Source organism: Phacochoerus africanus, chromosome 14 (assembly GCF_016906955.1).
Source record: "Phacochoerus africanus isolate WHEZ1 chromosome 14, ROS_Pafr_v1, whole genome shotgun sequence".
Taxonomy (NCBI): Eukaryota; Metazoa; Chordata; class Mammalia; order Artiodactyla; family Suidae; genus Phacochoerus; species Phacochoerus africanus.
In genome coordinates this window covers 18677792-18747677 of record NC_062557.1, presented here as the reverse complement: position 1 = coordinate 18747677, position 69886 = coordinate 18677792, and the positions used below count along the sequence as shown (strand labels likewise).

The 69886-nt window shown below is 48.4% G+C and overlaps 2 protein-coding genes across 11 annotated transcripts in view; one reads left to right on the top strand and one right to left on the bottom strand.

Annotated features, from left to right (window-relative positions):
- Positions 1 to 20373, top strand: part of ADAM11 (ADAM metallopeptidase domain 11) — a 21732-nt gene extending 1359 nt beyond the window's left edge. Inside the window, exons 3-27 of one of the 6 annotated variants that reach the window (XM_047758156.1) lie at positions 8334 to 8410; positions 8577 to 8643; positions 9892 to 9977; positions 10063 to 10138; positions 10556 to 10622; positions 10691 to 10758; positions 11129 to 11203; positions 11283 to 11354; positions 11551 to 11717; positions 12730 to 12814; positions 12935 to 13025; positions 13150 to 13201; positions 13702 to 13801; positions 13878 to 13949; positions 14041 to 14133; positions 14517 to 14597; positions 15079 to 15129; positions 15221 to 15284; positions 15509 to 15608; positions 16080 to 16199; positions 16289 to 16457; positions 16547 to 16661; positions 16747 to 16837; positions 17705 to 17722; positions 18239 to 20373. In XM_047758156.1, the coding sequence (XP_047614112.1) occupies positions 8334 to 8410; positions 8577 to 8643; positions 9892 to 9977; positions 10063 to 10138; positions 10556 to 10622; positions 10691 to 10758; positions 11129 to 11203; positions 11283 to 11354; positions 11551 to 11717; positions 12730 to 12814; positions 12935 to 13025; positions 13150 to 13201; positions 13702 to 13801; positions 13878 to 13949; positions 14041 to 14133; positions 14517 to 14597; positions 15079 to 15129; positions 15221 to 15284; positions 15509 to 15608; positions 16080 to 16199; positions 16289 to 16457; positions 16547 to 16661; positions 16747 to 16837; positions 17705 to 17722; positions 18239 to 18254 (2073 nt within the window). In that variant the 3' untranslated portion in view covers positions 18255 to 20373. Of the gene's footprint in view, positions 1 to 8333; positions 8411 to 8576; positions 8644 to 9891; positions 9978 to 10062; positions 10139 to 10399; positions 10623 to 10690; positions 10759 to 11128; positions 11204 to 11282; positions 11355 to 11550; positions 11718 to 12729; positions 12815 to 12934; positions 13026 to 13149; positions 13202 to 13701; positions 13802 to 13877; positions 13950 to 14040; positions 14134 to 14516; positions 14598 to 15078; positions 15130 to 15220; positions 15285 to 15508; positions 15609 to 16079; positions 16200 to 16288; positions 16458 to 16546; positions 16662 to 16746; positions 16838 to 17704 lie in introns of those variants that run through there. The other 5 variants (XM_047758157.1, XM_047758155.1, XM_047758154.1 and 2 more) reach the window with 5 other exon arrangements.
- Positions 20374 to 35588: 15215 nt separating this feature from the next.
- On the bottom strand, positions 35589 to 69246 carry GJC1 (gap junction protein gamma 1). 5 transcript variants are annotated; one of them, XM_047757953.1, is made up of 3 exons: positions 69125 to 69246; positions 42802 to 42877; positions 35589 to 41301 (listed from the first exon to the last, which is right to left on the bottom strand). In XM_047757953.1, exon 3 carries the CDS (start codon positions 41279 to 41281, stop codon positions 40091 to 40093), a length of 1191 nt encoding a protein of 396 aa, XP_047613909.1. In that variant the 5' UTR covers positions 41282 to 41301; positions 42802 to 42877; positions 69125 to 69246; the 3' UTR covers positions 35589 to 40090. The 5 variants fall into 5 exon arrangements, with proteins under 5 accessions (XP_047613909.1, XP_047613908.1, XP_047613911.1 ...); XM_047757952.1 differs by lacking the exon at positions 69125 to 69246 and adding an exon at positions 68513 to 68715; XM_047757955.1 differs by lacking the exon at positions 69125 to 69246 and adding an exon at positions 68044 to 68400.
- Positions 69247 to 69886: the final 640 nt, after the last annotated feature.

The following is a 69886-nucleotide window of genomic DNA, read 5'->3' as shown; positions in this document are numbered from 1 at the left end:
CCTCCTGCCTCCCTGAGGAAGATTAGGAACGAAGGAGATTAATTGCAATTAATAATTAATTAATATCATGTGAATAATAATCACCCAGATGGAATATTCATTCAGAACGCCTCGGCTCTCCAGGAGCTCCAAGCTGAAAGTTAGCCAGGCCAAGGGGGGTGGCGAGGGCGGGATGGCGAAGGCCTGGCAGAAACAGGAGGTGGAGAGGAGAGACAGTGGCGGGGGTACACCCGAGGTCCGTGAAGTTTGGGCAGCTGGGAGTGGTGGGAGGTAAACTGGGCCGGGCAGAGGGAGGAAGGAGGGAAACGGAGGCTAACATTATGGACATCTGTCAGACTGGCATCTGGCCCTGCCTAATGTACTTGGTTAAAAGCCCTTAGGGGGGGTGGAGGGGGGTGGGGGGTGCAGGGGACGGATTCTCGGGAAATGGAATGGAGCAGGAAGCCGGCATGCATAATAGATGGACCATCAGTCAAGGGCAGTGCAGGAGGGGGGAGGGGTGGTTAATGGTCCCGAGCCGGCGGGCCTGGTGACGATGGGGGGGAGGGGAAGGAGGTGGGGGCTACCTGTAGGGCCTGCCCAGGCTTCCTGGCAGGTGGTAGATGGGCAGTAGGGATGGGGTGCCCTGGGTGGGTTCGGCCCTTAGCCTGGTTTTCTTCCCTGGCGCCCCGCTACCTGTGAACTCTGCGCCCAAGGCTGTGTTGGCTGGAAGTGGCTGCTGGGAGTCCACCCAGGCTGGTGCTTTAGGAGAGGCCCCGACGACGAGGATGGGTCAGAGGACAGGGATGAGGGAGAGCTGGGGGCCAGGGAGGGGTGAAGTGTGGGTGCGCCTGCAGCTTGGTCCTTCCCGAAGGGAGAGAGCTGGGGCAGGATTTTGAGGTACGGTGGTGCCTGCCGGCGACTGTGGGGAGGTCAGGGTGGGTGCGTTTGGACTGGATGGCTGGAGTCTGCAGAGGATGGGGGTGGGGGGTGGGGGTGTCTCGGGGTGTCGTTCTGCTGGGTGACCGGGTGGCACGTTTGCATGCGTGACATGTGTGGGTGGCCAGGTCTGAATAAGCCCAACAGGGTGTCTGGGGGTGGGAGTGGAGGGTTCTGTGGCTCTGTGGGACAGGGCTCCCCTCCAATGGGCATCTCCATGGGACTGAGCCTTCCCTGGGACCTCACTGCAGCCTCCCCAGGGGACTAACGCGTCACCTGCCTTGTCTGTACCTCGGTTTCCCCTGAGGAGGCATTCTCACGACCCTGTAAAGCAGGTAACTTTTGTTGGCTCATTTTTCAGATGTGCAAACTGCAGCTCAGAGAGGTGAAGTAACTGGCCCAAAGTCAAGGAGATCTTAATCAGTGGAGTCATTTTCTCCAAGACCAGGGCACTCCCCACTGTGCTGTCCCACCTCGGGCGCTCTCTGGATTTTGGCACAGCGGGCACTCCCCAACCCCATCCAGCCCAAGGTGGAAGAGGAGCAAGGGAGACTCAACAGACATGTGCAGAGGCTTCTCCCCTGCCCGGAAGGAGGCCCCTCTACCTCCCCCTGGGCGTTCCTCCCTGGAGCACTTAAGGCCTCAGAACCTCAATGGCTGATGGTGGAGCCAGTGCAGCCTTGAACCCAACATCCCCACAGGAAGGGCCCCACCCTGCCGCTGGGAGGCTTTGTTCTAAGATACCCCCGCACTGCTTTAGGAGCTCAGGCCGAGCAAAGTGTTGGGCCAGCAGCAGGATCTCCATCTGCCGTGGGTCACGTGGCAAGTTTGGGGGCACGCGCTGGCCGCAGGGCTGGGGTGACAGGGCCCATGCTAACCTGCTCTGGCCCCGGGCTTGTCCCAGCACCTAGCACGGAGCCCTAGTTTGCGGATCCCTCAAATCAGGATGATGAGAGCATGCGTCTCAGACCACCCAGTGCCAGGAGGCCGTGATGGGAAAGGAGTCCTGGCTTTCGCGAGGGGGCCTGGGGGAGAGGGCAGCTGGCCAGGAAGGGACTAGAAGCTAGAGAAGTTGCCATTTACTGGGCCCTCAGTGGAGCAGGAATTCTTCTCTTTTTCTGTGTTACTGATTTTTTTTTTATCCTCAGTGCAACTCCAGGAGGTGAGGCTATTATTATTCCTGTTTCACAGATGGGGAAAACAGGCACAGAGAGGTGAAGTAACTGCTGCAGGTCACACAGCCCTTAAATAGCGTGGTCAAGACTGATGCCTAGAACAGCCCTCTTAGCCAGTGCACACTGGCCTCGTGTTTAGGGATACAGCGAAGAGGGGCACGGGGGACTCAGCCCTCTTTGCCACGACTCTCAACACTCACTTCTGCCCAGTTTAGAAGCAGGCTGGGCCTGAGAGATGGGGAAGCTTCTGGAAGTGCAGAAACCTGTGATCACAGGGAGCCTGCAGCTGGCAGATAAGGTGGCAGAACAAGCAGGGCCACAGTGTACAGTTGGACTGGTTGTTCACTGCACAAGCATGCCTGGGCCAGTGGGCTGAATGATGTCAGAGAGCTCATGGGGCTGCGTGTGTTCTGAGGGGATTCTTGTTCTAATCCACACAAAGCTGCTGTGTGGGTTGTGCCTGCTGCTGGGAAACCCAGACTCCTTCAGAACCACGGAGAGGGTGGGATGTGGGAAAGGGAACAGGTGGATGGAGGGACCCGGGCCCAGGAGTCAGACCCACATCCCAGCCAGCTGGGGGAGGGACCTCAGTCACTGGGCTGAGCTCCTGTGAGAGCTGCCCAGGCCAGCATTTGCTGGCAACGCCACCTGGAAGCCCTCGACTGAGGGCGTGTGCTGCGGTGTTTGTATTTTCTTGATGTCAGGGGGTGGGGGGCAATTAGGCAAGGCTCGGTCCCCAGCCCTTGCAAGATGGCAGGCACAGGCAGGGAGTCACAGGGTCTGGGCCTGGAGCCCAGTGCCCCACTAGGGCCAAGGCCTTGCTGTGGTTTCTGCGGCTAAGGTCACAGCTCTGCCCTAGGATCAGAGGCAGGAAGGGTTCTTGGGAGGGGGCTGGGGGCTGGAAGCCAAGGCTAGGATCTGCACTGGGCTCAGCTTGCTCCAGGGAGGGCTGTGAACACCACCTGCCATGGACTTGAGCAGAGGGAGACTTCACGCAGGAAGCCCAGCTGCTGTTTGAAAGGCCGCACCCAGTAGCTTTGGGGCGGGGCAGCCTCCGTGGGTCCCGGCTTCACTGCTTCTGACCGAGTGACCTGGGCGAGCCTCTGAAGCCTTCTGACCTTCACATTCCCCATCCGTGACACGGGGGTAGGTCTCCACCCGCTCAGGCTGCTGCCAGCATTTGAGGAGATGGGTGTCAGGTGTCCTGCCAGGATCCAGCAAGAGCAGATGTTCAGCATCTGTGAGGCCCACTCTCCCTCCTGAGGGAGGCAGTGGGTAGGTGTGGCATGGAACTGGGTATCAGAAACCGGAGCCAAGGCCTTTGGGGGTTACCTGTCAGGCTCTGGGCAGGTCGCAGTGGGGGCGGGGGAGGGGAGCAACGAGGCAGGCGTCTTGAGTCCGCCCCAGCCAGACTCTGGCCTGTGGGCTTGGCCTCGCATCAGCACCCTTCCTGGCTGCCTAGAGGGACCCAGCTGCCCAGTGTCTGTCCCCAGAGGGACAAATGACCCTGTAAGGAAGTGACTCTGTCCTCAGGAATTTAGGTCAAATCCCATTATCAGAAATTCATCCAACTGTTCTATCGGGGACTTCCGCTGTCCTGCTGATACATGGAGCCTCAGCACATCTTGGGGGACCCGGGGTGGGGTGGGGGATTTCTCCCAAGTGGTCCCCCCAGCTTCTCTGGCTCCTCTCCATCTGCCGCCAGCAGCCCAAATGGTTTATCCAGTTCCTCAAGACCCCGTTCAGGGGAGTTCCCATCATGGCTCAGAGGTTAACAAACCAGACTAGTATCCATGAGGACGTGGGTTCGATCCCTGGCCTCGCTCAGTGGGTTAAGGATCCGGTGTTGCCCTGAGCTGTGGTGTAGGTCGCAGACAAGGCCCAGATCCCATGGTGCTGTGGCTGTGCGTAGGCCTGTAGCTGCAGCTCTGATTTGACCCTTAGCCTGGGAACTCCACGTGCCATGGGTGCAGCCCTAAAAAGACAAAAAAAGAAGGGCTTTCATTTAACCCTCATGACAACGAGGAGACTGAGGGTAAGCAGCTCACTCGGGCCTCCTGATGCCTCTCCATTAATGTGTTGAATCCCCAGGCAGGAGAAGGGCAGGTGTAGCCTGCGCCCCAGGGGACTAAAGGCCACCTGTGTGAAGAGGTGAATCAGTGACCGAAGAAACTGACATGGCTGAGAGCCAGGAATGGAGAGGCGCCAACGCCCTGCGGGGTGGGAGGGTGCAGGCTTTGTGGATGAGGCTGTGGCCCGAGATGGAGGTTCGGGAGGAGGGGTTCAGGGTGACTGTTTGAGGGGAAGCTCCTGGATGTTCGAATTTTCTGGGCCATTTGGGAACCCGAAGGATCTTTGGTTCCCCCTTCCCGAGACAGTGGTTCTGGAGGTCCATGGTGGAGCCTTGGCACCTGTATTTGTGATTCTGGGATTTCAGTGCCTCCTGGCCTCTGCCCTCATATCTGGTGGGGGCCAGCAGGTGCCTGGAGCAAGGACTGGCTGGTGACAGGGAAGCCTTGGGGAAGGCAAAGTCACCGCAGCCAGGTGGCCACAGCGGCCTTGAGAGGCAGAAAGTCCAGCCCGAGGGTGAGCCTTGACCCAGCTCCTCCCCAGCGTGGCCCTGGGCCAGTCACCTCCAAGTGTCTCTCCCGGAGCCTCGGCCTGGCGTTTAGAAAATGAGCACCAGACGGCCTGGGCCAGTTGAGGTCAAGTGAGCCTGAGCACCTGAGAGCTGATGGCCCGGGGACAGAAGGCAAGCGCAGGGCACAGGGTGGAGACCCGGGCGGCCTGTCACCAGCAGCAGTACAGAGGAGGGCAGCAGTCGGGATAGCAGGTGCTCCCCAGGGAGGGACTGAGGGCTCACGGGAGAGGTCAGGGTCTGGACAGGGCAGGAGGCGAGCCCGGTCAGAGCGGTTGGGCTTTGTCAGAGCGCAGGCAGAAAGCTTGGCTGTGTGTGTGTGTGTGTGTGTGTGTGTGTGTGTGTGTGTGTGTGTTGGGCGTGGGGACTTACGATTCGAATGCCAGCAGGAGCCCCCTCCCCGGGCACCTGGGGTACAGAGATCCCAGGGACTGAGGTGGATTTGCCTGATCTTTCTCTTCCTGCAGACAGAGGGTGTCCCCTTGTGTCCCCTGCTTTAGCCCAGGCAAACCTGCCCTGCCATCAGCTTTCCCTCGTCTTCCTCCCGGGCCTGCGTCCCAGCCCCAGCAGCTGTCCTCACACTGCCCAGTCGCTGCTCTTACCCGGCCTGAGCTGCGTCTTGCTGGGGAACCATTAGGCCTTGCTAGGGAGGGAGGGGGATGTGGCCTTGGCAGGTGGCAGGAAGTGGGGGGGACAGAGAGGACCTGGTGTCTGCTCCCCACCAGTCCGGGCCTTCCCCTGAGTCGGGGTCACCTTGGTCCGCACAGAGAGAAGCCAGAGGGGTTAGCTCGCTGACCTCCTGAGTGGAAGCGATTCTGCAAGCCCCAGAGTTGGCTCTTCCAGCATCCCCCAGGCCCCGGACAACCCCTGCGGTGCTAGCCAGCCTCACAGCCTTGCCCTGGGCTGGGCTTACCCTTTCCACGGGGAAGAGCTGAGACTCAGACAGGTTGCCGGATCATCCCCGAGGCTGCCAGCCTGAGAGGATGGGATCAAGGCAAGGGGCCTGGCCAGGCTGCTCCCCCGGGTGGCCAGTGTGGGGGCAGGCATAGAGGCTTGTCAGTGAGGGGGCAGAATGAACAAGCGGGCGCAGACCCGAGGGCAGGGGAGGGCAGGGATGGTCCAGACCAAGGTATCAGGGACAGAGCTAGCCGGGGCAGGGGGAGAGCGGAGACGTCTGGGCCAAGGTGGGGAGAGGGAAGCAGTGACTCCTTGTCCTTGACTTTCTATTTCAAGTGTGATCGATGCTCTAGGGGCTCGGGATGGAGCTGGGAGCCTCGGGCAGCCCGGGACAGAGTGAGTCAGGGCCCTTGGGGCTCAGACGGCTGCCTAGCCAGGCTCTGACCTTGCACCCCGCCTCACCCTGTCTCCGAGGGCCCCTCACGGCCTTTGTGGTTGAAGCTGATTCCCAAGGCTTGAATCCCAACTCCACCACTTCTTGCCGGATGATCTTGGCCTCAAAGCCAAGTTAGTTAGCTGCTCTCTGCCTCAGTTTCCCCATATGTCAGATGAGGATAACAGTAGCCTCTATCCTGCTGGGTTTTTGTGAAGATCAAATATGATAAGATTTGTGAAGTATTTAGAACAGTGCCTGGCACATACTGAGCACTCAGTGAAAGTTAGAAATCTAGGAGGCTGGGAGTTCCCGTTGTGGCGCGACGGAAATGAATCCGACAAGTATCCATGAGGGTGGGGGTTCGATCCCTGGCCTCGCTCAGTGGGTCAGGGATCCCAGCAGTGCTGTGAGCTGTGGTGTAGGTTGTGGATGTGGCTGGGATCCCGCATTGCTGTGGCTGTGGTGTAGGCCAGCAGCTGTAGCTCCGATTGGACCCTTAGCCTGGGAACTTCTATGTGCCATGGGTGTGGCCCTAAAAGGAAAAAAAAAAAAAAAGAAAGAAAAAGAAAGAAATCTAGGTGGTTGATCAGGATGCCTGCCAGCACCAGGCTATGGGATTTTTGAGACATTGTGGCTCCCCTCTGTCCTGTAGCCTGCTCCCCTCAAAAGAAAGGCAGCCAACAAACTTCCTCTCATGTGCACAGCCAGTGGTGGGACCCTCATGTGGGGATATGGATTTCGTTCTTAAATGAACTGTGGCTCAGCGGTAACGAACCTGACTATTATCCATGAAGATCTGGGTTCCATCCCTGGCCCCGATCAGTGGGTTAAGGATTTGGCGTTGTCTTGAGCCACGGTGTAGGTTGTAGACACGGCTCAGATCTGGCATTGCTGGGGCTACAGCTCCAACTCCAATTTGACCCCTAGCCTGGAAACTTCCATATGCCACAGGTGCGGTCCTAAAAAGAAAAGAAAAAAATGAATAGAAGAAGGCTCCAGTTCCTTTTAGGCCCTTCCTGTGCTTCGAGATCTTTTCTTTCTTTCTTTTTTTTTTTCTTTTTAGGGCCTCACCCTTGGCATACCAAGTTCCCAGGCTGGGGTTGAATCGGAGCTGCAGCTGCCATCCTATGCCACAGCCACAGCAACGCAGGCTTTGAGCCGCATCTGTGGATCCTTAACCCACTGAGTGAGGCCAGGGATCAAAACTTGACTTTCATGGATCCCAGTCAGGTTCATTTCCGCTGAGCCACAATGGGAACTCCAGCTTCAAGATCTTTTGTAAGACCTGAGGCTTGGGGTAGAGACCCAGAAGCCGAGAAGGTGGACTCCCTGTCAGCCCAGAGACCCTCTTGCTCCTTCTTCCCTTGGGGTCGCTTTCCCTCCAGGCACAGTAGCTTCAGGTCTGGAGTCACTACCCCCCCCCCGCCCCCCGTGGTAGCTGGGCACCCAGGTCCGGGAGGGCAGCCATCTTGGTCAGGCCTGGTATGTTGCCATGACCACCGGGAGCCTCCCAGCCCCGCTCCAAAGGCCCCTCTGAAAAATTTATCAGGAAAACTTCCGTGTTTAAAAATTAACCATGGGATTGAAATATTAAAGATGAGCTGCTTTGGGCGAGGCAGAGGGCAATGGACTTGGGGATAGAGGAGCCAAGTTCTTCCTGTCAGGACGGCGTCTGCCTATCACCCCAGCTTCCAGGGGCCCTGCACCCAACTCTAACCCATTCCATCCCTGTCTGCAGTGTGCGTATGAAGCCTCCTCCATACATCAAGGCTGGAGCCAGGGTAGGGGGACAGGAAGGGAGGGGCCTGCTTCAGCAGGTCCAGGTCACAGTGCACCCCATCTCCTGCTTGGCCCTTTCCCATGATACCTCTAGGGGCCTCCCTTTAGTCCACCTGGGGGTGTGGGTGGCCCTGCCAGCAGGGGCGGGCCTGGCATGAAGCAGTGGGCAGGCCGAGCTGCCCCTCTCCACCCCACAGACAGGGCACCCAGGAGGCACCCACACCAGAGAGGGTGAGCTGGCACCAGAGAGCAGGGAGGCCTGGGCCAGGGGTGCACACTTCTGCCCCTCTCCCAGGACAGGAGCAGGGTCTTGGAGGAAGACGAGCTTGTGTAAAGCCTCTTCCCCCCAAACCAATGGTCCCCACAGCTGCTGGGGCTGGGCCATCCCCTCCCAGGGCTACTCCCTGTACTGGGGTTTCCCCCACCCCCCAAGTCCCGCCGTCCAGTCTCCCCAGGTGACTCTGCTTCTGCCTTCCCCCTTTCCTCCTAGCCCGTCCACCTGGCCCAGGTGAGCTTTGTTATCCCAGCCTTCAACTCGAACTTCACGCTGGACCTGGAGTTGAACCAGTGAGTGTGGCCTTGAGTCTGGGGGAGGGCAGCGGGCAGCCAGCAAGGCATGGTCGGGGGCGCTGGGGGCCCGGGCAGGGGCCTGGGTCTGAGCTGGGGCAGGACCCCTGCAGGACCAGCCCCACTGGGACCCCCTCCTTCCTCCTGCCCGCTCTGTCTGTTTCAGTCACCTTCTTTCTTCACAATACGTGGAACGCCACTTCAGCCGGGAGGGGACAACCCAGCACAGCACCGTGAGTGCCTTTGGAAAGGGACAAGGAGGTGGAATCAAGGGACAGGTGGCCAGTGGAGATGGGGTCCGGGGTATACTCCACGGCCAGGATGGAGTGGAGTCAGGGTGGCCCCGTGCTCCCCTTGCTCAGCTCCAGAGGGCTGACCCCCCCTGTGGGCCTCTCTGCCAGTGTGGACCCCACCCCTGCTCCAGGCCCAGGCTCCTCTGGGAGGGAGAAGTTGGGGAAATGCCTCTTGCTCAGCATCGAGACCCCGGGAATTCCTGGCTGCCTGGGACCCCAGGGTCCCAGCCTGGGAGGCCCAGGGGCCTGAGCAAAGATGAATGAGTGTCTATAAATAGCCTCGGCCCTCCCCCTCCAGCCTGTTCAGTAACTGGAGCACAAGTAATTCTGCAGGAAGCAGAGGGGAGGGGGGCGCCGGTCCCCTGTAACCCCTGAACCCAGCCAGGAGGACACACGCTGCTCACACTTCCTCAGCAGAAGTGTGTCCAGGGGTGGCCCACGGGGCAGTAGCATCTCTGAACACACCATGTGAAATGGTGCTTGGTGTGTGTTGGGGGTGAGTCCGTAGCTTTCATCTGATCAAGTGAACAATCCACGGGAAGTGCTTAGAACACTGCCTGGGAGTTCCCATCGTGGCCCAGTGGAAACGAATCTGAGCAGGAACCATGAGGTTGCGGGTTCGATCCCTGGCCTCGCTCAGTGGGTTAAGGATCCGGTGTTGCCGTGAGCTGTGGTGTAGGTCGCAGACGCAGCTCAGATCTGGTGTTGCTGTAGCTGTGCTGTAGGCCAGCAGCTGTAGCTTCAATTGGACCCCTAGCCTGGGAACCTCCATATGTCGTGGGTATGGCCCTAAAAAGAAAAAAAATAAAGTAGATAAAAATAAAAACTAAATAAATAAATAAATGGAACACTGCCTGGCACACATCAGGTGTCACATGAACGTCACTGTTCTTCTCAAAGGGGTCTGTGATCCCTGTACCAGCCCCAACTCATGGTTAAGAGCCACTGATTCGTCCAACATTGTCATGTTGTAGGGGAAGTAAAGGAGGCCCAGAGAGGGCTAGGAACTTGCCCAGGGTGAAACAGCAAATTAGGAGCACAGCCAGAGTCAAGGCAGGGTCCAGGTCCCCAGATGTACCCAGGGACCGCAGCCACCTGCCCACAGGGCAGCTTCAGCAGCCCTCACACTTTCTTCTGCCTTCATGCCGGGAGGCGGGGCACGTTCACTTACCCTTTCTGTTCCTCCAGGGGACTGGCGACCACTGCTACTACCAGGGGAAGCTCCGAGGGAACCCCCACTCCTTTGCGGCCCTGTCCACCTGCCAGGGGCTGCAGTGAGTATGGGGAGGGCTGGGTGGCTGGCACAAGCCTCCAGCCTGGCCCTGGGGATGGTGGGGAGCCACGTTTCTCTTGCTGCAGTGGGGTCTTCTCTGATGGGAACTTCACCTACATCGTGGAGCCCCGAGAGATGGCTGGGCCTCGGGAACCTCCCCAGGTGAGCCCCTCACGGTCCCCTCTTTCAGCCCTGCCCCGATCAGAGCATCCCAGTGGCTGTCACCCTAGTGGCCTTTGCTGCTTCCTCCTCCTCCTGCCTCGGTAACCTCAGCCTCACTGCCCTCCACGGTGACCCCAGCTCTCGTTCCCTCCCCGTGTGCCCCCAGCTCCAATGTCCCCTCTGTCCCCTGAGTAACCTCCCCTCGGGCTCCAGTGTCCTTTGCCCCTGTCTCTCAGGGCACCCCCAGTTCTTGAGCCCGGAATCTGAGCATCTGGGAGATCAGATCCGACATGGGAGCTCTGGCCAGTTCTGGGTCACCCTGGGGTGGGGTGGGGGAAGGGCTGGAGCTGTCCCCCGCAACTGGGCTCAGAGGAGACCTGATCAGCCTCCCCAAGAACTAATTTGCCCTCGTTGCAGGGACCCCTTCCCCACCTCATTTACCGGACCCCTCTCCTCCCAGCTCCCCTCGGATGCAGGGAACCAGGTAAGGGAGGGAAGGTGGGGTGAGGGAGGGGGCCGGCCGTGCCCCCCTCACCTGCACCCTTCCCCCAGGCTGCCTGTTTGCTGCCCCTGCCCACCCTGCTCCTCCCAACCGGCCGAGGCTGAGAAGGAAAAGGCAGGTACGGGGGCCCGCACAGACCTCCGGCTGCAAAGACCTCAGGCTGGGGTCCTGAGCAGGAGGACATCCCCATCTGTGGGCGGGGCAAAGGAGGGCCCAGACTGATGAGGCTGGAGGCCAGGGGCCCACCTCTGGGAGGAATCCCCCCCACCCCGTTCCCTAACACTGTTGTCTATACACATCCCCTTGGTGGGTAAACTGAGGCTGCCTGCCCTCGTGCAGAAGCTGGATGGGCCCCCCACCCCATCCCAGGGGAGCTGGCACTGGCCCTGGCTGGAGTACAGTCCGCCCCCCCCCCCCGAGTCTGCCCATGGCTTGGTCATGATGCCAGGTTTGGTGGGGACTGATTCCAAGTGCCCACCCACTCCCAGGTCCGTCGGGGGCACCCTACAGTGCACAGTGAGACCAAGTATGTGGAGCTGATCGTGATCAACGACCACCAGCTGGTAGGTTCCCAGGCTGGGCGTGGCCTTGGCAGGAGGGTCCGAAGCAGCCTTGCCCTCCACCCACTGTCCCCTCTCCCAGTTTGAGCAGATGCGACAGTCGGTGGTCCTCACCAGCAACTTTGCCAAGTCCGTGGTGAACCTGGCAGACGTGGTGAGCAGCCCTCCCTTCTCGTCCCTCTCCTTTCGCCCCCCCACACGGTACACATCCTTGGGGTGAGCTCTCAAGGGCACCATCAGCCTCTGACCCCCACTTCCTAGAGGGACAGATTGAGACCCCGCCCCCAGCCCTGTTCCCCCACATCCACTCCCACCCTCCAGCCCTCTCCTCATTTCCCCTCCTGGCCCAGATGTACAAAGAGCAGCTCAACACCCGCATCGTGCTGGTTGCCATGGAAACGTGGGCAGATGGGGACAAGATCCAGGTACAGGACGACCTCCTGGAGACCCTGGCCCGGCTCATGGTCTACCGGCGGGAGGGCCTGCCTGAGCCCAGTGATGCCACCCACCTCTTCTCGTGAGTCCCCCATCCCATGGACCCGGCCAGCCTCTGCTGGTTGCTGTAGTGCACAGTTCCTAAACATGGCTCTGGGCCAGCTGCTCTTGCAGGGCGTGGGGTGTGGACTGCCCTTGTGCCTGCCCCCAGCCCCTTGCAACAGTGGCTGGGCATTTCCCCTGCATCTTAGGTGGATGGCACTTTTCCCTACCCAGCATGGTCTTCCTCCACCCATCACTTCCCATTCATGCCCTCTTCCCCTTTCAAATGGTCCCAGCATCCCTTCCTCAGGGACCTGAAGCCCTGGCAGGGGGAAAAAAATCTGATAAGATGTCCCTGCAATAGAGGATAAGCAATGAGATCCTGCTGTATAGCACAGGGAACTATATCTAATCACTTGTGATGGAACATGATGAAGGATAATGTGAAAAAAAAGAATGTATACAGATGTTTAGCCAGGCCACTTTGCTGCACAGCAGAAATTGACAGAACATTGTAAATCAACTATAATAAAAAAATTGATTAGGAGTTCCCATTGTGGCTCAGTGGTAAAGAACCCAACTAGGATCCATGAGGACGTGGGTTCTATCCCTGGCCTCACTCAGTGGGTTAAAGATCCGACATTACTGTGAGCTGTGGTGTAGGTCACCGATGCGGCTTGGATCTGGCGTTGCTGTGGCTGTGGTGTAGGCCGGCAGCTGTACCTCCGATTGGACCCTTAGCCTGGGAACTTCCATATGCTGCTGCTGCTACTGTGGCCTTAAAATTTTTTAATTTCTTAAAAAGTTACCCTACCAAAAAAAAAGGTCCTTGCAATAGAGATGGTCTGTTAGGAACCCTTCATTTGACTTATGAGCCCAAAGAAGGGAAGGAGCTTGCCTGGGGTCACACAGGCTGACATGGAGGGCAGTGCTTACCCGCCCCCCCCCATGGAGGGGCTCCAGTGTGGGAGCTCATCTGTCTCCCCATCAGAGCCCCCCAGGGCCACCCCTGGAAAGGCAGCAGGATTTCCTGACAACCCTCTCCCTTCCAGGGGCAGGACTTTCCAGAGCACCAGCAGCGGGGCTGCCTACGTGGGGGGCATCTGCTCACTGTCCAGGGGTGGGGGTGTGAACGAGGTGAGCAGTGTGGGGGCGTGGCTGGGGTGGGGGTGGAAGGAGAGGGGCTTCGATGGGCATGAGCCGGGTGCCTCTTGGAGGCATGTAGACATCTTTGTGCTCCATCTTCCTCACCCCAAGTATGACAACATGGGGGCCATGGCGGTGACGCTGGCCCAGACGCTGGGGCAGAACCTGGGCATGATGTGGAATAAACACCGGAGCTCAGCAGGTATCAGTGAAGACCCCATGCCCAGCCCAGACCCACACCCAACTACTCTAGAAGTGAAGAGGGTGCCCATGGGAGGGGGGCAGCCCTTCATCCTCCCTTTAAATTCACCTGGCTCGCCTCTCAGGGGACTGCAAATGTCCGGACAACTGGCTGGGTTGCATCATGGAGGACACTGGGTGAGTTCCTGGGGACAAACTGGGGGAGAGTCTTGGGCGGGAGGAGTCCCAGAGTGAGCATTGGGTAACATCCTGGACCCGAGGTCCTCAGAAGACCCAGCTCTGGAGACTACTCAGAATTCCAAGAAGCGCAGTTGTCTGCGGACACTGCGCAGGGAAGCGGATTCCTCAGCCGGACGCCTAAACTGTCCGGGCTGCAGTGCGCACTGTCGCCACTGGGCGACGCCAAAGCCTCGTTTGGAGGCACCTTCGCTCCTTGGCGCACAGACCTCCCACTAGAGTCCGGAGGTTTCCCGGAGACCGCTGAAGCGGCGTCCCCCCTCTCGTTCCCCCTTGAGGGGCAGGCAAGAGGATTTTCGTGCGGTGTCCAGGCACGTAGATCTTCAGCCTCCTGGAGTCAGTGACTGAATCCCCCGGTGCACCCCATTCCCAATCTTGAGAAGGGGCGAAAGAATGGACTGGCAGGGATTCAGCGGCATGGTCCTCTCATCTCTGCCTAGGTTCTACCTGCCCCGCAAGTTCTCGCGCTGCAGCATCGACGAGTACAACCAGTTTCTGCAAGAGGGCGGCGGGAGCTGCCTCTTCAACAAGCCTCTCAAGGTACCAGGGCGGGAAACGTGGGAGCAGGGCTTGGGCAGGCCCCTGGCCAGACTCCTAACACCCTTTCCCGGTCCAGCTCCTGGACCCGCCTGAGTGCGGGAACGGCTTCGTGGAGGCGGGGGAGGAGTGCGACTGCGGCTCGGTGCAAGTACGAGACTGGTGCGGGGGCCGCGGGGGTGAGTGCGAGGGAGGGTCTGAGTGAGTAGGGTCAGGACTCGTCTTCTTCCGGCGTCTCTCAGGAGTGCAGCCGCTCGGGCGGGAACTGTTGCAAGAAATGCACCCTGACTCACGACGCCATGTGCAGCGATGGGCTCTGCTGTCGCCGCTGCAAGGTGAGAGGGACCAGACGCCGGGGGAGCGGGGAGGCGCGGCGGCGGTGAGACGGGGAGGGACTGGGCTGCAGACATCCAGATAAGGGGCGGGACATAGGGAGGAGGAGCCGCTGGCGGTCGAGCAAATACGTAGGGACGAAGAAAGCACCAATGGGGAAGGAGAAGGGCGGGGCGTGTGGACCCCGCCGTTCTGTTGAAGGCGGGGCCACGAGGAGAGGGGCGGGGCAACTGCTGAGAAGTGGCGGGAGGGGCGGGACCGTAAGCTGGCCTGAGGGGCGGTGCTGGGTGGGCCGGGTTCTGGCTGAGGCGCCGACCAGGAGATAGGCAAGCGCCGGGTTGTTTGCTGGTTCTTGCTTGAGCCCAGCGGTACATCCCTTCCCTAGTACGAGCCGCGGGGTGTGTCTTGTCGAGAGGCCGTGAACGAGTGCGACATCGCGGAGACCTGCACCGGAGACTCGAGCCAGGTCCGCCCGGCCTGGCCACCCTGCAGAGCCCCAGGCGAGGCAATCACTATCTCTATCGGTTTGGCTCTGCTGGGCAACTTGTTCCCGCCCCTCCATTCCGCTGCTGGCGTCGCTTCCTCTGATCAGCCTCAGTTTCTCATTTGAGAAAGGGGTTCTTCAGGGCGTCTAGCTTTGCTCCTCCAATCATTAAAGCAGTATTTATAATCTGGCTGGCGTTCAGGTGCTTGGCCTGGTTCCTGGTGTGTGCTAGGGATCACGGTGGATAATAATATCATTTTAACATCTAAGTCCTTATTACATGCCAGGCATTTAGAACTCCCAGCCCTGTGAAGTAGGTGCAGGGAACTGAGGGAGACTAGAGAGGCTTTGGGACCTGCCAATCCATACCTCTTGTCCTTGACCCTTTGGCACCCTTCATTCCTCCCTGGGGCAGATCTCAGTCCTGGGGCAGCACTACTCAGTCCAGCCCCTCTCTCCGCAGTGTCCCCCTAACCTCCACAAGCTGGATGGCTACTACTGTGACCATGAACAGGTATGATGGGGTGGAGCTCCTCTCCCTCTGGGTCTCTGGTTCAGTGCAGTCTCTTATGCTTAGTGACTGTCTCTTGTTTCCTGTCTCTCAGGGCCGCTGCTATGGAGGTCGCTGCAAAACCCGGGACCGGCAATGCCAGGCCCTTTGGGGCCATGGTGAGTCTGGCTGGAGATAGAAGAGGGGACTCTGGAGGACCTAGAGTTGAGAGGCTGGAGAGGGGGCGGGCTCTGGCTGAAACGCCTTCCACCGGATGTGTGGCTTCTTAGAATCTCAGGGACCCAGGTGGACTGTGGGTCCGGTCAGTGTTGGAGGTGTGGGCCTGAGGTCCCCGGTGGGTTCTGGAGTGGGTGGGGTGATGCCTGGCATTATCTCCCTACAGTGGCTGCTGATCGCTTCTGCTACGAGAAACTGAATGTGGAGGGGACAGAGCGTGGGAACTGTGGCCGTAAGGGGTCAGGCTGGGTCCAGTGCAATAAACAGTGAGTAATCCAAGCTCCAGGCTGGGCCTCCCCCGCTTTGGGGCTGGGGCTCTGGGGCTGGGGAAGGTTTTTTCAGAGATGAGGCAGCTTGTGAGTCCCAATGGGAAGACTATGTGAAAAATCAGGGATGGCGTTCCCATCGTGTCTCAGTGGAGATGAATCTGACTAGTATCCATGAGGACGCAGGTTCGATCCCTGGCCTTGCTCAATGGGTTAAGGATCGGGCATTGCCATGAGCTATGGTGTAGGTTGCAGACGTGGGTTGGATCTGGCATCGCTGTGGCCGTGGTGTTGGCTGGAAGCTACAGCTCTGATTCGACCCCTAGCCTGGAAACCTCCATGTGCCATGGGTGCGGCCCTAAAAAAAAAAAAGAAAAGAAAAATCAGGGGCTAGGAAGAGGGCAGCTAGGAGGTCAGTAGTTGGGCCTGAGTTCAGACTTGGGGCCCGCTGTCTCCACACTCCCCCAACAGGGACGTGCTCTGTGGCTTCCTCCTCTGTGTCAACATCTCTGGAGCTCCTCGCCTGGGGGACCTAGGGGGAGACATCAGCAGTGTCACTTTCTACCACCAGGGCAAGGAGCTGGACTGCAGGTGGGGACTGAGACCGTGGTTGGGGAGGGGAGCTTGCCCTGTGGTGGAGTGTGGGGCAAGGGCAGAGGCTGGTTGTGCCATTTCTCCAGGGGTGGCCATGTGCAGCTGGCTGATGGCTCAGACCTGAGCTACGTGGAGGACGGCACAGCCTGCGGGCCCAACATGCTGTGCCTGGACCATCGCTGCCTGCCAGCCTCTGCCTTCAACTTCAGCACCTGCCCGGGCAGTGGGGACCGTCGGATCTGCTCCCACCATGGGGTGGGTACCTGGAGGCCGGGGATCATGGGAGGGGCTGACAAGAGGGAACAGGGCCCTGCTCACCTCTGCTAGCCCCGCCCCATCTCTAGGTCTGCAGCAACGAAGGGAAATGCATCTGTCAGCCAGACTGGACAGGCAAAGACTGCAGTATCCACAACCCCCTGCCCACGTCTCCACCCACGGGGGAGACAGAGAGATATAAGGGTGAGGTGGAGCTGACCGGGGTGGGGCTCTCTCCTTCCTGTTCTCCATGCCTGTCCAGCCAACCAAGCCCTGCCCTCTTCCCCAGGTCCCAGCGGCACCAACATCATCATTGGCTCCATCGCCGGGGCTGTCCTGGTTGCAGCCATCGTCCTGGGCGGCACGGGCTGGGGATTTAAGTAAGACACACACACGCCCCCGACACCCCCTGGCATCCTCAGGGTTATGGGAACCCCAGGCTACTGGAGTCGAGGGGGCCTCCCTGGGAGGTCCGCTAAACCAGAGATCACGCTTCCCAGGCCAAGCCAGCCCACAGGGTCTTGTTTTAACATTTTTTAAAAAAATAATTGCTCAGATTTAAAAAAACTAGATCTTACATTAAGAATCTGGATTTCCAGAGTTCCCACTGTGGCTCAGCGGTGAATGAACCCAACTAGCATCCATGAGGCTGTGGGTTCAGTCCCTGGCCTCGCTCAATGAGCCGTTGTGTAGGTTGCATACACGGCTTGGATCCCACGTTGCTGTGGCTGTGGTGTAGGCCAGCAGCTACAGCTCCGATTCTGCCTTCAGCCTGGGAACTTCCCTGTTGCAGGTGCAGCCCTAAAAAGAGAAAAATAAAAAAAGAAAGAATCCGGATATTTCTAGCTTGGTCGCAGAGTGGAGCTGAGCAGGATCTGCCCGAGTCCTCAGTCCCCAGGCCCCACACGGCTCACCGTGTTTCTACGGACATCAGAGTCTGGGGCCCTTGAGCTGGGCTAAGCCCTCAATGTACAAAGCAGGGTCCTGAGGCCAAGGGTCATGCAGTGAGTTAGTTGCAGTCGGGACTCAAACCCAGGACCCAACTTTGGTAGGGCTTCCTGGTAGTGCTCCTTGGGCCTGTCATTAGCGTCTAAGTCCCAACACCCCCACCCACCCACCCTGTCCCCCGCCAGCCCATCTCTGGGGGAGGGGTCTCCCGGGAGCCGGAAGGCCCCTCCCTGGGAGAAAGGGAAGGTCACAGGCTCCTTCCTTTTCCTTTCTCTGCGTCCTCGCCTTGGCTCCTGAAGAAACATCCGCCGGGGAAGGTACGACCCGACCCAGCAGGGGGCAGTGTGACGCCGGCCACGTCATCCCTCCCGCTGTCCCTGTCTCCTCCATCTCATTCGTCACCTCGCATTCTGTCGATGGGGAGCTGGGGCTGATTCCCCCACCCTTGCTGTCACCGCTGTCACTACAGGGGTGGGAGAACCGCGCTCCGGGAAGAGAGTCCTCAACTCGCCCCCTGCCTCCTCCCCCCCTCGGGCCTTGGTCCTTGAACTCCTGCCCTTCCTACGGCCAGAGCACCGCTGGCTGTGAGGACCCTGGAGCTGTCCCCCTGCCCCCTCGCAGCCCCGGTCCCCCGGGAAGGGAACCTACCTCTGCGTCCCATCTGTTTTGTCTTTCATGTCACCGCTGTCTGACCTCCCGCCAGATCCCCTCCCTGGCCAGCCTGTGACTTGCCACCTCCAGGGCCCAGCACTGACTTCCAGGGGCCTGGCTCGGGGGGCTATCCCTCTGAGCCCTGCCTCACACCCTCTCCTGATGCCCCCTCTCCGTTCCAGGTCCGGAGGGGCCTAAGTGCCACCCCCTCCCTCCGAGCCTGGCGCACCCGCCGTCTCTGCCCTGAACCAGGAGGCTGCCCCCAACCCAGCCACGGAGGGAGGCACCATGCAAATGTCTTCCGGGCCCAGCCCTTCAACTCCTGGCCCCACAGGGGTCTGGGGCCGGGTTGCGGCCCTGCCCTCACACCACCAGGGTGGACCAGGCCTGGAGGGCAGTTCCCCCATGGTCCCCCACCCCACCTCATGCGGCTTTGGCCTTGTCCACCAACCCTCCCTGTGTGAATGTAGCTTCCATCATCATGGATTGCCACAGCTCAAGTCGGGCAGGGGGAGGGCTAGAGGGGTGCCCCCGTGGGGCAGGCAGCCACCAGTGGATGTGGCTTGGGATGACCCCCTTCTCAAAACCAGGCACTGGGACCAGGCAGCTGGAGCCCAGGGGGAGGGGGCTGCCATCTACATTTTTTTTTTTTTACTGCAGCTCAACTAATGAATGTAACTTTGGGGGTGCTGGGGCCAGTTGTGGGGGTGTTTTGACATTTGAAGGGGGAACTGGAGGAGCTGAGGCCCGGCCATCCCTCGGGGCTCCCCACCCCACCCCAGGGATGGTCACACCTGGAATTTTCTCACCGGAGGAACACAGGCGTCCCCAAGCCAGCAGGGGCCTGGCCTCCCTACTTGCCCCCTCCGCCCAGCCCTGCTGAGCTTGGAGAGAAGTCGAGTGCTGATTCAAACCAAAGCTGCCTGTTCCGTGCCCAAGGCCTATGCTGTGGGCACGGCGACCACACGTCCCAGATTGTCTTCAATTCCAAAATGACCATCCTGCTGTCCCTGCCAAGACACGTGTATGGGGGGGCGGTCCTAGAAAATATAGTCCCTGAAATAACATGGCACCTTCCCCCTTTCAAGAAGGGTGATTCTGGGGCTGACTCAGGGTTTAGGTGGCCCCTGCTTGGCCTGAAGGTCCCAGGCTGGGCTGTCTCCCCAGGGAGTGCTCTCCCAAGGAGGGGAGGCCAGGGGTGGCCCAGTGCCTGGAGGGTTAGAGGCTCTGTCCGTGCTGTGCAAGTGGAGGTAGGAAAAGGCAGGTCTCGTGTTTGATCCTCAGCTTCTAGAAAAGTCCTCAAGGCCCTGTCCAACCCATTCTGCTCTGTAACCCCCGTCCAGGGCCGAGTAGTTTACACTTGTTTTCCCCATTAGTCTCCGATCCCTGTTGCAGGCCAGCCTGAGGCTGAGGCCAGGCAGAATCCCTCAGTTCCCCTGCAAACCCACCCCTGCCTGTGGCCTCGCCTCACGACTGCTCACCTGGGACAGAGAAGCTCTGGCTCCTTTGACTCTGAAAAACAGCATGAGGAGGCGAGTTGGGAGTCAAGCTACCTTCTGGATGAAAGCCACCAGATGAACGGAGCCCCTCTTCCCAGGGATACCCCAACCCAGACTCAGCAGGGGTTTCTGACTAGCCCAGGGCCTCGGAGCTTCCCATCTCAGTCCCTCTGGAGTAACTTTGAGAAGGAACCCGGGAAGAAATAGCTCTCCTGTTTACCTGTCCCACCCATCAAGGCAAACTGAGGACTGAGACCCTCTGACAACCTTTAAGTAGCCAGATGTGGCTGCAGTGGGGTCCTTGATACTGAGCTCCAGCTGGCACTGCCTAAGCAAGGGGGGTGGGCAGGGTACCCCACTGGCCAGTCCTGCCCCACCAGCCACATAGGCTGAGGCAGGGGCAGGAGGCTGAGGACTGAATTTTGCACTATTGATGTGGTACCATAAGGCCTCCTCTGGTGGTAAACACAGGCACATGGGTGGCGATGCATCTGGCACAAGCATTTGGATCCACATCTCCGCACAAGTGTGAATACCTCTGCACACACGGGACCTGTCTGTGTGTGCGTGCACATGGGGGTGGGGATGTGGAGAAGGCAATACTTCCAGTAACCAGTCCACCTTGCTCCCACTGTCTGCATCCTCCTGGCCCACCCTGGCAGTGCCCAGGGAGGAACAAAGGCTGCACTGACCCGGGCCTGGAACTGGCTCCATACAGCATCCTGTAAATATGTCATCTGGGGCTCGGGGGGCGGGGGGAGGCAGGACAGGACCATCAATTAAAGATCATGTCGGGGCTTCCATGGAGCTCACACCAACTTGTGTCTCTCTGTAAATGACCCCACCGTGTCCCGGGACGCTTCCTTGTCCTCCTTGGCCCTGGAGGGAGTGTGAGGACTGGGCACTGAAGGTGGGAAGGAGCACCCAGGACTGGGCGGTGCGAGGCCGGAGGAAGGGGTGTAGTTTTCCATTCTCGGTCAGGAAATAGCCATTGACTGGGTGGAGGGCCCGGCCCTTCTGCTTCCTCGCTCTCCCAGCAAAGAAAACCGCCCTCTCTGGCTTCGGCAGAGCAGATGGGAGTTGAGGAGGAGAGCGCCAAAAGGCCAAAGACTCAACTTCCCTTTTATGGTTGAAGCCAGAGCAGCCTCTCCTCACCTCCCGAGAGAGTCCAGAAAGCTGGATACAATCGCTATCTGGTCCCAAGGGCACCGTGGTCTTGAGCCCTCAGAGAATTTGTTCTTTCCTCGCCCTGCCTGGGGCAGGGGGAGACCAAGCAAGGCCCAGCTGAGCCCCTCCCCCACAGGGGGGGTGAACTGGGAACTCCTTATCCCCATCCTCCCCTGCAGAGCACTGTGGGCCCCGAGCTATCTGGCTCTGAAAGTCCTGCTTGTTCAGGGGACTGTCGATAAGATGAGAGAGGCTGGGGCAGGGATGAAGGAAGGGAAGGGCGGAGAGGAGATAACGGGAAATTGCAGCAGCGGGGGCCGGGGCCCAGGGAGGGTGAGCGGCCGCCCAAGACCACCTCCGTTCACGTGCAGGGGCCGTGCGGCTCAGTGCTGTGCTGGCCTGGATTCCTGGCCTCCACTCTGTTCCGGCATCTCCATTCCCCCAGCACATCTGGACCCTCTACCCCTAATCTCCACTGCAGGAGTTTCTTTTTGTTTGTTTGTTGGGTTCCTGGGCAAGGCAACCCATAAGAATCCCTCCCAAACCTCAGTCATGACCTGAAGCCTAGGCCTGTCCTCTCTTCTCTGTTCTGGGCTGGAAACCCTGCTTTTATTTTCTTTCTTTCTCTCTCTCCCCCCCCCCCCCCCCACACCAGCAGCATGCGGAAGTTCCCAGGCCAGGGATTGAACCCAAACCACGGAAGTGACAACAGTGGGTCCTTAACTGCTAGGCCACCAGGGAACTCCTGAAAACCCTGCTGTTAACGTCATTGCTTCTGCCTCTCAATTCTTCCATCCCACTTCATACCCCTCAATGGAACATCAGATCTGGTCCAAACGGATCATCAGAAAAGTATAGGCATCTCCCATTTTTTGAAATTTCATTCCCTGCCTCTTTGCTTTCACAAGAAACCCGCATTAGTACCTGTTTCCCGAACTGAAAGAAATTAGAAGAGGATTTTCGCCTTAATGAAAAAAGATGAAAAGCAAAAATAACATTCTGCATGTTTGCAGCAGCCCTTGAGGCCCCGAGTACCCCAAGCAGTGAGAGTGGTCCGACCAAACTCCTTCCCCGGGACCACACTCAGCATCTCAGCATCAAGCCGTCATAGCTTTGAACTGTGTCTGAGCATCTGTGCCTTATCTCGATTTATTTTGTGCTTCCATTAGCAAGATGTATCCTAAGGTAACTGCTTCTTTGTTTTACACCATTTTGGCTTATGCAAGATCTCCTAGGGGACATTCCTGCTGTGGCATAGCAGGAAAGGATCTGGCATTGTTTCTACAGCAGTGGTGGTTCAATCCCCAGCCTGGGAACTTCCATATGCCCCGGGTGTGGCCAAAAAAAAAAAAAAAGTTATCCTAGGAACACTCTACTTTCGGATAGTGGCTCCAGAACATGTCAGGCAGCTCTGGCAGAGTTGAATGGTACCTAAAAAAATGTGAAGTAGGGAGTTCCTGTCATAGCTCAGCAGTAAGGAACCCAACTAGTATCCATGAGGATGTGGGTTCAATCCCCGGCCTCGATCAGTGGGTTGAGGATCCAGTGTTGCCATGAGCTGTGGTGTGGGTCACAGACAAAGCTCAGATCCTGCGTTGCTATGGCTGTGGTGTAGGCCGGCAGCTGTAGCTCTAATTTGACCCCAGCCTGGGAACTTCCATATGACGCAGGCGTGGCCCTAAAAAGCCAAAAAATAAAAAAAAATAACTAAAAAAGTGAAGTAGAATGAGAAAATAAACTTGCTGAGTTCCCACTGTGGCGCAAAGGGGGGCTGTCTCTGCAGTGCCAGGAAGCAGGTTCGATCCTCCCTCCCTCCCCGCTTCCTGCACAGTGGGTTAAGGATCCTGAGTTGCCACAGCTGCACCTTAGGTTGCAACTGCAGCTCAAATCTGATCCCTGGCCCAGGAGCTCCATATGCTTCGGGGTGGCCAAAAAAGGAAAGAAAATAAGAAACTAAACTTGCTGTGAAAGCCTCCTATTGCAAGGAATTCCCAAGTATCTGATTTTTCAAAAGTAGAAACAAAAAAGTAGATTACATCACTGCCCCTCCCTAAACCAGCACCCTCCTGTTGAGGAGTTCTGGGGGGATCATGGGTGCAGATTTCAATTCCCAGTTCTATTTGTTCAGGCTGATGGGTGGGCCCCCTTGATTGAGGGGGCCAGGATGCAGTGCTGTCGACATTACCCCAGCCTGTACCTTGCCGTTGCTCAGAGCCTACTCATGGAGTTGAAAGAAGGATTATAAACTCATTCTGGCTCATCCCAATTTCTAGAACGGTGATTGATGCCCAAACGAATAGAATGTAGCCCACAGATACAAGCTACATATGTATTCTGAAATTTTCTAGTAGCCCCATTAAAAAAAGAAACAGGTAGGAGTTCTTTGGTGGCCTAGTGGTTAAAGATCAAGCATTGTTACTGCTGGGGCCCAGCAGTATGGATTTGATCCCTGGCCTAGGAAATTCCGCATGATGTGGGTGCAGCAAAAAAAAGAAAGGAAGGAAGAAAGAAAGAAGAAAGAGCTAAAGTTGGAGTTCCCCTCGTGGCTCAGTGGTTAAGGAATCCGACTAGGAACCATGAGGTTGCAGGTTCGATCCCTGCCCTTGCTCAGTGGGTTAGCAATCCGGCGTTGCCGTGAGCTGTGGTGTAGGCTGCAGAAGCGGCTCGGATCCCAACTTGCTGTGGCTCTGGCGTAGGCTGGCAGCTACAGCTGTGATTAGACCCCTAGCCTGGGAACCTCCATATGCCACAGGAGCGGCCCAAGAAATCGCAAAAAGACAAAAATATAAAAAAAAAGGAAAAAAAAGCTAAAGTTAATATTAATAAATTTTACTAAGTCCAGTATGTCCAAAATAATCTTGTTTCAGCATGTAATCATTGAGATGTTATACTGCTTTGGGTTTGAGTGCATATGTTTTGGGACTATGTTTTTGAAATCAGAAGTGCATTTTCACTCAAAGCTCATCTCAGTTTGGACAAGCCACATTTCAAATGCTCAGTAGTGCCATGTGGCCAGTGGCTACCAGAGTGGTCAGCGTAGGTTCAGACAATCACTTATGCTACTAAGTTGCTATATCTAAACCCAGCAACTTGGAACTCAAGCAAGGACAGAAACAGCAAGAAAGACATGGTTCAGCTGCAGTGGGTGAGACCTTGCCCTGAGAGGAGTCAGAGAGGAGTTCCCGTCCTGGTGCACTGGTTAACGAATCCAACTAGGAACCATGAGGTTTTGGGTTCGATCCCTGGCCTCGCTCAGTAGGTTAAGGATCCAGCGTTGCTGCGACCTGTGGTGTGGGTCACAGATGCAGCTTGGATCCTGCATTGCTGTGACTGTGGTGTAGGCCGGCAGCTGCAGCTCCGATTAGACCCCTAGCCTGGGAACATCCATATGCTGCGAGTGTGGCCCTAAAAAGCAAACAAAATAAAAAATACAGATAAATAAAAGGTCAGAGGGATCCTGTGTGTCCCTTTGTTTTGGCTGCACCTACAGTATGTGGAAGTTGCTGGGCGGGGGAGCAAACCTGCACCACAACTGCAGCAATGCCGAATCCTTAACCCACTGCGCCACAAGGGAACTTTCATGTGTGTACGTTTCTAGAAGGCAAGAGAGGGGCTGGATGACTTTGGCAGGATTGGGTAATTTTAATTTAACCTGGATTGAGAGGTTAAGATATGTCCCACCCTCAGAGCAGCTCTGGCCCCAGGGAATTGCAGTAGGTGGAGTCAGACCTCAATCAACTTTTCACAGGGTCAGCTGGAGGGAGGCAGCTCCTGCCGAAGAGGCTTAGGGCCTGGGATGTCGCTTGCCTAAAGGACTTCAAGGTTCTCACTAACAGCTTGAGCTACACCATTTGGCTTTTGAAGATAGTAATTCATTCTCAGTTTGTTCTTTCTTTCTTTCTTTTTCTCTTTCTTCTTTTTTTTAGGGCCGTTTGGAAGTTCCCAAGCTAGGGGTCAAATAGGAGCTGCAGTTGCCGGCGTACACCACAGCCACAGCAACTCGGGATCCGAGCCGCCTCTCTGACCTACACCACAGCTCACAGCAACGCCAGATCCTTAACCCACTGAGCAAGGCTAGGGATTGAACCCATAACCTTATGGTTCCTAGTTGGGGTTGTTAACCACTGCACCACGAAGGGAACTCCTCATTCTCTTTTCTTGAGATGGCACAGATACACTTAAGGGAGTGAGATGTGCACCCACCACAGGCCCCAGGAGCTCCCACTATGCCCAGGAATCTCCCCACCCTGCGCCCCACCTTGGCTCCCTCACTCACAGAGCTCTTCAGGCCTCCCAGTGTTGAAAGCAAGGCAGGAAATAAACTCAATCACACCTTGCTGAGACTCAAGTTGTTAATGTCTCTTAAGATACTAAGACCTGGCAAGTTCCAGTTGTGGTGCAGAGAAGGCTCACAGAACACCCCTGATGCTCGACTGCCCTTTGCTCTCTCATGAAGCTATTAACATGGTCCATCTGACCAGGAGTGTAGACCAAGCCTGACCTGCTCCCCGACCCCCGGAAGGGGCGAAGGGAATGAAGACTCATGGCCGGGGCAGCCCCGCCCCCTGGGTTCAGGCCTTGAGCCCCCACTGCCTTCTTGGGCTCTGAAGTGTTAACTGCTGGCCCCCTGGACCCCCGCCCTGACCCTCAGGCACAGCCCTGGCCTTCAGTCCCTTGGACCCCAGCCCACTTGGCAGCCTGCAGGCTTCCTGACAAGTGTCTGACCAGCTGCCAATCTCCATTCTCCCCAAGAGCTGTCTGCTCCTTGCTGGCAGCTGTAGTGCCCACTTGGCTTTAAAAATAAACTCACTGTCTGTCTTTCTTCAGCCTGACCTCTGTGACTTCCTCCAAGCTGAGCCTGATCCTGGCTGCCTCTGAACGTGAGGGCCAGCCTGCCAGCGGCCACCATGGGAAGGTGTTCCCAAGTCTCCACCGAGGACAGATCACATGAAATTCATCCCAGAAAGCTGTTTTGTCGTGAGATTGTCGCTTCTCTGAGGGCAGTTCTTGGGTTGAGGCATGTTTAGGGGCTCAGGTGTGCGGTGGCGGGAGGCAGGGCTGATCTTAGCAGGAAAGAGACTCCCAGGCTTGCCCCGGTTCGACATCATTACAAAACCAAACTGTAGTCTCCAGGCTCAGCTGGGCTTACCCGGTCTGTGCTCCTCCCTCTCCCCACCACTGAATCCCACATCCTTTGCCGTAAAACTCACCCCATCCCCCCTTCTCACCCGGTAACCTTCTCCTCCTACTTCACATTCGGTCTGAAACCCTTGCCAGAGACCTACTTGCATCCTTTTGGGGTTTTTTTAAACTATGCCCGAGAAGGCATATGGAAATTCCTGGGCCAGGGATCGAACCTTAGGCACAGTAGTAACCCAAGCCAATGTGACCCAAGTAACAACACCAGATCCTTAACCCACTGCTCCACTGGGGAGCTCCCCAACTTGCATTCTTACCAGGGTTTGGGGGCTCTTGGGTCTCCCCCAAGGGTCAATCCCTGTTTACTTTGGGTTTTTGTTTTTTGGGGTTTTTTTTTTTGTTTGTTTCTGCTTTTTAGGCCCAAGCCTGTGGCATATGGAGGTTCCCAGGCTAGGGGTCGAATTGGAACTGCAGCTGCTGGTCTACACCACAGCTCACGGCAACACTGGATCCTTAACCTACTGAGGGAGGCCAGGGATCGAACCTGCCTCCTCAAGGACCCTAGTTGGGTTCGTAACTGCTGAGCCACAAGAGGAACTCCAATCATTGTTTACTTTGAACCCCAATCCTTCCTACCTTCTCAGGATATCATTCTGCCATTTAATTCCCCTGCTATCTTCTACTTCTTCCTAAACACAGGCTCTTTCTAGCCTCAAAAACAAAACCACCACCACCACCACCACCACCACCACCACACTCCGGCCACCAGGCCCATATCCTCGCAGCCACACTTGTTGGCAGAATTGGCTGCTCCCACCATCACATTTGCTCATCATTCATCCAGTCCTGGAGCAAACACTGGAGGTTGCCAATCCACCTCTTTCTCCATCCCATCATCTGGGTCCTGGCAGGGGCCGCCCCAGTGCCCCAGCGGCTGTGCCCTCAGTCCCTCCTCGAGCCGGAGTGCTGGCTCGCCCACCCTCCCCTCCCGCCTCTCCAGCACATTTCAGGTCCACTTTCCCCTCCAGGCTCTACCCTTGGAGATCTCTTTCAGGTCCTTGAAGTTTCTCATCCTGGGAAATTCTCCCCATATATGACTTGACGGACCCTCATTTTATCCGGCGAACAACTCGTCATCCTTTTAGGGCTCATCGGATGTCCTTGCTCCAGAAAGCCAGCCTCTGCTGGGGATCTCTGCACACATGTTCTTGGAGCACTTTCTAGTCCTTCCTAAATCAGAGCACTCAGCACCCTCCATCATGAGAGCCCAGCCTCGCCCTCCACCCTGCACTCTGCACAGGCAGCATTGCTCCGTGATGGCTGGGGCGTAGCCGCCTTTCACAGCCTCTTACTCCCAGCAGGTCATCTCGTGCCTGCAACATTCACGGTGCTTAATAAATGTTTGTCAAACGAAAAAAAACAGTGCCATCCAGAGACGAAGGCAGGCTGGATTGGACTAGGGAGGAAGAGGGAACCATAAAATCGGACCTGAAAGTTTATACTGGGAGTTCCCGCTGTGGCGCAATGGGATCAGCGGTGTCTCTAGAGAGCTGGGACGCAGGTTCCATTCCTGGCCCCGCACAGTGGATTAAGGATCTGGCGTTGCCGCAGCTGCAGCAAAGGTCACAACTGTGGCTCGGATCTGATCCCTGGCCTAGAAACTCCATACGCTACGGGGCAGCCAAAAAAGAAAAAGGTAACATTCAGAGTGGTGCACAACTGCCGTGTTTGACTGGAGCGTCATCTAGAATTCGAGTGATCTTTAGAGATGCCAAACAGCCCTGTTTGAGACATACCCCATGGCATGGGCTCACTCTGGAAGTTTTTTTCCCCAATGTGCAACAAGAATAATAGCTAGCTTAATATTGCAAAAAAGAATTGGGATTGGCACTCCCACTGTGGCACAAAAATGCAGCCTCTTAGGAGCTCTCGGATGTGGATTTGATTCCTGGCCTTGGTGCAGTGGGTTAAGGATTCGGCATTGCCACAGCTGTGGCTTAGGTGGCCAAAAATGATAAAAAAAAAAAAAAATTATATTCTCGACCCCACACCCTTCCTCTCAACCAGCTTTCCTCTGACACTGCTCAGATTTTTTTTTTTTTTTTTGGCCATGCCCATGGCATGCAGAAGTTCCTGGGCCAGGGATCGAACCCATGCCACCGAGCGACTCAAGCCACAGCAGTGGCAATGCCAGATCCTTAACCGGCTGCGCCACCAGGGAACCCCTGCCCCTTTCCAGATTTTTTGGTGGAAATGCCGTTCTTCCCACCAGGCACCCTCATGTATGAAGCCTTAGAACTCACAGCCCCTAGTTACCCCCTAGTTACCAGGTGGTTCCCGGGAGCCAGGCACTGGTGCAGCCTCTCTGGTGATGCTCTTTGAGCCCTGCTTGATGGAGAAGGAAACCCAGCCTGAGAGGACAGGCCCCGCTTGAACCCACTATTTGCTGGTAACACTCACCTGCCACTGTTAACTTCGACATGAAAGTCCTATTTTCTGCAGCTCTGTAAAGGCACCCGGGGAGTCTGCTTTTCCATCTTTTTGCATCTTCTGCAGAGTTTTTAGGGAGGCCCACCACCTAACATCCCTCTTGGTGGGGACACCATCACATGACACCCTGTGCTATTCCTGAGGTGGGGCCGGGAGGGGAAACAGGCCTGCTGCTCCCACACAAGAGCCAAGCCCTGGCGTCAAAGGACGTTTATGGGTCCTTCCCTTTTCTGAGTAATTCATAAACATCAAAGATTTATAGCGTTTACTTACTGAAATACTTGCCCAGCATTTCCAGGAGCTTAAGAGGAAAGAATTAAAGATGTAGAGAAAAATATCCTAATGATCAGCCTTGCTGAACAGGGGATGGAGACTAAAATTCTATTTATTCAGCCAGAATTGCAGAGCCTGGAGACAAGAGGGCCCTAAGAAAGTAACTGTCAAACTTCCCTCTTGATTCTTCCTGAGAAATCCTGGATGGAGGGAGTTTCCCTTGCTCAGCGGTAATGAACTGGACTAGGAACCATGAGGCCATGGGTTCGATCCTTGGCCTTGATCAGTGGGCTAAGGATCCGGCGTTGCTGTGAGCTATGGTGTAGGTCACAGACGCGGTTCGGATCTGGCGTTGCTGTGGCTGTGGCGTAGGCTGGCGGCTACAGCTCTGACAGACCCCTAGCCTGGGAACCTGCATATGCCGCTGCTGGTGAGGCCCAGAAAAAGACAAAACAAACAAACAAACAAACAAAAAACAAACGCAAGCCATGGAGGTGTTTAGTGGATGGCTGTTTCCTGCAGGCGGATAGATACACAGGAGAAATATGTGGTCGAATTCACAACAAGGGACTAGCAAGTAAATTTGGGGAGAAGAATTGTTGGGAAAGGGGTATTTACTTTTCATCCTTTTAATGCATTGTGGTGCTTTGAATTTTTAAGATCTGGGCATGTGTACTACTTTTTAAATATCGGTAAGGATTATCCTGAGGGTGGAAGTTGTGGACTATTTTATTTCCTTCATATTTTCCGTGTTTCAAGATGAATAAGTGCCTGTATGCTTTTAAAAGGAAGCAGTGCTGGAGTTCCCTCGTGGCCTAATGGTTAAGGATCTGGCATTGTCACTGCAGCAGCCTGGGTCATTGCTGTGGCAAGGGTTCAATCCCTGGCCTGGGAAATTCCACATGCCAAGAGTGCAGCCAAAAAAAAAAAAAAAAAAAACAGGAGTTCCCACCGTGGCGCAGTGGTTAACGAATCTGACTAGGAACCATGAGGATGCAGGTTCGATCCCTGGCCTTGCTCAGTGGGTTAAGGATCCAGCATTGCTGTGAGCTGTGTAGGTCACAGACGCGGCTCGGATCCGGAGTTGCTGTGGCTCTGGTGTAGGCTGGTGGCTACAGCTCCGATTAGACCCCTAGCCTGGGAACCTCCATATGCCGAGGGAGCGGCCCTAGAAAAGGCAAAAAGACAAAAAGACAAAAAAAAATACAAAAGTCATGGAAAAAAGGCACATGTATTTCTGTTAATCATGCCCCATAAAGGTTTTTTTTTTGTTTTTTTTTTTTTTAATGGTTGCACACATAGCATATACCTATGCTGCAGCTGGGGCAAGGCTGGATCCTTTAACTTATTGTGGCTGGGGACAGAAGTGGTGCCACCACAGATACAACACCGGACCTTAACCTGCTGCGCCACTATGGGAACTCCCTCCATAAAGTTAATTTTACGAAGTTTAGAAAGCTTTACTTTTTTTGTTGTTCTTTTTTTCTTTTTCTGTTTTTTTAGGGCCACATCTGAGGCATATGGAGGGAGCTGTAGCTGCTGTTCTACCCCAGAGCCACAGCAATTCCAGATCACCAACTGTGACCTACACTGCAGCTCATAGCAACACTGGACCCTTAACCCACTGAGGGAGGCCAGGGATCAAACCCAAATCCTCGTGGATACTAGTTGACTTTGTTACTGCTGAGCCACAACGGAACTCCAAAAGCTTTACTTTTTTTTGCCTTTTCTAGGGCTGCTCCCGAGGCATATGGAGGTTCCCAGGCTAGGAGTCGGATCGGAGCTGTAGCCACCGGCCTACGCCAGAGCCACAGCCACTCGGATCTGAGCCGCGTCTGCAACTTACACCACAGCTCACGGCAGGGCCGGATCCTTAACCCACTGGGCGAGGCCAGGGATTGAACCTGCAACCTCATGGTTCCTCGTTGGATTCGTTTCTGCTGTGCCTCGATGGGAAGTCCTTTTTTTTTTCCCATTTCATTTTAAAGTCTGTGTTTTAGTACATATTATAATCTTTGCAGAAAATTAATTCATGTATACTCGCAGACGTTCCTGTTAAATTTCTAAATGTTCCCTTCCCAGACAATTAATTAAATTCTCTAATTTTGGTGCCACCAATTTTAGATTTGGGGTCCTGTAGCCTGCTATTACTAATGACAACAATTGCAATTCTGTTGAATAAATGGTTCGCTAAACAAAGAATAGGCATGTGTACATGCTTGTATTGCATAAACATTTCTGGAAAGAAATGCTAAACAGTGATTACTTCTGAGGGATGGGAATAGGAAGGAATACGAGGGAGGATTTTTTTGTTTGTTTTTAGGACTGCACCTGTGGCATATGGAAGTTCTCAGGCTCAGGGTCAAATTGGAGCTGCAGCTGCTGGCCTACGCCACAGCCCAAGCAACACGGGATTCGAGCTGCTTGAATCGAATGACCTACACTGCAGCTTGCAGCAATGCTGGATCCTTAACCCCACTGAGGGAGGCCAGGAATCAAACCTGCCTCCTCATGGACACTATGTTCGGTTGTTAACGTGCTGAGCCACAACAGAAACTCCCGATTTTACTTTTTTATATCCCTTAGTATTGGTCCAAATTCCTTACTATTTTGTTTTAGTAAGTTTATTCTTTTTTCAATTGTGGTCATTCCAAAGCACACCGTGTAAAATTTACCCTCAATGATTTCAAAGTTCAGTAGTGTTCACTACATTCACACTGCTGTGTTAACACATCTCTAGGACTTTTTCATCTTGTGAAACTGAAACAGTATCACCACTCCCCTGGCAAGCACTAGTCTGCTTTCTGTTTCCAGGATTTTGAGTACTTTAAATAGCTCATATGAGTGGAATCATACTGTATGTGTCCTTTTGTGACGGGCTTATTTCCTTTAGCATAACGTCCTCAAGGCTCATTCATGTGACAGGATTTTCTTTTTGAAGGCTGAACTGGTTCATTATATGTATATATTTTCTTCATCCATTTACCTATCAATGGACATTCAAGCTGCTTTCACCTCTGGGCTATTGTGAAAAATGCTGCAACAAGCTTTGGTGTGTAAACATCTCTTTGATTCTGCTTTCGATCCTCTTGGGTATATACCCAGAAGTGGGATTGATAGGTTTTTTTTTTTCCTCCCTCATTTTTAGGGCTGCACCCAAGGCATGTGGAGGTTCCCAGGCCAGGGGTTGAATTGGAGCTGTAGCTGCCGGCCTACACCATAGCCACAGCAACGCCAGATCCGGGGCTCATCTGGGACCCACACCAGAGCTAATGGCAATGCTGGATCCTTAGTTCCTGCTGTGGTGCAGTGGGTTAAGGACCTGGTATTACCACAGCAGTAGCATAGGTCGCAGCTGTGGCTCAGATTCGATCCCTTGCTCAGAACTTCCATATGCTGCGGGTGCAGATGAAAAAGAAAAAAAAATATAGGACACTCAGTTAAATTTGCATTTCAGATCAAGTAAAATAATTGTTAAAATATCAGTATGGCTCATGCAATGAAAAAGTTATTCACTGTTGTTCTGAAATACAAATGTAACCAGGCATTCTATTTCCTCTGATAACCCTAAATCAAGGCCGCTGGGCTCCTGCCCAGGACATCTATTCCAGATCAACCTACACTGACCTTCTCAGGCAGCACCTGGCTGTGCTATGGCATTTCACGTTCCTCCTTATGCATAAGAAACCCCTCCGACCACCCCCTCCCCCACGTGCCCTGAGCTTGTATCTTTGTTGAATGCTCTACCCTTCCTTCTTCTAGCTATTTCCTGGGATCGTAGCTGACAATTCAAAGAAGTGGCTTGAGTGGCTCCTGTCTAAGGTCAATAAGATAAAGGAAAAGCAGTCCCTACCTCATACTGTATCTCTGCTAGGTCAGCCCCTCCCCCAAAGCAGACCATTGGAACTAAACCCCATAATCATCGTAAGTTGGTCCGTAATCACAATTGGTTCCAAGGCTGCAGCCCCTTTGTCCATGATCGTTCCTTCTGATGGTGCGGTAAACAATCCATTGACAATCTGCACTCACCCTGTTTCCAGGGCTTCTGGCATGAAGAGAGTCTGAAGGAGCCCAAATCCCTGTGCAGACCGCTCTGCGGTCAGAAGCTGGGGCCTGTCACTGCTCTCACCAGCACCTGGGTCCAGGATCTAACATGGGTCTCTGCCTGCTGGGCAGAAGCCACAGCTGCAACATGCTTTCAGGAAAATGGGCCAGGCCAAAGGAGCTCCCTGTCAGTGCTTTTCAATGTTTCCAGAGCAAAGATAAAATTTCACTTTCGCGGGACTGACTACACAAACTAAAAATAAAATTGAAGAAAGCTATCTAGTTCTGTATCATTTTTCCCCATGGTCAGGTCCCATTCAGGTCACTGGCTATGCACGGAAATCGGTTATGAACACTTGCTTGCTTCTGCCTTGCCTGGAGTTTAAGGCTGTCAGCCAGCCCCTACCCTGTGTGATGGCCCCCGAGCAGAGCAGACAAGGATACTTGTGGGAGGTTCAGCAGAGGGTAAAGAGGGAATTCGGTCAGCTTTTCCTCGAGGCCTCAGCAGTGGGCTTCCATAGATCTTCTCACAACCCCCGAATCGTGTTTGAAGTAGGCAGCGCATGTCAAGGACGGCAAGGAAATGCTGCTCCATTTCCTCAAGACTGAGAGGGCAGGAGAGTTTAAGAGCCAACTGACAATGGACACTTGTCACCATATCATCATCTCTCTTCCTTTGTGTTTGCTAATCCTGAGTCACTTCCTATTTCTCATTTCCTCAAAGATGACCCATACAAGGTGGGATGGTTCTAGGTCGCGTCTTAGTCATTAAGCCAGGAAGTCCTGAGTGCATACTCGAAGAGGTTTTGAAAACTTAGGCTCAAACATCTAGTTGAGGACAACACTCTTTCCTGGCTGCCCACCCCCCCCAAATCACTTATGGATTATTCAGCCAATTCCAGACCAGAGTCGGAACCCACAGTCCTCCACTCCTGGCAGCCATCATTCTGAGCTGGCACATGAGATGACACCCACGCCAGTGCTATATCAAGTCTAAAACTCCTTGAACAGCGATCATTCAATACATCTCTCTCCTCCTTTTATTCTGGCCCACACTTCCTGTTTTCATTTTTTTTCCCTAAGATAAATGGTTCTCAAAACCTAATATACAGAAGAATTACCTAGAGAGAATTTTGGGCTGATGTAACTATTCTGTATCTTCTGGTGGTGGTTACCTCACGTGCACTTGTAACTATACACTAAAAAAGTTCAATTTTGTCCATTTTGCCTCCTGCAAATTATACCTTAAAAGATTTTTTGAAGTCACCTGGAGAACTTATTAGTTCTGATTATGTGGGGCTGAGATGGGTTCAAGGAACATCTCAATAGGCATTCCCTGTTTTCTTCATAGGTGGTCCAATGGCCACCTTGACCCACCTCCTGCCCCATGAGAGCCCCACTAACAACTGCTTCTGAACTTCTCTGGGAAAAGAGCCAAGGATGCTGCTGGATTAAACCACCGGGCAGTCAACATGCAGACCTGGATTCTGCCTCAACCTCTGTATTCTTTTTTTTTTTTTTTGGTCTTTTCCAGGGCTGCATCTGAGGCGCATGGAGGTTCCCGGCCAGGGGGTCCAATCGGAGCTGTAGCTGCTGGCCTGCACCACAGCTCACAGCAACGCCGGATCCTTAACCCACTGAGTAAGGCCAGGGATCGAACCTGCAACCTCATGGTTCCTAGTCAGATTCATTAACCATTGAGCCACGATGGGAACTCCTCAACCTCTGTATTATTATTATTTTTTTTTGTCTTTTTGCCTTTTTCTAGGGCCGCTCCCACGGTATATGGAGGTTCCCACGCTAGGGGTTGAATCGGAGCTGTAGCCGCCAGCCTACGCCAGAGTCACAGCAATGCAAGATCCGAGCCAGATCTAAGCCATGTCTGCAACCTACACCACAGCTCACAGCAATGCCAGATCCTTAATCCACTGAGCAAGGCCAGGGATCAAACCCGCAACCTCATGGTTCCTAGTCGGATTCATTAACCATTGAGCCTGACAAGAACTCCTCAACCCGTATTCTTTATGCTCCTGTGCAATATGCATCCAGAAAATCTGAGATAAAGGAGTCAGATCTTAAAAGCACCACATATTCACATAAGCCCTTTAAACCTTAGAAATACTGTTTTGAACTCCATGTAACAAAGATAACAGATTTTTGATGCAACACCTTTTCCACCTACTAATCTTTGATCTGATGGGAAATCTGTCAAATAATCTACTTTCCAAACTAACAATGACTTAATGGCTCCAACAGCTTTCAAGCAGCTCAAGTTTATCACCAAATATGGCTGGCTGACCAGTTTACAATCTGCTAGCGAGGGTGGCCTTGATGCATGACCTATTCCATCATTCAGTCAGCTATTGTGTCTGGGGAACAGAGAGCACTGCTGCAATAAACGCTCCTCTCTTCAGCCCTCTCCCACACCCTGCTCCTCTTAGGAAGTGGATGGATTAGTCACACCAAGACCGGCCCCTGCGTCTGAGAAGGATCCCTCTCACGAAGTGCTCCTCTTCCCGAGGCCTCAAGAACCAAAGGGAGCCAGGGAAGGGATGTGTTCCCAGTTTCTGTGCTTAGACCTCAGCACTCCCCAGCCCAGGCCACCCTCCCTTCTGATTGTGATGCTCAAACACGCTAATCCACCCAGCCATAGCGATCCCAGCGAAGTTCTAACCCAGCTATGAAAGAGGGCATCCTTTAAGCCGAAGCCTCTACTTGGAAAATTTCCTGCTCATGTATTCCCACTGAGATCAACTTACAGGTGAATGTACAGGAAGAGATTTTCATATCAGGTTTTCTATGTAAACCACTAAGCTCTTTGGTGCTATTTTCTACAAAGACTGGCTGGGGTAAAATCCTCAATATGATATTTCCTGGCAGCTGAGTTTTCAAGTTTGGAAAAAGATGCACAGACCACAAATGAATCTTCTAAACTGTATTTGCAACTGACAGAAACATTTGGAACTGACAAAATCTTCCTAGAGACAAGTCCCTGAACAGAGTCTGTCCCCACCATAAAGATTTACATCACCTATACAGAACAAAATTAGCAACGAGTCATCTTTGGCACTAGAATAGGTAATTCCTTAGCTGTTCATACAATATCCAAACTGCACATCACATGACATAAATTGCTGGTTAACAGTTGAATTTTACATTTAAATTATTTTAAAAGGTTGGAAGTCCTAGCTAAGTTTTTCGGTATCAGTATGCTAACCATATCTAACACTTAGTGCCTGAGGTAGAGACTTCTGCAAGGTTTATTAAAGAAACACAATTGAGAGTACAATAAAGGAAAACATTTCCATCTCGGAAGCATATAGCCCAACGTCTCTGCTGGTTCGACATGCCAACCCTGAAATGCAGAACTCGTTTACTTTTTACTTCTGTAGAGATTTCACATGCAAGTAGGGCTTTCTTTTGTTTGGACTCTTGAATTTTGGAATACGTGGACTGCTTCTTTAAAAAGTATGATTATTAACATGGAATGTACGTGAACCACACTTGCTTAACATCATTATTAAAACAACAGAACACAACTGCATTAGAGACAACAAATAAAATCTTCTAATTCTCCATGATACGTGGCCAGAGTGAGCGACAAGTATGCAAGTCAACTTAATGATTCTAACATTTAATGGTGACTGTGAATTATTACAGATTTATGATATATAGGTGAGTTGAAATAGTTCCTCTCAAAACTCTACACTGTATATCTACAGGGGCTTTATTGTTTTCGGGTGGTAAGATTCTTCATGAAATTACATGATTTTATAAAGATAAAATTAATATCTGAACCCTTCCAATCAAAATGACCAGCAACTGTGTGTCTATGACTTCAGGTACTTTTCTTCACAGTTGGGTAAAACCTTTCCTTTATAAAAAGGCATCTCTTGAAGTAGGTTCAAGTATAACACACTTGCCTTTTACCAAAAACTGGCTGGCCAAGATTTTATGATAAACTATAGGTGTTATTTTTAGAAGTGTACTGTCTTTTAAATGAGACAGCATAAAACACGGACATTTATAAACGTAATGGATAAAGCAAAGGTATGACTAATAGGAATAACATTTAAGTCCATTCTTGGTATAAATGCTTAGAGCAAGTTACGTGTTTTAACCAATCACTGATTCCTGGGATAAAGGGCACTGAAGGACCTCTTACTACATCACACAGTTCTTTCAGCTATTTCTTCTGAAGCTCCAAGCTCAAACCACCAATAATAAGAGTTGGCCTTTTATTTGGCCTTGTACCAGAGACTTTCTCCAACTACCTCCTAACACTTGAGAGGTAAGTGGCTGTGGAACTTGGAAGGGTAAAAAGAACTGCCTAATTTCATACCACGAAGGCATGACAGTTAAGGTACCTAATGACGACTTTTCTCTTTAAAGATACAGGTGTCCTTCTGAAAGAGAGATGTGAAAGCCCCTAACCTGTGAGAACTGTTTTTAGATGGCAAAGTTCATTTCTATCAAAAGTAATTCTATAGACATCAGTTGAGGAAAATCATCAGAAAAACTGACTTCTTAGGAAATAACACTTGTGATTTTAAATAAACAAATATAGAAACAGGGAAAACGAAGTCATAAAGCAAAGAAGAAGCCACAAAACGAATATTAACATTTCTTTAGGAGAAAAAGTTATCTAATAATTCTTCCCTCACATTTGACAAGAAAAAAAAGCCTGTTTGTTTTACAAATCTCTTCAGAATAACAAAGATGTGCAAAGGACACACCGCATCCGAATAAATCCAGTAGTAGGTTAAGGAATAGAAACATGTTGATCGTAGCCTGATTGTACTCTGTGAAGGACTAAGCACTCAAATTCTATTACGAGAAGCAAATGTCATATGACAGAGCAGGTCTTATACAGTAATTCAAAGGAATATGATTTTTGATAGGAAAAAACTACCGACAGGTATTTTACACATACACCTGTAAGGTCCAGGGCAGTTAACTGGCACAGCATTTTTATGGATTCAATGTAGACCCAGTTAATGGGCTAAGCTACACGTTTTCTTAATGTAGGTCCATGACATGTTATTAGGGGAGAATGGCTTTGGCAAACTCACATGTTCAAAGGCTGAAAGAAATGGACCAAGAAAGCAGTGAGAGCTGGGAAACCTATGTCATAATTGGAACTTTAGTAAGAGAATAAAAATAGACTTTAACACATGCGAAGTGAGTCAGAATAGCTTTCTATGTACTTCAGGAAGTTCAAGAATTATCCAGACACAAAAGATAACATTCTCATCAGAATAAGCCAAGATGAAACACCAGGGGCACTCTTTGTAGAAACTAAGTGGATGCTTCTGGCGCCAAATGTCTGCCTGGCATTTCTGCTTGACTCCTTCCCTCTCCATCACTCTCAAATCCCCAATCTTTCCACTGGCAAAGCCACTCTCTTCTCCTTCAGGCTCTGAAGAGATGGACGTGAATGTACGGGTATTTTTTTCTGTCCTTCAATTAAGAAATATGCATTAAGTTCTACTGACATAAGAATTAATTGGTTGTTCTTAATCCTAGCTAGACTTAAATATTTAATGCCTGTTTTAGAATAATTATTTGAATTTTCTTATTAAACATCTGGTTTGAAGGAAACTGTGCATGCTGATTAATTATCCAGGATACATACATGTATAAATCATTTTCCAAAATTTCCTCTTTAGCCTCACTGGAATTTACCTTTTGCTTAAGTGTTTAGAGATCCTGAGGAGCTTCTCTAGGCTAAAATTTCAAATTAAAAAAAAGCAAAATAAAGGTAAATGCATGGCTAGAACTAAGCTTAAATTTTCAACTTTTTTTTGGGGGGGGGGTGAGAAATGCAATGGAGAACAACAAAGAAAAAAAAGAACTGCACAAAGGATGCTGTTCTAGACTCCTCCTACATAATGGAAAACTGACATTTAAAAATTAAGACATAAAAAGAATAACACTTTTGGAATTTCAAAGTTGGAGATGGCTTGCAACAACTTCTGTTAGAGTGAGATACCCCAAATGAAATGCTCCCTGGTGAAGCAAATACCCTCTCCTTTAAATCTTTACCAAGCTCTTACTCAGAAGCTCATAAACTATAAAACAAATGATGTGTGAACATGACAGGAGAGCAAAACTCTCCAACATGAGGTTGAAAATGGCAATAAAATACTACTGCAAACTACAAGTGTTATGTGAACATTAACGGTTGTCACTGACAAAAAGATAACGCCTACAGCGAATAAATACTGAAATTCTCTTTATGTCTATTTACAGATAGAATTCCAGGTCTGACTGGTCTTTCAGACAGAAACCTACACTGGCAGAAATATGTGTATTATGAAAGTTCCACGGTAAATTATAAAAAAATAGAGAATTTGAATTTAGGCTTTCCGCCATGTGCAGTATAAGTAGCTTTAATTAATCTTAGCTTAGAAGGGAATTTCTGTATTTTTACTGTTAACATATAAAGAAAATATCCGTCACTGGCTTCTTAGGAAACCAGAGAGAGGCAGGTTTTCGGATAGAGATTTAAGGCAAATCAATAGGTCCACAAACTAAATACCTTATCAGGGCTTATTTTTCAGGTGTGGCTTTATTTTGTGATAGAGGAATCTCAGTAACAGTTCTAGCCAGGGTCTCCACAGCTACTGGATCAGGGCAGCTTTGTGCACCAGCCTTCTGGAAGAACTGACTGTATACACACCACCAAAGCATACACTGATGAGGCTTAATGTGTAAAGGTATCCTGCAGTGAAATCGCTTCTCTTCTTTGAAAATACAAATTGGTTTTCAAAGACTAGATACAACTCTGGGCACAAGAATTGAGATTCAAAGATTTCTCAAGTCAAAGAGATTAGATCAACTGTGGACTTTCTTTCCAAGACTGAGAACTGACTCATCCTCCTCTGGCTACTTATATATCTGAAGTCTTCCCTGCAACACAAGAGGCACTTTTATTAGGTGTGTAGCATCTATTAAAACTTTAAACCCAGGGTAGAATTTGCTGAACAAAATAATAACACTAGCCTAATAGGCATGACCTCAAGGATTTTTTCCCCTTTAATATAAAAGTGTAACTACAGCAGTCCAATGTACAAATACAAAAAAAGTTCTCATACTAAAAAAAAAGTATCATAATACTGTACATACAAAAACTGTTCAACAAGAGTGATTTAAATATATCTTTTCCTTTCCAGATCTGGAAGACACAAATGTAAAGTTCTGTGACGGTATTACTGCTGGAACGTGTGTCCAGGAACGCTGTGTTTCCCGTTCTCTCCCCCTTGTCCCAGCCCCACCTTCAGAGTCCCCTGAGCTTGGATCACGAGCCAACAGCATCCCTGAAGACAACCAGAGCCAAATGTTTACTCAATGGAAGTCATTATTCAGTGAGCTGCTGCTTACCATAAACTATGAGAAGCACAGATTTTAAGCCCAGCCAGATTAAATCCAGACGGAGGTCTTCCCATCCCCTGATTTGCTACTAGCACTGCTTTTGTTGGACCCAGCTTTGGACCCCACTTTGGCTTTTTTTTCCCGGGGACCATGAGGGTTGTTTTGGTGATTGTAGGCCTGGATTGCTAGATCCAGGCGTTCCTGAGCCATTCTGATCTCCCTCTGCAGAGTCTCCAGGTCCGCGGGGAGGGTCTCCTCATGGCTGCCGTACTGTTGTTCCTGGGCAATGTTGGCCTTGTTTTGCTTGTAGGCGATCTTAGCGTTGGACAGTTCGGTGTACTGGATTTGATCTGGTTTGACGGCAATGTTATAGCCAGGGGGAGCAGATGGTGTATTCCAAGTGAAAGGATAATTATAAGCACCCGGATCTTCCAGTTCCCTCCTTTTACTGTTTAGCGAGTCTCGAATTGTCCCAAATCCTAAATGAAGCATCTCCCAAATGTTAAGCAGTAGGCAAAGGCCTGTCACACCATACATTATCAGAAGAAAGATGGTCTTTTCAGTGGGTCTAGAAATGAAGCAGTCTATCTTATGAGGGCAAGGAACTCTGCTGCATACATAAAATGGGTGGACTTGGAAGCCATACAGAAAATACTGCCCTATCAGAAAACCCACCTCAAACACGGTCCTTGCCAGCAGCTGCAGCACATAGATTTTCATGAGTCCATCCTCCCGAATCCGCCGTCGGCCATCATGCTTAGGTTTAGATTGGTTCTGCTCTTTATTTTCTTTTTCACTTTCTAATTCCATTTCTGGATACATCATGGGGTCCTCTTCATGGTCCTCTTCCGTTTCTTCCAGAGCTCGGTGCTGCTTCCAACGCGTCGCATAGGGTTTGCTCCGAGCTGCCTTCTTGTCTGCTTCGCCGTGCTCCATTTTGGCAATCTTATGAATGGCATAGCCCAGGTACATCACTGAGGGCGTTGCCACCAGGATGATCTGGAACACCCAGAAGCGCACGTGGGAGAGGGGCGCAAAGGCATCATAGCAGACGTTCTCGCAGCCTGGCTGCTCTGTGTTGCACACAAACTTGCTCTGCTCGTCGTAATAGATGGACTCTCCTCCTACAGCTGTAAGGACGATCCGGAAGACGATCAGTACAGTGAGCCAGATCTTCCCCACAAATGTTGAATGGTTGTGGATCTCCTCCAGCAGACGAGTGAGGAAGCTCCAACTCATGGTGACTGAACTGGTTTGCCCTGATAAAGACAAAAAAAAAAACACCAAAGGAAAATCAACAGACACTAAAACCTTAACGATTTTTTTTTTTTTTTTTAAGGGCCACACTCAGGGCATATGGAAAAGTTCTCAGGCTAGGGGTTGAACTGGAGCTGCAGCTTCCAACCTACGCCACAATCACAGCAACTCGGGATCCAAGCTGAGACCTACACTACAGCTCATGGCAACACTGGATCCTTAAGCCACTGAGCAAGGCTAGGGATCGAACCCGCATCCTCATGGATACTAGTCAGGTTTGTAACCCGCCGAGCCACAAGAGGAACTCCAGAAACTTAAAATTTGGACCTGGTGACCAAGTATTTAAAAATGAGGGAGGTCCCGTCATGGTGTAGCGGAAATGAATCCGACTGGGAACCATGAGGTTGCGGGTTCGGTCCCAGGCCTTGCTCAGTGGGTTAAGGATCCGGCGTTGCTGTGAGCTGAGGTGTAGGCCGGCAGCTGTAGCTCTAATTAGACACCTAGCCTGGGAACCTCCATATGCTGTGAGTGTGGTCCTCAAAAGACAAAAATTAAAATTAAAATTAAAAAAAAAAAGAGTTTTTCGAGGAGTTCTCTGGTGGCTCAGCAGGTTAAGGGTCCAGTATTGTCAGTGCAGTGGCTCATGCTGCTGCTGTGGTGTGCATTTGAACCCTAGCCTAGGAACTTCCGAATGCTGTGAGCATGGCCAAAAAAAAAATAAGTAAAGAATTAAGGAGATGGTACAGCTGCAAATAACTTGCAATGATCACGAACTAAAACAAAAGACAGAAACTGCAAATGCACTCCTTAGCTAGCCTGCAGTGTGTAGCAGATTCTAGCATTCTAGGTTTCTTTTTTCTTCTCTGGTGTATAGCAAAGTGACCCAATCATACACATATATATGTATTTCTGTATTTTGTTTATGGTAGATGTTAAAAAATGTTTGCAGATGGATTGTGATGACATTCAAAATCAAATCAATAGAAAAATCCATTTAAAACAACATTCTGAAGATAATTTTATTTATTCTGAGATTCTTAGTTCTATGTCCAGAATCCTAGTAAAAACCATCTAAATGAGGGAGTTCCCATCGTGGCTCAGTGGGTTAACAAACCCAACTAATATCCATGAGGACACAGGTCCCATCCCTGGCCTCTCTCAGTGGGTTAAGGATCCGGCATTGCCGTGAGATGTGGTGTAGGTCACAGGATAGGCTTGGATCTCGCACTGCTGTGGCTGTGGTGTAGGCTGCAGCTCAGCTCTGATTAGACCCCTAGCCTTGGAATCTCCATATGCCTCGAGTGCAGCCCTAAAAAGACCAAAACAACAACAACAAAAACCTCCCATGAAACCATCTAAATGATATTATGTAAAATCCCTAATGCAACCCCTAACACAAAGTACACCTAGCTTTCTCTTCTCCATCTTCCCTCCCCTGGTGTACTTCTGTAGATTATAGGTAATAATCAGCACCACCAAAGAAATTTAAATACACTCTTTACCTGTTATCCAGAATTTCTGTTATCCAAAATTTTCTTAGGGAAATGATGCTTTGCTTCCAACTTTTCCAGATTCCCTCTGGAAGGGAAAAGAAAAGAGAAAGTCGTAAGTTTCCTCTCACAGAAAACAATGAATTACTATAACTCCATCTTCAGGAAGAAACAGTTTTCTATGTACCATAGGAATTAATCAGCAGGAGACTGCTGAGTTTGAATATCACTGTTCTCTCTTAATATATATAGTAGGAGAGTGCCTTGAAGACTCCTAAGTCATTTTAGTCTAAGAAAATATGACAGGAAGATGAGTCATTCTTGAAAGTCTGAAGCAGATGAACTCTGGTACCTACAGAAAAAAGCCAAAGCAGAAAACCTCAAATTTAAACCAGGTCACTAAAGGCCTTGCAAAAACCTTCACCTTGCATGCTCTATTCCTGCTCCATTTTCTGGAGCAGCCAAAACCTCTCAGTGGGATTTAGCAGCCAACTAGGAGCAAGCTGTTTAGTTAAAACACCCAACAGCTGGCTCTCAGTCACTCAGACACCTATATCCAAAGGAGGTGATTTAGACTCAACTGCTCATAGAAAGAAAACACCTGCAACTGTGTTGTGATCTTAAAAACGTACATAGGATAAGAGAGTTTCCATTTTGGCACAGGAGTAACCAACCTGACTAGTATCCATAAGGATGCAGGTTCAATCCCCAGCTTCGCTCAGTGGGTTAAGGATCCAGCGTTGCTGTGAGCTGTGGTGTAGGTCGCAGATGTGGCTTAGATCCTGCATTGCTGTGGTACAGGCCAGCAGCTGCAGCTGATTCGATCCCTAGCCTGGGAATCTCCATATGCACATGTGCAGCCCTAAAAAAAAAAACAAAAAAAAACCCCACTTTGGAATAGCTATGGCCAAGAATCATTCTCATTCACTATCATTTAATTTAATTAATAAATGTAAAGCAATCCCGAGTGTTATATATTCATGATAACTTAATAAAAAAATTGGGGGGGGGGGCCCAGGGGAGATACATGGAAAAAAACAAAAAACAAAACAAAACAAAACAAGAACAATTTCCAAAAGGTCAATGAAGAAGAAGAAAAAGTGCAGGCAACTATCTATATAACATCCACATACCAAGATTTACATACAAATCCAGCCACACAAAGACCTCACCATTGGTCTTTAAGTTCAACTCTTATTTCCAGTCCTGATATCCAACTGAGCTTACCACTTCCCCTGTACATACAAGTTATATACCCACAACATAAGAAGTAAACAATATGCAATCTTTAAATGGTGATGCAAGCCAATTTTCCAACAGAGGCCCTCTTAATGATTCAGATCCACAAGTTTAAACACCACATCTGAAGCCTTTTCCCCTCAGGTTGGAAATTTGATTTGTTCCAATATGCCAAAATTATGAAGGTGCAATTGTTACCTAATTAGAAAACTCATCCTCTACACCTCCATCCAAAAGACAAATGGTTATCTTTTCTTAATATCTTTTAAAATAATTACTGCTGTGAGATAATTTCTCAACTGTTCAGCCTGTCATATAATAATCTAAATTTTTTTTTGGGGGGGGGGAAATGTGTAATAGGCCCTTCAAAGCTTATGTTAAGTTATAAAGCAGCCATTTGAACATACCCAGAAACACCCTGCATACTGATTAAGCTGCAGGCCTAGGCAATGCTGAACTCTTAGAGCCTGGTTTTCCAAGAGTATTTATAAATGCCATAGCACCCTATACCAAACCTTGAGTATACATGATGTGTATAGTAATGTAACTTCAGCATCTCATAAAAACGGGTGATGGGCAAATTTTCTAAAATAACCATGGGCTTCTTAAACTGAATGGCAATACCACCACTGTTTTGATCTGCTGAGCCATCAGAAGTTTTTGATACTCTTCCCTTTCCAAATCCTTTTCCTTTCTCTTAAGCATTAAGAGAAAGGTTTCAGTGGTGTAGTGGGTTAAGGATACATGGCATTGTCACTGCAGCAACTTGGGTCACTGCTGTGGTGCAGGTTCAATCCCTGGCCTAGGAATTTCCACACGCCAAAAAAAAAAGAGGAGTTCCCATTGTGGCTCAGTGGTAACAAACCTGATGAGTATCCAGGTTTGATCCCTGGCCTCATTCAGTAGGTTAAGGATCCGGCACTGCCATGAGCTGTGTGTGGTATAGGCCAGTGGCTGCAGCTCTGATTCAACCCCTATAGCCTGGGAACCTCCACAGGCCTCAGGTGTGGCCCTAAGAAGGAAAAAAAAAAAGACAGATGGAAAGCAAGAAGGAGAGAAAGAGAAAGGCTTAAATATCAGAGTACACTATTCTAATGAGGTAGTGGTGGTGATGGTGGAAGTTCAAGAGGAAGAGGGAGAGATAGTGTGAGAAGGGAAGAAACACTGAGTAGAACAGTGGGTTCTGGAATTGATATTTTTAAGCAGAAATGTGTCCCTGCCAAGTGTGGTCTTATACTATTCTTCTGTTCCACTAAAATTCCCTTTCCTCAGAAGCGTTTTTTTGCTCTACAACCAGAAGCCTAAAAATTCAGGACAGTCTTCTCTGGTGTCCGTTTCAGCAGACTTGGTTACAGAGTAGGGAGTGAGAGTGCGCAATTAACCTGTGAATGGTTCTCATGAAAAAGTTAAAAAATCACTTCCATACTCATCTATGAATGGAAAATGACATGGGAGCACATGAGGAGAAGTGCTAAGAGGTGGGGGATGCCAAACACCTAAACATTTTTTGCTAACTAGGAAAGCCTCAACTGATGTATACTGTATTTTGACACTTACAATCTCCTTGAATATATCCTTTATGCTTTGGTTGAATTTATCTATAGACAAATATTAGGAAGTGGTATTATTCAGACATGAGAAATGTAAATCTACTTGGTTCTTGCTCTGTACTGGCATTTGGTTTTCTAAAAAGGTCCTAACAATTTACAATGTGTGGCAATTTCATCTCAACCTCATCAGTATTGTCTGTTATGCTACTTCACTAGATGGAAAATGGTACACCAAAATTACATCAATTTGTATATTTTCAATATAGCAGGATACACTCCCCCTATATTCCTCCTCCTTTGTGAACTATTTCTCTCTCTTTTTTTTTTTTTTTGCTTTTTAGGGCTACACCTGCAGCATATGGAAGTTCCCAGGCTAGGGGTCCAATTGGAGCTGCAGCTGCCAGCCTACACAGAAACACCAGATCAGAGCTGTGTCCATAACCTATGCTGAGGCTTGCAGTAAGGCCGGATCCAACCCACTAAGCAAGGCCAGGGATTGAATCCACATCCTCATGGATACCAGTTGGGTTCTTCTGGATTCTTGATCCTCTCCTCCCACCCAGCACGTACTTTAGAAAATCATGTTTGCTTATATAACATTTAGTGGACAGAAATCAAATGTGCTATTATTAGTCTATTTTCCAAATAACTAAACTTAGAAATAAATCTACCTTGACTTATACTAGAAAATAGAATTTTAAAAATTACTTGGTGTCAACATGGCAATAAATTATGTAATTCCCTCCCAAATTCGTCATATGTGAAGAGTTTTCTATCAGGTACATCTTAACAGGACCAAGTCAAAGTTTATTGCATTTCTTTTTTTTGTAAATAAAACTCATAGGATCAGAGTTCCCATTGTGCCTCACTGGCTTAAGAACCCAACACAGTGTGTCCATGAGGATTCAGGTTTGATCCTTGGCCTTGCTCAGAGGGTTAAGGATGTGATTTAGGGCATTCCTGTTGTGGCGCAGTGGAAACGAATCCAACTAGGAATCAAGAGGTTGCCGGTTCATCCCTGGCCTCACTCAGTGGGTCAAGGATCCAGTGTTGCCGTGAGCTGTGGTGTAGCTTGCAGACGCAGCTCATAGGTTGCAGACATGGCTCGGATCCTGTGTTGCTGGGCCGTGGTGTAGGCCGGCAGCTACAGCTCGGATTAGACCCCTAGCCTGGGAACCTCCATATGCCGAGAGTGCGGCCCTGAGAAGACAAATAAAGATTCATTTTAAAGATGAAGAGGAGCTCCTACTGTGGCACAACACACTGGCAATGTCTTGGGAGCACTGGGACAAGGGTTTGATCCCCAGCCCAAGGATCTCACATTGCCACAGCTGTGGCTCAGATCTGATGCCTGGCCCGGGAGCTCTATGTTCCACAGGGCAGCCCAAAAAAACAAAAGAAAAAAAAAAGAAAGAAAGAAAGAAAGCATAGAAATGAGGTCCAGAAAGTTTAAGTTTTTGAAGGCATAAGCCCATTGTGTCCCCCTTTGCCTGGCAAGGCATTAAAGCTATCAAAAAAAAAAAAAATTGGCTAAGATCATCCAGTTATTAAGAGGTGAAGTTACAGTCTGAAGTCAGTCACTCTTGCTCCAAAGTCTGGGCTTTTAACTACTAGTAAAGAATTACATTACAGCTGGAACTATGTTCAGGTCCCATGTGATGAAGAGGGCACTTTATCGCAAACTTTGCGATCAGAATTAAACTAAATGATAAAGTTCATTCATAAAGATCAAGGTGGGAAGTTTCAGAGTTTAAGATCTTACACAGAGAATGAATTGAAAGTGAGAACAAAACAAAGCCCCCCCATCCCAAACAACAAAATAAAAACCCCAAAGAACTCCAATGTTTCCTGGAAGCTGGAAGAGAAGAATAAAACTAGAAAAATAGGAGTTCACGTCGTGGCATAGTGGTTAAACGAATCCGACTAGGAACCATGAGGTTGCAGGTTCGATCCCTGGCCTTGCTCAGTGGGTTGCAGACGCGGCTCGGATTCCACGTTGCTGTGGCTCTGGTGTAGGCCGGTGGCTACAGCTCCGATTAGACCCGTAGCCTGGGAACCTCCATATGCCGTGGGAGCGGCCCTAGGAAAGGCAAAAAGACAAAAAAAAACAAAAAAACAAAAAAAAAACTAGAAAAATAGTGTCTCAACAAAAATGATTTCCCTTAAAGGCTATCTTCTTTAGGCATTGGGAATAGGGTCCAGAGAAGTTAGTAAGTTCAGTTCAGGGGCAATAATGCTTGTTAAAGGGGAGATACACAGATGGTATACACATGACGTGCTCAGAGCTGTGCCTGGTCTCAAGACGAGCACCATGATTACTGTCACCACCAAGGCTGCTACAATTTTTTGTTATCACCTCAATTGTACTGGGGGCTCCAAGATGCATCTTTCACCTCTGCCTCCCTAGCGTCTAGCCCAATGACTAGACATTTTAAAAGTGCTAAATAAACGAGTAAATGCATTCCTATGGACGTGCTTTATACTTTTCACTGCAATCTCATATATAAAAATATATAAATATATATATGTGTGTGTGTATATATATATATATATATATATATATATGCATTTTTCCCCTCCTAGATTTCCACTGTATCAGCCTGCCCCCAAAAAAGAATAAGCAGCCTTAAGAAACAGTGAACTTCCCTTATAAGTGGGGGAGGGAGCGTAAAGGGATGTAAAGGGAGGTAAGGTGTCTGTACTTAACTGAAATCCGTAAGACGTAACACCAGATGGCAGTACCTTATGTGTATACAATGTAATACCCAAAGCAACCATTAAAAAACCTATACAAAGACATATACTCAAAAACACCGTAAATAAGAATTCCTATTGTGGCTCAGTGGTAACAAACCCAAAGAGTATCCATGAGGATGAGGGTTTGATCCCTGGCCTCACTCAGTGGGTTAAGGGCTGGGTACTGCCATGAGCTGTGGTCAGCTTACAGATATGGCTCAGATTTGGCGTTGCTGTGGCTGTGGCATAGCCTGGCAGCTGCGCTGATTCGACCCCTAGCCTGGGAATTTCCATATGCCACAGGTACATCCCTAAAAAGGGAAAAGAAAAAAAAAAAAAGTCAGGGAAAAAAAGGAAAAGCACACACTGTATGATTCTACTTATATAAAATTCTAGAAAAGGCAAACTGATCTCTAACCACAGAAAGCGGATCAGTGGCAGTCTATGAATGAGCTGCGGGTGCGGTGCAGGGAGGGATGGGAAGGACGAATTACAAAGAAGGTGGGAAGAAGTTTTGGATGAGTATGTTCATTTTCTTGACTGTAGTGATGGTTTTACAGGTGTATACATGTCAAAACTCACCAAACTGTATACTTCAAATATGCATGACTTACTGCTATAATTACGGCTCAATAAAGTTATTAAAAAATAAGGTAGAATAAAAAGGCTTTTCAAAAGTTTTTCAGGCAAAAGAAAAATGACTTCAAATGGAAATTTTAATCTGAAAAGGAATGAAGAATATATAAACATAAAAGACAGCCTACATTTATATAGAGGAGAAAGTATGAAAACAGTAATAAAAAAGGCTAAAAGAGGAAATGGAACTGTACTATTGTAAGATTACTATAAGAAGTGGCTTAATGTTACTTGAACAGACTGTGATAAGCTAAAGATGGATACACTAACACCCTAAACCAACCATTAAAATAAAACAATGTTATAGGTGATATGACAACAAAGAATATAATATGGAATTATTAAAAAATGGATGAGGAGTTCCCATGGTGGCGCAGTGGTTAACAAATCCGACTAGGAACCATGAGGTTGCGGGTTCGGTCCCTGGCCTTGCTCAGTGGGTTAAGGATCTGGCGTTGCCGTGAGCTGCAGTGTAGGTCGCAAACGCAGCGGCTCGGATCCTACATTGCTGTGGCTCTGGCGTAGGCTGGTAGCTACGGCACTGATTAGACCCCTAGCCTAGGAACCTCCATATACCATGAGAGCGGCCCAAGAAATGGCAAAAAGACAAAAAAAAAAAAAAAGGATGAGACAGAGAAGAAAACAAATAGGATTATGATAGTTTTCAACCCAACGATATCAATAATCACATTAAATCTAAATGTTTTAGGAGTTCCCATTGTGGCTCAGTGGCTTAAGAACATGACACAGGAGTTCCTGTCGTGGCGCAGTGGAAACAAATCTGACTAGCATCCATGAGGACACAGGTTTGATCCCTGGCCTTGCTCAGTGGGTTAAAGATCTGGCATTGCTGTGAGCTGTGGTGCAGGCTGCAGACGTGGCTCAGATCCTGTATTGCTGTGGTGCAGGCCCCGTATAGCTCTGATTTGACCCCCTCATCTAGGAACTTGCATATACCACAGATGTAGCCCTAAAAAAAAAAAAAAGGTAAATGGTCTAAACATTCTCATTAAAAGGCAGATTTTCAGACTGAAATAAACAAGATCCAACTTTATGCTGCTTATAGAAACCCACTTTAAATATAAGGCCTCAGAGTTCCCATAGTGGTGTAGCCAAAACAAATTCAACTATGAACCATGAGGTTTTGGGCCTGATCCCTGGCCTCACTCAGTGAGTTAAGGATCTGGCATTGCCTTGAGCTGTGGTGTAGGTCGCAAACTCAGCTCAGATCTGGGGTTGCTGTAGGCCGGCAGCTGTGGCTCTGATTAGACCCCCTAGCCTGGGAACCTCCATATGCCACGGGTGTGGCCCTAAAAAGCAAAAAAACAAAAATATATAAATAAATAAATAAAGGCCTCAAAGAGATTACCTGAAATAAAGACAGTCCCTTCACAATGTAAAGGGGTCACTTCATCAATAGGACATAAAATTTCCAAACGTTTATATACATATTAACAGAGCTTCAAAAGATAAAGCAAAAAGTGGTTCCCAATTAATAGCTGAAGATTTCAATATTCTTCCCCAAACAATGCATAGAACTAAGAGTAAAGACAGTGAGCATATAAAAGACAAACAATACTATTAACTGCTTTGCATAAACTAACATGTAGTATACAACCTACCCAAGAGCAGAAGAATTCACAACTTTTTCAAATAATAGAGAGATCCCGAGTTGTTGTGGCCCATCAGTTGGTTAAAGGATCTGATGTTGCCACAGCTTGAGCACAGGGCACAACTACAGCACAGATCTGATCCCTGGCCCAGAAACTGCCATATACTGTGGGTGTGGCCAAAGATCAGATCTGAGCCGTAGTTGTGACCTAACTAATGGGCTGGGGAAAGAACCCATGCCTCTGTGGTGAACCCAAGCTGGTGCAGTCAGATTTTTTTTTTTTTTTTTTTTTGCTTTTTAGGGTCCCACCTAAGGCATATGGAAGTTTCCAAGCTAGGGGTCGAATCCGAGCTGCAGCTATCAGCCTACACTACAGCTCATGGAAAACCTGGTTCCTCAAGCCACTGAGTGAGGACAGGGATCGAACCTGCATCCTCATGGATACTAGTCAGGTTCCTTTCCACTGTGCCACAATGAGAACTCCCCTATTTTTACTTATTTATTTTATTTTATTTCTTGTCTTTTTGCCACTTCTTGGGCCGCTCCTGTGGCATACAGAGGTTGCCAGGCTAGGGGTCTAATTGGAGCTGTAGCCACTGGCCTACACCACAGCCACAGCAACGCCATTTTCAAGTCACGTCTGCGACCTACACCACAGCTCATGGTAAAGCCGGATCCTTAACCCACTGAGCAAGGGCAGGGATCGAACCCACAACCTCATGGTTCCTAGTTGGAGTTGTTAACCACTGAGCCATGAAGAGAACTCCAGCCTGCTTGAGATTTTTAAAGAAATCCTTTTGCAAACTTTTTTTTGTGTCTGTGACTTTTTAGGGCTGCCCCGGAGGCATGTGGCAGTTCCCAGGCTAAGGGTCCACTGGAGCTGGAGCTGCCAGCCTATGCCAGAGCCACAGCAACTCGGATCCAAGCTGCATCTGTGACCTACACCACAGTTCACGGCAATGCCAGATCCTTAACCCATTAAGCAAGACCAGGGATGGAACCTGCGTCCTCATGGATGCTAATCAGGTTCACTCACCGCTGAGCCAGCACGGGAACGCCTGCAAACTTTTCACTGTTCAAAAAACTTAAATATTCTGGGGTTCCCACTGGGCGCAATGGGATCAGGTGGTGTCTCTGTAGCTCCAGGACGCAGATTTGATCCCAGGGTAGGAACAGTGAGTTAAAGGAGCCAGTATTTCCACAGCTGCGGTGCAGGTCGAAACTCTGGCTCGGATGGGATCCCTGGCCTGGGAACGCAATACTCTATGAGGCAGCCCAAAAAAAGGAAAACAAAACAAAACAAAACAAAACAAAACTTTTTTTTTTTTTTTTTTTGGTCTTTTTGCCATTTCTTGGGCCGTTCCCGAGGCATATGGAGGTTCCCAAGCTAGGGGTCCAATTGGAGCCGTAGCTGCCAGCCTACGCCAGAGCCACAGCAACGTAGAATCCGAGCCGCGTCTGCGACCTACACCACAGCTCACGGTAACGCCGTATCGTTAACCCACTGAGCAAGGGCAGGGATCGAACCCGCAACCTCACGGTTCCCAGTTGGATTTGTTAACCACTGCGCCACGATGGGAACTCCAAAAAAAAAAAAAAACACGAATATTTCTAAGAAATTAAATGTTTTATAAAAAGTTCACTTTGTTTTACCCAAAAGTCAGAACATCATCTTTATATTTTACATCAATTTACATGATATATGTTTACATGTATATTTGCTGTTTCCCTCCATTGAACCCGCTTCCTCTGGACATGCTACTCCCTCACTTCATTTTACACCGCTTTTCAGATGCCACCTCCTGTGGTGAGGACCTCCCTCACCAATATTCTTCTATCGCTATAACGATAATATTGTTCTTTAATTCTTAGCCCGGGAACTTCCGCACGCCATGGGTATGGCCAAATAATAAATAAAAGGCATCCTTATAGGTGTGAAAAGCTGTCTCATTATGCATTATATTACAATAATATTCTTCTATCACTCTCTACACCCTTAACCTGCCTTTTTCCTTCAGAGCACTCAACATTACCTAAAACACGGTTTTTTTGGTGTGTTTTTAGGGCCCCACCTGCAGCATATGGAGGTTCCCAGGCCAAGGGTCCAATTGGAGCTACAGCTGACAGTCTACGCCACAGCCATAGCAATGCCAGATCCGAGAAGCCTCTGTGACTTACACCACAGCTCATGGCAACGCTGGATCCTTAACCCACTGAGTGAGGTCAGGGATTGAACCTGCATCCTCATGGATACTAGATGGGTTCATTAACCACTGAGCCACAACAGGAACTCCCCTAAAACACTTTTTATGTCTTAATTTGTTCACTATCTGTCACCCTAATAGAATTTAAACAAGGACTTTGTTCTTGTATCCCTGGCACTTAGAACAACTTTATTAACTGAATGATTTAATAAATCTGCATCTCTGCTCATTGATTTTCCTCTACTTTATAGTCTTTTCACAATTTCCTACTCGGAAATTTTTTTATCCTTTAGGATCTAGCTCAAAGGTCACTTCAAGTTTTTTTGACTTTCCTCACTTAATCGCCTCCTCAAAAAGCCCATAATAATTTCTCATTTCACCAACATCAGGACTTACTCTATTCTTTTGTTTTGGGCCACACTCACTTCATGTGGAAGTTCCTGGGCCAGGGGCTGAACCTTTGCCACAGCAGCAATCCAAGCCATAGCAGTGACAACACCTGATTCTTAACTCACTAAGCCACCAGAGGAACTCCAGGACTTACTCTATTAAGTCAAGGTTAGTGGTTTTGGTTTCTTCTTCTGGAATATGAATTCTTTGAAGGGGAAGACTTTTTTTTTTTAATTCTCTCAGCCCTCAGGACATAAAAATAACTCAATGAATGTGTGCTATATTTAACTGAAGGTCTAAATGAATTTATAGGAGGTAGAAAATATAAAATATGTTTTAAAATATGTTCACTAATACAATCACATTTCAGGGCAGAATACAATGAATGGTATAAATGCGCAAAATGTGAAAATATTCAGAGAAGGAAAAGAGAAATTTAATAAGTCCTATAAATTAAAAAGTCTAAGCTGTCAATTATACCTCAATAAAGCTGGAAAAAAAAAGTATAAGCTTACTGCAGAAGACAAGTGGGTCTCTGAAGAATGGGTATGGTTTCACCAGGCAGAGTGGGGTGGGAAGTAGAGGCAAGGCAGATGGAGATAATGGAGTGAGTGAAGTGTTGCACAAGAAGGCTCTGAGGCTGGAACATGATGGAGGATGTTGGGGAAGTAGCTGTAGAGAAGGCTGAACAGAGAAGTCAAAGACCAGTTTGCAGAGGGCCTTAGCACACCATGGAACCTGAAATTAAAGCATGTAAGTAATGATGAGTAAATGTTCCTCAAATGTGGTCCACAGACCACCATTATCAGAATTATCCAGAGCACACGCTAAAAATGCCGATTCCCTCGTCCTACTTACCCAACTCCCAATCCCAGGTCCACTGAATCAGAATTTAACAAATCTTCTATGGTTAGACATTTAAGTTGTTAACAATAACTTATTAATATACTTATGACTTTAATATATATTTTAAGAAGCAAGGCTTGGAAGAGTTTCTGGTGGTCTAGTGCTTCCAACTAGGTCCTTCAGTGCTGCAGCCTGGGTTCAAACTCTAGTCTGGGAACGGATATCTCATACCAAGCAGCTGCTTGCTGCAGCCAAACAACAACAACAAACTATAAGAAGGTTTATTTTTTTTTGTCTTTTTGCCATTTCTTGGGCCACTTCCGCGGCATATGGAGGTTCCCAGGCTTAGGGGGTCAAATCAGAGCTGTAGCCACCAGCCTATGCCAGAGCCACGGCAACTTAGGATCCAAGCTGCACCGTCAGCCTGTCCACAGCTCAAGGCAACGCCAGATCCTTAACCCACTGAGCAAAGCCAGGTATCGAACCCACAACCTCATGGTTCCTAGTCGGATTTGTTTCCGCTGTGCCACAACAGGAACTCCAACAAACACTTTAAAAACAAAACAAATAAACAAACAAAAACCCCACTAGGAATTGCAGTGGGTTAAGGATCCTGTGCTTCCCCAGCTGTGGCGCAGGTGCAGCTATGGCTCACAGGATCCATGGCCCAGGAACTTCCATATGCTGCGAGTGCAGCAGAAAAACTAAACACAAACCCCCCCAAAACGAAAAACTAGGATTTCCCACTGTGGTGCAATGGGATCAGCAGTGTCTGTCTCTGCAACACCAGGACACAGGTTCAATCCCTGCTCGGCACAGTGGGTTAAAGGATCGGGGTTGCCGCAGTTGCAAGTATAGCTGGGATCTGATCACTGGCCTGGGAACTCTATATGCTGAGGGGCGGCCAAAACAAAAAACACTACAGTTGTAATTTAAGAAGCATTTAACGTTATATACCCTGTGCAACAGACTAGAGGAAGTAAGCAACTGGAATCATCTGTTAAAGCTTAAACATATTTTACAGCACAGTGACTACGGGGAAATGCTTTACTTGCCAGTTTATCTGATTCATTTTTTCCATTACAATCTCTTTACTATAATCTTGGCCTCAAAAACAGTTAATCCAAAAATACCACTTTCATACATCTTTGGAAAAGTCTCTCAGAGACTCATGTTTAAAAAAAAAAAAGCTCCCAAGACTTTCAGATCACCAGCTAAAGAAACATATGACTTGTCCTCTGTCAATTTTTTAATGTTCACTAAAGTAAAATAACCAGGATATTAAAAAATTTTAGATAAGTTGTGCTATTATAAATGTTTGGCAAATGCAACAACCAAATCCAAATGGGTCAGAGCCAAGTTTTAATCTCCTAATTAAAAAAATTAAAAAACCCAACCCCCAAAGTCTATATTAGGTAGACAATATTTTAAAATCTTAATTTCTTTTCTAAACAAAAAATTCAGGATGAACTCAACTCATATTCTGGAAAAATGATTCCAACCCTAAATTTTGTAAAACTGAGAAAGAGCAAGAACTGAACTTGAGCTAAGAGATTCTAACAGGCACTTCAGTATTTTTTCCGTTTTTTCACTTGTGAAATAAGTGAAGAATATCAGATTAGATTATTTCTAAGGCCCTTTCTATTAACAACTGATGAAAATTAGGCAGAGTGCTATTCATAAGACAAGCAACAAATTATGTAGAACTCAGAACTCTAGGGACAGGAAAGATGCAAAGTATCAGCAGTGATATTAAACAATAAGGTCAAATTTTCAAAAAGGCATTTCCCAAACAGTGGTTGAACTAACCTAAAAAATTTCAATACTGACTCACCATGACTCTAAAGTATTACCTATGTGGTCATCCTGATAGGGATGGAGTAGGCACAGGTAGGTGTGGAAGTCCCAGTAAGGGACTTTGGGAGACCACTGTGAGTTAATAATCGCTCAAGAAAGCCATCAGCACAAGCTTGACTAGTGGAGGTGTGTGAATTGTTTCAGGTCACTGGGTCGGGGATGAGACAGGCCTTAATGCAGATTTAGACTAAAGGCAGGAGTTTGAGGACCACCATTCTGCTGATTTGAATACACACCTTACTGGATACCAAGGAGAAGCTACTCCCAGAAAGGAAGAGGCGGTCTTTTCCAATCCCAGCTCCCCTTGGATGATAAAACTACAGCCCACCTAATCCCTGGGGCAGAGCCTCCTTGGCTGCCCCCTTGCATCTCTCATACTCATCCTATCTTAATAAATCTGTTTCTTGCCTATTACTTTGTTTCTTGCTGGATTCCTTCTGAGTGGAGGCATGAACAACCTGAACCTCAGTGAGTTCAGACACCGGGTGAGTGATTCTAATTTAAAACTGTTGGTTCAAGCCCCAGTCTGGGTTCTGGCTAGGTTCAAGCCATTAGTGTTGTCAGTTTTGGCCCCAGATTATGAGCCAAGAGATCCACTAAGAATCGTGCTAGTGATTCACACCCCTGAATGAGACTGCTTTATATGCAGAGACAAGGAATCAATTAAAGGGTTTACAATGAAGTTTTGTTTAACTGGAACATTTTAAGTGGAAGTTAATTCTGCATGAATGATAATAGATGTTTAATAACTAGCTAGTGACAATTTCTAAGCAAAAGCATTATAGTGGCTTTAATCTCCGTACTACAAACAGTAATCTCCATATTACAAACATGAAAACAACCTGTTTTTCAAAAGAGCTTGGCTATAGACAATATTTGAGGAACATAAGATAAAATTTGTTGTAAATCAAATTATAAAATAAAGAAGAGAAAGTTTGAAATCTCAGCTCTATTAACTAACAAGAAAACAAAATACACTATTGTGGGTTAAGTGTCAATTTGTGCTGGCAAAGAGCCATTCTATTTGAATGTTAAGAACCTTCAGGAACCAGCTGGAGAGAAGTATGGGGAACATGGATAATGCATTCATTCACAATGTGTTGTAAGTGGTAGTCTTCATTTAGAAAAGGACAGCATTGGTACACTTGTCCAAAACAGCTTAAGCTTAGATCAAATAAACTGAACAACAGTCAGTCTAGGAAAATGAACATGTCTAAGAAAAAAATAAACATATAACATTTCCATTATGACTAAGGTCATAATATAAAACTGGCCAAAAAAAAAAAAATACCATTATCAGGAGCTCCCGATAACAACAGCACTGGCAGCAGCTTGGGAGCGCGGGACATGCATTTGAGCCCCAGCCTGGCACAGTGGATCTGGCATTTCTGCAGCTGTGGCTTAGTTCTCTGCTGCAGTTTAGATCTGACCCCTGGCCCAGGAATTCCATATGCTGTGGGGTGGCAAAAAAAAATTATCATCCACTGACGGTGAGGGTAGCCTGGTACAACCCTCCTGGAAGGCATCATGATAATATTTATCAGAAACTTTAAAGTGTTTTATACATCTTTTATCTTAAATTAATGCCCAATAAAATAACTTTACAGAATTTGATATAATCTCTATGATGAAATGTTATACAACCATTAAAAATCATATTTTAGAACAGAGACCACAAGATTCAAATGTCTATAATTCTGTAGAGACAAAAAGTAGATTGGCAGCTGTTTATGACTGAGAAGGATGGGGAGGAGTAGGGAGTGACTGGTAACAGGTATGGGGTTTCCTTGGGCAGGGAATGAAAATATCCTAAAATTAAAGGTGGTCGTTGTGTGGATATACCACAACTTGTCCATTCCACTGCTGATAAGCATGTGAGCAGTTTCCAGTTTGGAGCTACTATGAATGCTACTGTGAACATACCAAATGTCTCTTCTGGTTAATATATGTACATTTCTGGAGAATATCCTAACCCTAACCCTAACCCAGAATTGCCAGTTGTAAGCTACAAATATGCAGCTTTAGCAGGTTAGTACTTTTCCTGAATCAGTTGTATCGATTTACACACTGCTACCTATTTCCTTTTTTCCCCCATGTTAGCAACTAATAGAAAAAAAAAATGTTAGTAATATTGAGGCAGATGTCATTGGCTGAATAAAGCCTGCCAATTTGTAATCTATTTTCAAAGAATATTTTAATATTTTAGTATGTGGGGAAATGCTCGTATGTAGAAAAGAGACAGAAAACCAAGCACAAAAACTCCCAGTAATGTAATATGCCCGAATGGGAACACACCAACATTAACAATGGCCTCGGGATGATTTCTCTTTTTTAGAGCCGCACTTGCGGCATATGGAGGTTTCCAGGCTAGGGGACTAATTGGAGCTCTAGCCTACGGCCTACACCAAAGCCACAGCAACACGAGATCTGAGCCTCGTCTGCGATCTACATCACAGCCTACACCACAGCTCACGGCAACGTCAGATCCTTAATCCACTGAGCAAGGCCAGGGACTGAACTCGCAACCTCATGGTTACTAGTTGGGTTGTTAACCACTGAGCCATGATGGGAAATCCTGCATGATTTCTCTTCTATTTGCTTTTCAGTATTTTCTACAACAAACATGTTATAATGAAGTTGGCAAAGCTTTCTTATAAAACAAAAGCCTCAAGAGAAATTTATAAAGTAGGTCAGGATACGAATTTCATAACATTTGCATACATACATATTTTACATTCATAAAGACCTAATTAAGTAATGAATATATCACAGAAAAGTTAACTACCTCATAGAATCTTTGGTACAATTACTACACCCTCTTGCGTTATGGGGTCCAAACCAGAATTTATATAAAACTCCACCCAGAGTAAAATATAGTAAAATAAAATTCAGGAATGATGAGACTAGAGGGTAATTCTTAATTAGTAAGGATCCATCAAAAGATAGTAGTACTCTAACATAGCTTACACGGCAGTTAGTACAATGCTGCTCTTCTCATTCCTTTAAAGACTTAGCTCTAAAATGATCCAAAAGCAACACAGAAAATTAACACACTCAATGTTCCCTTGAAATGCATAGTTATTGCCATTGCTACTTTCTGGTTATTGAGTGCCTGATATTGAATATTTGAGAAAACGATTATTAAAATAGCCAACAATTATTAAATGTTTACTCGACATGCAAAAACATTACAAAACTCATACTTCCTATCCTAATCACGCCATTTCATATCAAAAATTATTCTCTAAAGATAAGAATGTGCCCATCATATTCAATACAAACCCAAATATATCTCCTGAGAGAAAATACTAAGTGTTAATATACTGCCCTAAATGGAGTTTTTTAAGCCAAAATAACCTGTTACTTTAAAGCTTTGAAGAAGCTAATCTAGAACCTAAGGGCACTCTGAGCACTGACCTCATCTCCACTTTCCTATTTCAAGAAACTACACTGACACGTCCATAATTTCAAACCAAAAGGCAAAAAACGGTTTTCTGAGGCAAAATAAATAAAAAGCAATAGAAAGTAAAGCTTCTTAATTACTAAGAGCATTCTACCTGGGATTCAAAATGATAAGATTACTTTAAATTTCTCATTGAACTAACAACCATAAATACCTGGTAACCAAAATAAATCTATTCAAGCTATGTACATATAATTTTCCTTTTTTTTTTTTTTTGCTAGGGCCGCACCCAAGGCACATGGAAGTTCTTGCAGCAAATGTAAGTTCAAATTGGAGCTGTAGCTTCCAGCTTACACCACAGCCACAGCAACTCAGGATCTGAGCAGCATTTTCGATCTACACCACAGCTCACAGCAACACTGGATCCCCCACCCACTGAACGAGGCCAGGGATCGAACCTGCATCCTCATGGATGCTAGTTGAATTGTTTCCACTGCACCACATGGGAACTCCTATGTATATATATTTTCCTGCCAGTCTCAAATCATAAACCTACTGTCCCGCCCTCTTTGCTCTTCAGAGTTCATGTATGATAGGAGACAACAGTTTCAGATAGACAATTTAATAACTCCCCCAATTCCCAACAATTTTAACAAACTCAAAAAAAAAGTTTTCCTTTCCAAGTGAATCTGAGAAGTGTACATCTGCTTGAACTGCTCAACCTATAATAAATATAAAGCTTTCACTCTGAATAACATGAACATCTACCACTGAATTGGAGTGTGAGATCAAGGCAAGCTATTTGAGTTAGACATGCAAACAACAACTTCCTTTTAGAAAGTACTAAATCATTTTTCTTTTTTGCTTTTTTGCTTTTTAGGGCCGCACCCATGGCTTATGGAAGTACCCAGGCTAGGGGTCGAATTGGAGCTGTAGCTGCCGGCCTCCACCACAGCCACAGCAACATGGGATCCTAGCCTGTCTGGGACCTACATGACAGCTCACACTTAACCCACTGAGCAAGGCCAGGGATTGAACCGGCATCCTCATGGATACCAGTTGGATTTGTTCCCACTGAGCCACAATGGGAACTCCCTAAATCATCTTTCTGTACAATTCAAGATAGGCTAGTCAATCAGATCTTTTAAAAAATAGATCCTGGAGTTCCCGTCGTGGCTCAGTGGTTAACAAATCTGACTAGGAACCATGAGGTTTCAGGTTCAATCCCTGGCCTCACTCAGTGGGTTAAGGATCTGGTGTTGCCGTGAGCTGTGGTGTAGGCCAGCAGCTATAGCTCCAATTAAACCCCTAGCCCAGGGACCTCCATATGTTGTGGGTGCGGCCCTAAAAGGACAAAAAGACAAAAAAAAAAAAAAGCAACCAGAGTTCTCTTGTGGCTCAGGTTAAGGACCTGGCATTGTCACTGCAGCAGCTCTGGTTGCTGCTATGGCGCGGGTCTGATCCCTGGGTTTGGTAACCTCTATAGGCCACACATTGCCCCCCACCCAGCCAAAAGGCAACAAATAGATGAAATAACTAGGAATAAGCCTCACGAGAAATGTACAGGACTTAAAGGGAGACTATTAAGGGACACCAAAGACTTACATATACTTAAAATACTTTAAAGACTTAAAGCATTCTATGTTCTTGGCTACAAAAGCCACCATACAAAATATTAGTTTGTCCTAAATTAATCTAAATTTAATGCCATTTGATTTCTAAAATGCCAAGAGAATTTCTTTGGAACCAGACAAACTAATTCTAAATTTAACATGAAAAAATAAATAGTAAGACTGGTTGGGAAATTTCTGAAAGAGAAACAAGGGCATGGGAGCTCCTGCTGTGGCTCAGTGGTAATGAACACAGCTAGTATCCATGAGGACGTAGGTTCAATCCCTGGCCTTGCTCAGTGGGTTAAGGATACTGCACTGCCATGAGCTTTGTAGGTCACAGCCTTGGCTTGGATCAGACATGGCTGTGTCGGTGGCTGTGGCATAGGCTGGCAACTGCAGCTCCGAATCAACCCCTAGCCTGGGAACTTCCATATGTCTCAGGTGTGGCCCTAAAAAAGGGAACAAACAAAAAAAAGGGCATACAGTCTTCTCTAGCTATATATTATATAATAATTTTATATATTTTTGAATAATAATTTAAAAATGTGGAACTGGCAAAACATCAACAGATCAATGGAATGGAACAGAATAAAAAGTCTGGAAGATCCAAATACATCTGGGAATCTAATATATGCTAAAGGTGGTATTTCAAACTAATGGAAAAAAGACGAAGTGAAGGAGTTCACACTGTGGTGCAAGAGGATCAGCAGCATCTCTATAGCGCTGGGACACAGATTCAATCCCTGGCTCTGCACAGTGGGTTTAAGGATCCACTGTCCCAGCTGTGGCAGTAGATTGGGACTCCTTGGCCAGGGAACTTCGTATGCCATGAGGTGGCCAAAAAAAAAAAAAGAAAATAAAAAGGAAAAAAATATGGACTATTCAATAAACAACATTGAAATGCCATGGGTAGCTATTTTAATAAATAAAGCTGTGGTACATACCTACAATGGAATACTACTCAGCCTTAAAAAGAATGAAATAATTTTGGAAAAAAAAATAGAGTTCTAGAAAAATATAAATGGTTTTTAATAACATAATATGAAAAGATATTCAATATCACTTGTAATAAAGATTTACATATTAAAGCTACACAAATATACTACTTTTCATTTATACAATTGGAAAAAAATTTTAAATTGAAAACAAATCACTGACAAGGAAGAATGTACATATAAAGAAACATTCTTTGTGCTTTATTGGAAGTGGCTGGGTAAAATGGTAAGCTTCTGTAAGAGACAACATGGAAATAGATATCCATCAAAACTGAAAATGCACATACTTTTGATCCAGCAATTCCACTGCTCAACACTTACCCAACAAAATGTTCAGACACACAAAACAATGCATAAGATATTCACTACAGTACTGCTGATAATGGACTGGAAATATTTAAAGTCTATCAGTAAGGGACTGGGTAAGCAAATTATAGCACATCTTGTAGTCCAAAAAAAAAACCAGAGAGAAAGAGCAAGAGCCCTATCTGTAATGATTTGAAACACACTAAAGCTGTATTAGTGAAAAATGCAGGCTATGAAACAATGTATAGAGTATGCTATCATTTATGTATGTGGGGGATATCTCTAGAAGAATTCCCAAAGAAAACAAACAGTAACTGCTTCAGGAGAAAAAAGAAAACCGAGTGACTGAGTGAGACAAGAAGAGAATAAAGACTTATTTTTACTGTAAATCCTTTCATACGTTTTAAGTTAGTGAAGTGAAATAAGCACAAAACTGTCAATGTCAGCTTTAATGTATAACTGGATAATATGTCCAAGCTTCTTAGGATATTAATTATACTGACTCTTGGCCTAATATAATTTAGGAAGAAATCAAAGTTAGAACTAGGTATAGTATGTCTGGAGTTTCTGAGGTAGCACAATAGGATCAGCAGTGTCTTGGGAGCGCTGAGATGCAAGTTCAATTCCCAGCCCGGCACAGTGTTAAGGATCTGGTGCTGCCACAGCTGGATCTGATCCCTGGCCCAGGAGCTTCATATGCCACAGGACACCCAAAAAAGAAAAGAAAGAAAGAAAGAAAAGAACTAGGTACAGGAGTTCCCGTCGTGGTGCAGTGGTTAACGAATCCGACTAGGAACCATGAGGTTGCGGGTTCGGTCCCTGCCCTTGCTCAGTGGGTTAACGATCCGGCGTTGCCATTGCCGTGAGCTGCGGTGTAGGTTGCAGACGCGGCTCGGATCCCGCGTTGCTGTGGCTCTGGCATAGGCCGGTGGCTACAGCTCCGATTCAACCCCTAGCCTGGGAACCTCCATATGCCGCGGGAGCGGCCCAAGAAATAGCAACAACAACAACAAAAAGACAAAAGACAAAAAAAAAAAGAAAAAAAGAACTAGGTACAGTATGTCAAAGAAAAAAATGTAATCTTTAATTTCTTTATTCCATTATCATTATTATTATTATTATTATCATTATTCCATTGCCTAAGCCTAGTTGTGATTATCTTCCTAGGAGGCAAGAATCCCCACTGTGTATACTACATGACAGATTATCATTGTATTTTTAGTCTATTAAAATTACTGAAAAATTACAATAGAAAATTGAGAGAACACTGTAAACCAACCATAATGGAAAAAACAAAAATCATTAAAAAAAAAACACTACTAAAAAGTAAAAATAAAAAATAAAACTACTGAATACTGATCAGGCCATGGCTATCAGTAAATTTACATCAGTAATGTTTTGGGGTTTGTTTGTTTTTCTGGCCACACCTGCAGCATGTGGAAATTTCCAGGCCAGGGAATGAATCTGCACCACAGCAGTGACAACCCTGGTCCTTAACCCACTGAGCCAACAGGCTACTCCTACACTAGTAAGTTAATTTACTAAGGACCTAGCACTGCACTAGCATATAAGACCAAAAATACCAAAAAACCCCACAAAATTCAATAATAAGGCTTCTAATTAGAAAAAAAAAAAAAAGCTTGGTCAGAAGTTAATTCATTACTAGCAACTACAAATAAAAAAGGATTTGGGGAGTTCCCGTCGTGGCACAGTGGTTAACGAATCCGACTAGGAACAATGAGGTTGCGGGTTCAGTCCCTGCCCTTGCTCAGTGGGTTAACAATCCGGCGTTGCTGTGAGCTGTGGTGTAGGTTGCAGATTCGGCTCGGATCCCTCGTTGCTGTGGCTCTGGCGTAGGCTGGTGGCTACAGTTCGGATTACACCCCTAGCCTGGGAACCTACATATGTCGAGGGAGCGGCCCTAGAAAAGGCAAAAAAAAGACAAAAAAAACTAAAAAACAAAAAACACACCTTATTAAATGAAGACTAAAAAGGCTTAAAAGAGAAAACAACAGAAATTTTCAGATAAAGTGACTTGATTAATTTTTTTTTTTTTTTGGTCTTTTTGCTATTTCTTGGGCCGCTCCAGCAGCATATGGAGGTTCCCAGGCTAGGGGTGGAATTGGAGCTGTAGCCACCGGCCTACACCAGAGCCACAGCAACACGGGATCCGAGCCGCGTCTGCAACCTACATCATAGCTCACAGCCGGATCATTAACCCACTGAGCAACTCCAGGGATTGAACCCACAACCTCATGGTTCCTAGTCGGATTCGTTAACCACTGCGTCACGACGGGAACTCCTAAATTTGTTTTTTAAAGACAATTCTACTGTTGTGAGAAGAGCAGATGAGGATATATTGCTTAGGGTTATAGTCATACATGGTAAAAATACAAAGAAATGCAAGGAATAATAAATTCAAGTTGGTGATTACCTCTGGTAAGTAGGCCTACAACAGCTATTGTAAGGGGCAGGAGGTGTGCAACTAGGTAGGGAAACACAGTAGACTTCAATTGTACTGGCAGTATTTTATCTTAACCTTTTTTTTTTTTAATCTTTCTGGGTCACACCCACGGCATATGGAGGTTCCCATGCTAGGATTTAAACTGGAGCCTAGCCACAGGCCTACACCACAGCCACAGCAACACCAGATCCGAGCCACGTCTGTGACCTACACCACAGCTCATGGCAATGCTGGATCCTTAACCCACTGAGCAGAGGCCAGGGATGGAACCTGTGTCCTCATGGATGCTAGTCAGATTCGTTTCTGCTGAGCCACAACAGGAACTCCATTAAGGTTTTTTTTTTAAAAAAAGAGTGAAGGAGGAACAACCATTTAAAACCAACTATAATAAATAATTAATTACATGAAATAACCAATGTCTTAGGAAAAGTGGCCTAAACTAGGATGGGGAGACTAGAGGCAGAGAGAAATTGCCAAGAATCTGGCCTCAGTAAGTTGCTGATAGAGTCACTTACTGTAAAAGGGTACAGTGAAGAAGGTCTAGTTTTGGAGCCAAGATGAAGAGCTCAGTCTGGGCAACTCAATTCAAAGCACCTTTGAGTATCTAAGTGGAGATGCCGTGCTCGCTTTGGCAGCACATGCATATACTGAGTGGAGATGTTCACTGAGTAGGCACTTTGGACCAGGAAAAGGGTCTGAACTACAGATAAAAAAATTGGTGGTATTCAAAAATAAATATATATGAAGCCAAAGAATGGATAAGATTAGAGAAGGGGGGAAGACTAAGGACCGACACTGGAGAAAGACAATCAATTAAAGATTGGAGGGAGGAGGGGAGGACCTGAAGGAATAGCCAAAGAGCAAGGAGGGAAAACTGGAAGCCAAGAGAAGGAACTAGTTGAGGAAGGAAATTTTTGACTGCAAATAAACACCTATTCAGATGGGCAATTAGTAATCGGAGGTCCAGGAATGAGTCAAAGGGAATTCCCTAAAAATAGGGATCTATTTTACTCTGAGCATCCCCAAAAGGAATGCTGTAACTCAGTTATAGCATCAAAACTAATAAATCCTTCAAAGATGCAGATGAAAATTTTTATAACTATTTGAGACTCGAATACAATTTAGAAATTAGATAAAAATAGGAATGTGGAGTTTATTCCATTTCTATAGAGAAAAACCAAAAACTTGCTCTGAAATCCTATAGGTTTTTTCTTTTAGGCCACACCCATCACATGTGGTGCAGGTCACAATCTTGGCTCGGTTTGACATCGGCTCAAGAACGCCCACATGCAGTGAGCGCAGCCAAAAATTCCCAAAAACCACAAGAAAAAAAAAATCCACCTGTTTTCCTTATCTAAGTTTCAGGTTAATGAGATCAGCTAAAAATCTATCTTATTATAGATATTAAATATTCTCAAAGAAATGGTCTACAAAAGCAAAAAATAAAAGTAACCCCATCCTTTTTTTGCCTGATTTTTTACTAGATATTTTGGATAGGCACCGCACGTTTCTATGCCACAAGAAAAATACAAGTTCAGAAATAAGTAATTATGCCTCCAGTTGCACTTAACTACTCAGAATATTAAAAAAGAAAACATCTTATTTATCTGGAAATGTGAACTTAAAAAAAATTTTTTTTTTGGAACTCATCACCTTTGCACTGAATAAGTTATGGAACAAACTATGTATTTATTAAGAGAATGATGCTTTTGGGAGTTCCCTGGTGGTGCAGTGGGCTAAGGATCCTGTGTTGCCACTGCCATGGCTCAGGTTTGATCCCTGGGAACTTCTGCATGCCACGGGGGCAGCCAAAAAAAAAGGAGAGAGAATATTGCTCTGGATTTTACAGTAGGGCCGCACCCTCAGCAATATGGAAGTTCCCAGGCTAGGGGGTCGAATCAGAGTGACAAATTGCCGGACTACGCCACAGCCATACCAAATCCTTAACCCGCTGAGCGAGGCCAGAGATGGAACTTCGTCCTTGTGGATGCTAGTCAGATTTGTTTCCGCTGCGCCAGACGGGAACTCCTACTTATATATTTTGTATTCTAGGATCCCAATTAACTGAAAATGAGCCTGAAGCTGGAGGTGAGGGAGGGTGTAGCTAATCAGAGATCCTCTCCTGAATCCTTTGTTACGGCCCTTAAGACTATTATGTTGAAGATATGCTAATAACTTCTTAAACCCTTTCAATTAAAGGCTGAAACTCAACTGTACCTTCCCGAGTGGAATAAAAAGTTACTGAGTCCTTTTGCTTCTTTTAAAGAGCATTTTGGCTACGAGCACAAGTAGAAAACCAAAAGTCACACCACCTAAAAAGAAGCTAAGATTCTGGAAAGGATGGTTGATATGGTTTGGAAAAATGCACAACAGTTTTAGACTATTGGTAAACAGTATCAAACCATTACAAATCAGGAAAATAATAAAAGGAGAACTTTCATGTAACTACCATGTATTCCCTTCAAAATGTTCTTTGCCTACAACACTCCGTTCACAAAGATCTGGTGAAAACCAAGACACAGATTTGTTTACCAGTTTCCTACCTTTTACCCAGAAGTTAGTTCACATTTAATTCTGCCATCACATAGCACTTGAAAAATACAAAGCAACCGCAGTATATAAAACTCTGCAAAAATCCCGAAAATAAAACAAAAACCACAGCAAAAAAAACAGCAAACATAATCACAATTCACATACTTTTAGTCAGGAGCTCTGGGGTTAAGTTTATTTTTCTGCGTTCTTATTCTTAATAATACCTAAGCCCACTTTAAGGGGTAAAACGACCTGGTCCCTAAATTACATCATGAATCTTTTTTTTTCCTACAGATATTAACGTGAGAGATAAGCCGTTCTCCGTTTATCAGAGGAATAAAATCCCTTTCAATTAAATAGTTTGATTTTTACAGCAATTAATCAGGCAAACAAGATAACGATTATCCAGAACTTATTCTAAACTTGATTTACGTGATCCCACATAGTTTCGATGCTAACAAAATAACGCGTGACCACAGTGAAATTTTGTACCACTGCAGGTTCTCAAGGAACAAAAAAATTCCTTCAAATGGTAAAACCAAACTCGCCTATTTCCGAAAGAAAAGTCACCCCAATTGCAGAAACAGTCGCAAAAAAAGAGAGGGAGAAAACTAAACCACAGTCACGTAAATCTTTTCAACTCAAAGCTCCAAAAGCAGCCGCCAACCACACAACTGGCCACAATCACAGCATTAGCGCCTTCTCGTAATTTTGAATCGGAGACAGGAGGGAAAGAAACCAACAACACACCAATCATCCAAAGTTTCACAAAGTGGCGGGGGAGGGGGGGGAATCACTTTAAGTAAAGAAAACGTGTTAATCCAAAGGCGACGACCCGTCCCCCCGCTTCCAGCCCACGAACAACATTCACCGAGACAGGCGTCCTGGCAGTGATGATAAGGAAAGAGCCAGACGAACCGCACGTCGCCCGGAGAGCTGTCAGGGGCCGAGCATCCGGAGACAAAGACCAGCCCGCGAAGCGCCCCGGCGCGGCGCTGCGCCCCTAACCGCCCGAGGAGTTGCGAGCACCGCCGAAGTGCGCGCCCAGGTCCTCCGGGCTCCCCGCCCACCCGGCGCGGCCGCCGCGGCCCGGGCCCACCCTCGAGCCGTTTTCCCTCCCAATTTGGGAACCGCGCGCCTGGGGACAAAGGGGAAGGGCGAGCCGGGGGCAGTGGCGGGCTGCGTGTCGCGACGCCCCTCCGGGCTCGGCGGGAAGCCCTCGGCGGCGTCCTCTCTTGCGCCCCCTCCCCTCTCCGGCCTCCCCACAAGTTCTCCCGCCTCCCCGGCCGGCCCCGCCCCTGGCCCGCTGCCTCTCGGCCGGCCCTGCGGCCGCCCCTCACCGGCCGGCGGGGTCCCCCGGAGCCGCCTCCTCCGCCGGGCCTCGGCCCGTCCCGCCGGCCGCCGCCTCATGTGCCCCGCGTCGCCATCGCCTTCGCCGCCACCGTCGTCTCCCCTCCTCCTCCTCTTTCGCCGCCGCCTTCGCCTCAGTCTCCAGCCGAGGCCAAAGCCGCTGCCGCCGCTACCTCCAGCTCCCGCTCCCGCCGCCCGGAGCCACGGGGAGGCGCCTGCGCACTGCACGCCGCGGTGGGGGCGGGGGCGTCCCGCCGCTGCCTGGGCGCGGGGGGCGCGCGGCACGTGGCGCTAGGATGGGAGGGGGCGCCCGGGAGTCGGCGGGCAGCTGCCTGAGCGTCCAACTTTCTGCTGTCGGATCCGCGCGCTCCCGAGCGGTCCCGGATGCGGTGGAGGCGCGGCGCGTGTAGGAGCGACCCACCCGCGCAGAGCCTGGATCCCGGGTGGGCGCAGATTTCGCCTCCCAGACAATTCACTCTTCCAGTTTGATTCTAAGGACAGGAGTCCCCCGCCGTGGCTATTGCCTCATTTCGAGCGGGCTTCTAACAGCACCATGAAGATGCCTTACCTGGTATCCTACCCGCCGTGAGGACACGCCTTACCTGTGTCTCCTGAGTTGGTCCAAAGAGCCTGGGAGTTGTCCTCCGTGCACTTGGCCAAGGCTTCGGGCCAGTGTAACATTGCGTGCTCCTACTGACCCTGGTCGGGTTAATGGTCCTAATTCCGTAGAGTCTTGGCTTTTAGCATTCTAGATACTTTTGAGGTCCTGTACTTCTCGGATTAGCAAAACCCTAATAGCCCATTTCCTCTTAACCCCTTACATCCCAGCATGATTCCATTTTCAAAGGACTTTCTAAAAACTTGTATTCATAGGAATCTCCAGCCTTGAATTGCCTCCTAGGAATATGAAAACTCCTCAAATGCTTTAAGTAGAGGGAGTCCATCCATGCATAACAGCGGAAGTCATACGAAGGAGCTGAGAGAGTACTTTACTTTGTAAAGTGTTCCTTAATTATCTTATTTATCAATCACTATACAGAAGGATAGGTTTTTATTTTACCCTTTGACCACAGAAGAAATTAACCCAGTGAGGTGAGGTGCTACAGGTCAACCTCCCCCCTGCCCCACGTAGAAAGCCAGGCCCTTATGGCCAGTCAAGAGGTTGAGGGCTGGGCCTCTGGCCTACTGACAGATGTTTTATTTGGCTAGTAGGATGTTTTCCAAAATTATGAATTAGTGCCAAATTTTAAAAAAATCTGTCTTTTTAGGAGTTCCCACTGTGGCTCAGCGGTTAACGAACCCAACTAGGATCTGTGAGGATGCGGGTTCGATCCCTGGCTTTGCTCAGTGGGTTGAGGATCTGG

Bases quoted from the DNA above. Each gene is read 5' to 3' on its own strand.
- GJC1 (XM_047757953.1), bottom strand. From the start codon at position 41,281: ATGAGTTGGAGCTTCCTCACTCGTCTGCTGGAGGAGATCCACAACCAT.